Source organism: Pistacia vera, unplaced genomic scaffold (genome assembly GCF_008641045.1).
Source record: "Pistacia vera cultivar Batoury unplaced genomic scaffold, PisVer_v2 Contig1168, whole genome shotgun sequence".
In the NCBI taxonomy this organism is placed as follows: Eukaryota; Viridiplantae; Streptophyta; class Magnoliopsida; order Sapindales; family Anacardiaceae; genus Pistacia; species Pistacia vera.
In genome coordinates, this window is record NW_022195213.1 from 1 (window position 1) to 68,391 (window position 68,391).

The 68,391-nt window shown below is 36.2% G+C and overlaps 2 protein-coding genes and 1 pseudogene across 2 annotated transcripts; 1 reads left to right on the forward strand and 2 right to left on the reverse strand.

Annotated features, from left to right (window-relative positions):
- The first annotated feature begins 5,054 nt into the window (after window positions 1-5,054).
- On the forward strand, window positions 5,055-8,948 carry LOC116105629 (annotated as a pseudogene).
- A 3,338-nt stretch (window positions 8,949-12,286) lies between these two features.
- Window positions 12,287-13,061, reverse strand: LOC116105660. The gene has a single exon (XM_031392067.1). It carries the CDS (start codon window positions 12,831-12,833, stop codon window positions 12,486-12,488), a length of 348 nt encoding a protein of 115 aa, XP_031247927.1. The 5' UTR covers window positions 12,834-13,061; the 3' UTR covers window positions 12,287-12,485.
- A 4,232-nt stretch (window positions 13,062-17,293) lies between these two features.
- Window positions 17,294-22,879, reverse strand: LOC116105649 (transmembrane protein 184A-like). The gene is made up of 8 exons (XM_031392060.1): window positions 22,736-22,879; window positions 22,575-22,663; window positions 22,307-22,472; window positions 21,869-21,942; window positions 20,276-20,425; window positions 19,802-20,087; window positions 18,443-18,676; window positions 17,294-18,332 (listed from the first exon to the last, which is right to left on the reverse strand). The coding sequence occupies exons 3-8, from the start codon at window positions 22,460-22,462 to the stop codon at window positions 17,982-17,984; spliced, it is 1,251 nt and encodes a 416-aa protein (XP_031247920.1). The 5' UTR covers window positions 22,463-22,472; window positions 22,575-22,663; window positions 22,736-22,879; the 3' UTR covers window positions 17,294-17,981.
- Between the last annotated feature and the right edge of the window lie 45,512 nt (window positions 22,880-68,391).

Genomic DNA, 68,391 nt, shown 5'->3' on the forward strand with positions numbered 1-68,391 from the left:
GCCCTCCTTCTAACTCTAAGATGTTGATGCGATTTTTTGCACCAGTCTGAATGTCGAGGGTGAAAGCATGTGTCAACCAAGGATACTCGGTTGACTCTTAGGAAAACCGAGCAGGATGGGTGTGTGATTCTTGGGAACCAGCAAAAGGGGCGCGTTTGGTTTGGACGAGAGTGGAGTTGTGTGTGGGCGATGTGACCAATAACAAAAAAAAAAAGAGAAACAAGCCTTTTAAGTGGTTCAACCGAGCAATTGAATCAGGCCTACATCTACTATTTACTTTATAAGTGGATGATTGCAGAGGTTTTCTCAGTATGATGGCTACAATTGATTGACTACTTTTTCTTTTTGAATTTCTCTATTCTTGAGCCCTTAACCTCTGGACCTTTGAACCCCCTTTTTGGGGGATTGTAACTTGGTATTTATAGGAGTTTGGATGGTGGTAGTTAGTGGAGGTTGGCGTTAGCGAAATGATTGTCATCTACTCTGACACCAATTGGCCAATTGAGGGAGTCAGGCTATCACTATGTTTAGTGGTGAGTACAACTGTAGTTAATCAGAGATTTTCAGAGAGTTTAGCGATGGTTTAAGCCAAGACGCTGCATGTACTACGTGTGGTGCTCATGTTGCCTGGTGGGCTAGTTAGGTGTCGCATTTAGTGTTGACACCTGGTTTTCTAGTCACAAGTTTTATCATGGGTCTTAAGTAAACTTCCTGCTCAGATGGTTGAGTGCGGTGTGTGAGCTAGGATCCTCAGTATTCTTTTTGGACTTGAGGTGGGTTTGATTTTCTGGCACAACCATTAATCCCCAAATATAAATTGGGCCACAAGACTAATTACACAATTCAATGGCACTAACCATTGTTCTCAAGTGTAACTCTTGGACCAGTAGAGTGGATACTACATATCAACCCGTGCATCATTAGATTTCACCTCTCTAATATGCCTCTAGTACGTTTTCAACCTTCGTTGATCAAACAAGTCAAAACTTACTAGTTAAGTCTTTACCCAACACCATTAAGGAAAAACTCTAATGTGATTTAGCCTCCCATTGGTAGAAGTGTACCCTTCGTTAATTGAACAAGGTTACAATGAACAATGGTTTGACTAGACCCATGGTGTTGGCGGGCGTGAATCAGACTTAATATCTTTTACGAGGGTTTTGTATTTGGTCTCATCATTTTATTATCTTGGTTAACATGTTATAATCATAACATCTTCCCTTAGCATGCATATTAAGTAATAAAGGTAAACGTGTTGGTGCACTACCTTAACTAAAATTTATTTCCTCAAGCTTAGAGGAATTGGGAGGTCAACCTAGGTAAAATAAATTTGGGTCTTCAGTGAAAAACCACCTTTCTCCANTGAAGCAGCAGTTAATATATAACAGGTTATGTGTATTTACATTTCTTATTGAAAAGATTAAAAGTGGATTACAGAAGATAAGGATGCCCAACTGGACTGTACTTATTTGATCACAAAACATGTGAAATTTAAGCATATACGCGTGTCTAATTACTAGCGGCGGTGGGAGAGCAGAACCAATCTAATCAAATCAAACAAGTACCTTTAAGATGTAAAATTAAGCAACCTCTTGTTATATTGGAGAAGCTTTGACTTTGAGAGTGAAATGGGGAACGAATAAGCGTCCCATCTTAATGTTGGTCATCTTTCTCTTACTCTTGGGCTTTCTGGGGAAGGAGCGGCGGTTTGTCTGAGTTGTTAGAGTTGCTGCAGCTTCACACATCTCACCAGGATCTTCCTTGATGGTAGAAAGCTTGGCGTTGAGAATATCTTCTATATTCTTCCTGGAATCAGTTCTCAAACTTCTCCTGCTCGTACATGGCACCACACACCACATTCTCCGATATGCCATTGGAGACAATAATTAATCAAACTTAATCAGCAAGAACATTCATCATAATATATCTCCATTGCCTTTTATAATCAGGGAAACTGTATAGACATACTTGTGTATTTGTTTATGTGTAAGGTGGAAAGCTCCATTAATAAATTATTGCTTTAACTCCTTTACAGCGATGTTTCAACCATAATGACCTCCCCTTATTAACCCACCAGACTTTTGTTTATTCCTATTCCAAGACAGCATGATTCATGAAGGAGGATATTCATGAATAGGGAATTTCCTGACAAAAACGTTTATATAAAGAAAAGGAGTTTTGTTCGTTACCATCTATTCTAATACAGAATACAATATGAAATGGGTTGTAATTATACCTACTGATCCATCAATCAATAATTCAGTACAACAACTTAATCAATCATAGTTTTAGTTGGTAAATTATTGAGGCTGACCTCCATAGATTTAGATTATTGAAAGCAGGTGTATTATATTATGTAGTTTCCTACCTAATCTGCTTTCAAGATTAATGATTAGCCTTTGTATTCCACATTCTTCACCTATTTCTATGGCTATGGTGTATTTTAATAGGTTTTATATCCCAAAAAACTAAGCCGAACCCACCATACAAAGTCCAGTAAGATAGGAGCAGGCCATGAAAAAGGAAGGAGCCCAAATGATCTGACCACTTATTTTACCAATTGAATGCATCTATACACAACAAAGAATTTCGGTAATGCGTAGTTGGATTCTTGTAATAATAATGGTATAAAAGGAAGGCATGCAGTACACAAAAGATATGAAAAGCAATAGCATGGATCATCTCCATTGAAGATAAGAGTTAATTAGGTTGTGATTGTGATTGTACTGCTACAAATAATCGTTAATAGGTGATCAGATTTGCATTAAAAAATAACACTACTCCTGCTACATTTATTAAGAGATGGATGAGATAAAACAGGAAGTCCCCAATGAGTGGAGAAGATTATGCTGGGACACAAATCATCCATCTTCAGTCTTTGTACTATTTCTGCATAAATCCTCCCAATCTTGCTTGAATATAGGATCACTGGCAATGGTTTCAATGTAAGTTTTCTTGAACGAGATAAACGAAGACCCTTCAACCCTCCATTAATTTTCTTCACCCATTGGCACCTTTTACCACTACTTCTAGCCTGCCTTCCTGCTAACTTCACCTCATGATCATCTTCCTCCCTAAGCTTCTCATACCGACAACTTACGCGTCTCGAAACAACACCCATATGCAGCATCATATATTGAAGAAGAAATGAAAATGAAAATGAATGGAGTGAGTTCATGGAATGAAAGAAGTATATATGTATATATAAAGAGAAAAGCAGTACGTGCAGACTAATCTGGTTCTGCAACAGACGGCTACAGGTTGTTTAAAAAAGAGTGAGTACTCTGAATTTAGGAAGAGAGAGAGGGTGATTCTACTTTAAAAACACATGGATGAGAGCATGAACATAACCACCAGAGAGTTTGTAAGGACTCTAAAATGGGTGAGTGAGTGGAAGGTCTGTGAGATTAGTTAATGCAGAAAAGAATATGGGATCCATGTGCAATGATTGATATGGTCATGTTAAGAAAAAAAATTAATGATCAAACCCAATCATTTGAAAAGAGAAAAGAATGTGTTAATTGTGATGAGTAACCAATAGAGCAGCAGATCTAATTGTTGTGTGACAGAGATTAGTTGATAATGAAGTGAGGTTTCTGTTTCTGAATCTTTTACCCATTAAAAGACAATGAAAGGTCAGGTCTGTGACCTTCTGGTCTACTTTGTCAGCCATTGAACAAGACAGACAGCTTGTATACTTTGTGATTGTTTAATTGTTCCACCGGCACCAAACATAAAAGTACGAGAACAAAGGAGGAGCGGCTGTGTTAATCGCTAAGATTAACAGTGTGCACATGCATAAGCCTCATCTCCTTAAATGTGTCCAATCCATCACTCAGTTTCAGGGTTATGGCCCATTTGCTTCACAAAATGGGTTGGGGCTTGAACAGATATATATTAGCCCGGACCAACAAATCGCCCATGAAATTTCTATTTGACATACTCTTATATTTCATGCCTTATCTATTCTCAAAATATTTATTTGTTTAATTATTTAGAAAATACTATTATATTTTTTTAATTATCTTATAGACCCTTTAAGTTTATTAATTTCATTAAATACTCCCAAAAAAAAATTTAAAAATTAACAAAAACACCCCTACCCACCCATAGTTGCTAGATTCCCGCAACCATTGTCGGTGGTAGCCGGAATCTGTCACAACGACCTGCAAAAGATCGGAATTGGTGGTTAATTGGCCGTTGACGGCCAAAGAAATGGTCGTTGTCTTTGACCATCGCTAACGATCAAATTTGGCCTTTTGGGGTCGTTGACGGCCAGATTTGGCCGTCGATCTGGCCTTTTTCGACCAGATCTGTAGTGGATTTGGCCGTAAAAAATCAGATCCAAGCACGTCCGATCAAATCCGATTGGTCTGCATCGTAACGCCAGATTCTGGCGGTGGTGGCCAAAATCTGGCACTATAGGTGAGTAGAGGTGTTTTTGTCATTTTACAAAAAATTTATATATTAGGGTATTTAGTTAAATTAGTAAACCTAGAGAGTTTTTTTGTTAATTTTTAAATTTTACCTTGTAATAATCACCCCATTCAACTATCCAATATTATTTTTAAAATCTTATCCAAAATAACAAACCAAACGAACTCTCAATATTTCCTAAATATCTATTGGTGCTCTTATTTGTAGCAACAAGAAGTAATAAAGTGTATGTAGGAGTTTGTACGGAACCCATAATATTGATACTGGATCAAATAATGAATGAAAAACCAAACAATAACACAAATAGAAGATTTCTAAAATGGTTTGAAACTTTGAATGCTAAATATAAATCATATATCCACTATTGTTGTATTATTTTTTGTGTTTTTAATTATTTATGCACTCAGCTTATAAAATTGTGAAAAAAGAAGTTCCTCACAGAATAATATATGTTGTAATCTAAATAAAAGTGCGGATAATATACTTATAATTTAATTTCATACATTTTTTCTCATAATTTTGTCGTGACATCTTATAATTAATCCATTCCTAAACGGTTATATTTGCTCGTTCGCCTATCAAATTATTAACTAATCCGAGTTGTCGGGACCGTTATAAAAAAAAAAATTAAAGTTTGCATGATTGGGTTGTAAGTTAATCGTTAACCTAAAAAAGCGATTTCCGAAAACCCCCCATCTTCGATCTGTCTCTTATAAGAGTGATTTCCCGACGTTGACCGGTTATTCTCGCCGTCCCCTATGCTGACGACGCTGGCATTGTCTCCAATCTCGCCGAACAATCAACTAACCAACATCACGGCCGACTTCTTCAAAGTTATAAATCATATATCTCCGATCTCTCTCTGACAGGTTAAAGTTTGTGCTTTATTGTTTAAGGTTATGTATGACAGTCAATAGTCATTACTGATAATTTTTGAAATGTATCAGTTTGATAATCAGTTAAATTTAGTCTTGTACGATCTGTCTGTTTTGTTTTGTTGCTCTCTCTCGAAGCTAAAATTTAACTGATTTTGCTGTTTTTAAAATCAATTTTATTTTGATTAAGTTTTCGATCTGTTGGTTAAGAGTCACTGATTTGGATAGTGTTCGACTGATGTGTTCGAAGTTAAAATTAGAGTAATTAGATTGGTTCAATTTTGTTTCCTTGGTTACTGTGATCTGATTTCCGCCGTGTGTTGATTCATTAGAGTTTTTTAATGGTTTCATTTATAGCTTTTTGAACTTGAGTCATTTGCAGCTTGTTAGTTTCAAAATATTATTGATAGTATGAGTGATTGCAAAGTGTTTGTGGTGAAAAATGATTGATTAGTTGCTCTCTGAATTGTTGTAGGTTTCTTTGTTTTAGTTTATAAATCTTACTGAATATTAATACAGGTTTTTAAAGTTAAATTCATAATTATTCAGTTCATCATCGGAAGCTACTTTTGGAACTTATTGAAGTTTTTACTGAAATTGGTTGATCCTCCGCAGGTCATGGGTACAGGTAGATTAGAAAAGGAAGGACGTAGGCATACCTCTACAATCCATAGATCGAGCCAAAGTGTGTAAGAATAAAATATTAAACCAGGGTTTTACTAAGGGTTTTAAGCAAAGGCAACTATCTAAAATAAAGAAGAAGAAGCCATGGCTAAACAGCTTTGTCTTCTTTCCAAGTTGCCAGTCACTCCTCCACTTAACCACTTGATTGTCTCTTTACCCCTTTGTACGGACTCATCAAACGAAAACAACCTTTTTCAAGAACAACGCAATGAACAAGTTCACAAACTCCAAATCCTCCTCCAACAAAACCGCACCGGAATTGCTCAAAATCTCCTCAAATCCCTCCTTCTCTCAAAAGATTCTCCCTTCTCTTCGCCCCATGAACTCTTTTCTCTTTTCTCTATTTCTTCGCCCTCCTTAAAACCCATTTTCTCCAATATGATGTTGTGGGTTTTATCCTCTGCTAAAATGTCCGTTGAAGCTACACAACTTTACTATTCTATTCGAAAAGACGGTAGTTTTCCTTCTTTTGCTTCTCTCAATGTTTTGCTTGAATGTTTGGTGAATTGTAATCAATTTGATAAGACTCTTGAATTGTTTGAGGAGATTGTCGGGCAGGGTTTTCGACCCAATAGTTTTACTTATGGTAAAGTTGTTCAAGCCGCGGTCAAATTGGGTGATTTGGATAGGGTTTTTGAGATTGTTAATTCTATGAAGCGGAGAGGAGTGAGTCCTAATGTATCTATTTATAATGTTTTGATTAATGGCTTGTGTAAAGAGAAGAAAATGCGGGATGCGGAGAAGGTGTTTGATGAAATGTGTAGGAGAAAATTGGTGGCGACGAGGGTTACCTATAATACATTGATTGATGGGTATTGTAAAGCTAGGGAGTTGGAGAAAGCTTTTGAATTGCGAGAAAAAATGAAGATCGAGAATGTGGAGGCGAATTTGGTTACTTACAATTCTTTACTTAGTGGCCTTTGCAGGGCGAAGAAGATAGAAGAGGCGAAAAAGGTTTTCAAGGAAATGAAAGATCATGGCTTTGAGCCTGATCAGTATAGTTTTAGTATCCTTTTTCATGGGTTGTTAAGGTGTTGTGATGGGGAGGGTGTGATGGCTTTGTATGAAGAAGCGTGTGGGAGAGGTGTTAGGATTAATATTTATACTTGTAGCATTTTGTTGAATGCATTATGTAAAGAAGGGAAGGTTGAAAAGGCGGAGGAAATTTTGGAGACGGAAATGGAAAATGGGCTTGTTCCAAATGAGGTTGTGTTTACTACAATTGTGAATGGGTATTGTCTAAGGGGGGACATGAATAGAGCTATTTTGACCATTGAACGGATGGAAAATCGTGGGTTAAGACCGGATTGCATTACTTTCAATTCTTTGATTGACAAGTTTTGTGAAATGAGAGAGATGGATGAGGCAGAAAGATGGGTGAAGAAAATGGTGGATAAGGGTGTTTCTCCAAATTTGGAGACACATAACTCCCTGATTGATGGCTATGGACGGATGGGCCTTTTTGAAAGGTGCTTCCAGATTCTTGAAGAAATGGAAAATCATGGGTTAAAGCCAAATCTTGTAAGCTACGGTTCTCTCATAAATTGCATGTGCAAGGATGGGAAGCTTCTCGAAGCTGAAATAGTCGTCAGGGATATGGAAGGCAGAGGGATTTTCCCTAATGCTCAAATATATAATATGCTCATTGATGGTAGCTGCATAGTGAGGAGCATTAAAGACGCTTTCAGGTTTCTTGACGAGATGGTGAAAAGTAAAATGGGTCCAACACTTGTAACTTATAATACCCTAATTAATGGCCTTTGCAAAATGGGAAGGTTAATTGAAGCTGAAGACTTGCTTCTCCAAATAACTAAAATTGGTCTTAGTCCGAACGTGATTACATATAACTCACTGATCTCAGGGTATTCTAAGACAGGAAATGCTCAGAAATGTCTTGAGCTATACGAAAATATGAAGAAGTTGGGCATTGAACCTACTCTAAAGACTTATCAACCTCTTATTATTGGATGTAGCGAACAGGGAATTGTAACTGTAGAGAAACTATTAAGTGAAATGTTAGAGACTAATTTGGCTCCTGATCTACCTGTGTATAATGCACTTATGCACTGTTATGTACTGCATCGAGATCTTCAAAAGATATTGGCATTGCATAGTGAAATGGTGGACCGAGGAATTCATCCAGACAAGGTGACTAATAATAGTTTGATTTTTGGGCTCTTAAAAGAGGGAAAAGTATCCGAAGTAAAAGATCTCTTGTCAATTACATGAAGGCCAGAGGATTAATCCCTAAAGCTGACACATACAACATACTGATTAAGGGATATTGCGAACTTAATTATTTTGTTGGAGCATACATTTGGTACAGAGAGACGCTTGAGAATGGTTTCCTCCCCAGTTTTGGTATATGCAATGAACTTATCACTGGTCTTAAACGGGATGGGAGGTTGGAAGAGGTCCAGATGATATGCTCTGAAATGAGTGCTAAAGGAATGGATGATTGGAACATTACTGAGGATAAAGCACAGTGATTACTTGGCAATTCTTGATGCTTATGCCCAACCTTGCCCCGATTTTCTCTGGTACACCATCTCTCTTGTTCTCAATCCAGAACTTGTTCTGGTTCAGACTTAGCTGGAAATTTTGGTATGAACATTCTTGCTTAATTCACAGTGAATTATTTTGTGTTTTCAAAATCATTGGAATTGTTTATATTGTTGCACATACCTGAATCAATGTGTAGTAATCAGCAATTCTTTCTTTTCTCTTTCTGTTACTGCATCAATCAGTCTATTGAGGGCAAAGTGGATCCAATCTCATGGATCTATCATGTTCAAACCTTGCTGTGTTTACCCATTTTTGATAAATTTGCAGTTTTAGTGATGTTTATTTCTTGTGATTACAAGCTAATCTAATCTCAACAGATGAAATTGTGTAAATAGCTATCATCTTGTTCGTTTGTTTAGCTTGGAACTGCTTGACTTGTTACTGGAAATGGAAATGATTAATTTATTTTATTAAGCATGTCAAAAATGAACTAGAATTATCAATTATATATTATTTTAACTTTATGATATTGTCTAATGATAGTAGTTAATTCATTGTGACAATCAACAAACACCACTTCGACCTTAACTATGATGGCCCATTGGCTTCACAAAATGGGTTTGGGCTTGAACAGATATTCATGAGCCCGGACCAACGAATCACCTATGAAACATCTATTTGACATACTCTTGGCTAGGAAGATGTGATACATAAAAGATTTCAGAAGTGATGGGAGTTGTTTCATACATATGACATAGCTTAACCTCAATATTTTCTTTCACGATGTCGATGTTGTGATTTGCACTAACAAGAAGTACGTATGATCTATGGTAGAGTCTACGCAAGAGTTTATACGAAACTTGTGAATTTGATGTTTGATCAATAGATAAATGAATAACCAAACAATAACACAAACAAAATATTTTTAAAATAGTTCGGCTGTTAAGTAGAAATCATACGTCTACTATTGTTGTATTGTTTTCTGTCTTTTTACACTCAAATACGACTTACAAAAGCATGAAAAAATAAGTCCTCTAAGTAGGGTAAAAAATTAGCTTATACACCATTACAATAACAAACTTGTAAATAAAATTACTTTAAAATAAAGAATGACACGTGGTATAAATCTATGCTCCGAGATTTACTGTACAACACTAAATATTTCCTTTCACGAAAACACAAATATTAAAATAGCGATATCCTTTACTTGAACGAGCAAGCCACTTGTGAGCATGTGTGTAACTTAAGTTGACATATAAATATTGAAACAAGAGGGAGGTCAATGTTTGGATGCCATGCCTGTCCTAAGTGGTAGCCAGATCTATTTAATAAAATAAATATATATTAATTCCATACATGTTCTCTCAATCTTATGATTCAGAATCGACTATTACCGTTAAATTTTGTCAATGGTTTTGACTTTTAAAACCCATGGATCAGGATTCAATCTCACTTGATATCATCTCTTTGAAAAATAACACACACTTTTCTGTGGAATTTAATTAACCACATATTTTTCTTGCTTTTTTCAGCTCACTTCTTATCAAATAATAATTCATCTCATATCGGGTATTTCTTAAGTTTATTATTTACATATTTTTTCACGACTATAACATGTATCATATCGCTAGGAATTTATCATTTACATGTTGGTATTACATATAAAAGCTTGTTCAATGACGAAACTTCTTATGAAGCATGCTTTTTGTTTAAAGGGATTAAAATGTTTTTGGATGAATTAAAAAAATGTCTTATGAATAGTTTTTGATTGAGAAATGGAAAATTTACGGAAAGTTTCATCGGAAAACTTAGAGCTAACTATCGAGACTATGGACTATCCTGACACATACTTTCCAAAATGGTTCATGCATGTTTTTTGCCGAGGGCAACAAGATCAAGTTGGTGAGGATTAAAATATCACTTCGTTTTTTTTTTTTCTATTTATTTATGTTCCTTTACCATTATGTATAAATAGATTATTCTATTTGTAGAGATACGGAAGAGGGGCATGTTCAATCACTTAATCTGAAAACAGTGTTTTAAAAATTATTTTCGAATCATAAATCTAACCATCTCTAAACTACCATTTCTTTTATGTTGTTGTGTGAAAGGAGCAAAATATAATTGATTTAATAATAGGCATTATCTGTCGGTTGCTGATCCTGGAAGATGCTTTCTTATTGAATTCATTCATGTTTGTCCAGAAGAGAAGGAAAATGTTAAAATAATCGGTTTGGAATTTTATCTTTTGAGGTGAGTCAGCTTAGTATCACTTTCTACCTGTAAAATGATGTCAGATTTCCAATGATTTTGTGCCATCTAATATTGAATCAAAAGATGGTCGTCGGGAGATACCCAATCAACTGGAATCCTTGCTACTTTTAGTTAATGAAATGGCCTTTCCTGTAAACATCACATCCATTTGATTTAGTATACCATTATTACCAGTTGAGAGTTTTAATTATTGGGGATGAAGATTATGGTGGGATTGTCTCACGTTTCTTTTCTTTTGCTTTTATTTTTCTTTTAATTCTCCATCACCCTCGTCAAACTGAAATAAATATGGGTAGCTGTAGCAGCCATTCAGCAACTACCCAAATGAAAATTCCGTGAATGAATGAATGAATGAGAAGCATTCATTTTTTCAAACTATTCTAACAACTTACTCCATATACACTATATTACCATTAATATATCGATAAAAATGTATTGAAAAACACTTCTCACAGCTTTCTTTCATAAACATGACGTGACAGTTTGTAATTGATCAAACATGATTCATTGTTGGGCAAACAGGATCCTATAAAAGCTGACACATCGTGTTTGTAAGAAGGTTTCTCAATGTAGTATTATTGTTCATATATATAGGCTAAAGGATATGCCAGCTGAGAGTTGATGAAAACTTTTGGACTAAAATTCAAAGGCGAGAAACGAGTAAATCTTTCCCTAATATCAAAAGATGTTTTAGGGGAAGTATTTGGAGATGGCAATGAGTCATCAACAGACAACAATAAAGAAGGAAAGACAAGGATGGTGTTGGTATGGTGTATGTAGTCAAATATAACAACAAGAATGGCCAATGGCAAAGTGAAAGTCACGGTTCCCTAATATCTTTATACATCATCATGCACTACATGCTCTTCATTCAAACTTACAACTTTGGGAACTGCATGCTTAAATAATTAAACTTTAGTCTATGGCAGCTCAACCTAAACTCTCACTTGAAATTTTCAAACTTTGAACTTCAAATTTCTCCAATCCCCTTCTCCTATTTCCCTCATTTACTCCAAGGAAAGGGTTTCCCTTCCACACTTGACACCAACCCAGCATAGCTTTCACAAGCCAACAGTTTTGACTGCAAATTTCGTCCCCCAAAACCATACTTACCATATAAAAACCTGATTGATTCCACTCCATTTAGTTTTTTATTGGGATGACCAACTTTTTTTAACTTTACATTTATAAATTTCCTTCTATCTTCTTCTTTCTTGTTGTCTGTGTCCCATAAGTTCGAGAAAAAATATATTTTAACAGTCATTTTCAGATGTGAAAGTCCTTTATTTTTTTTTTTTCAGAAAAGTAAAGTGTGGACCAGTAATTGAAAACTGTTTTTCACTTATCAAAATCTCAGAAAATTTTTGCATATCAGAACACAGTTAATGACTAATTACATTTGACTGATTATAACTCAGAAATTTCAGAATTTATGGTCTATACTGATGGAGATATAAGCAACTAGCAGAAGTACTTTCACTTGAAGACGACGAAAGAGAACATATTTATGATTTCTAAAGAGGAAAGTAGAGACAAATTTAGCTGGAAAATTACAAACTTTGTATATATAAAACACCAAACTGTAACAAGCAAGTAATAATTATCCCAATCACATAAAGAAACAAAGAGAAAAAAGAAAAAAAAGAAAAAAAAAAAAAAGAAGAATAACAATAATATGATGAAATAAAAAGTGGGGTTGTCTGTCTACCACTACCAGAAGCTGCAAGAAGAGCTGTGATGGTGGTGGTGGTGGAGGTGGTGGTAGTTGTGGTTTACAAGACGAACAAATCTTCTTCTCCGGTAGTTGAAGCTCCATCTAAGCCTTGACCAAACCAACTTGCGGATTTTACGAGCCGATCTTAACTTCAACCACATCACCCTCTTCACTCGTATAAGAGATCTTTTAATTCGCTCACTCACACTCTTCTTTCTGCAAAACTGGTAGCTTCTCAGAAACAGCTGTCTCTTCTCCATCATCACGTTGCTCTGCTCCATGTACCCAAATGAATCGCTTCTAAAGAGTGGGTTCTGAAGTTGATTTTGCAGCACCAAGGCCATGATGGCTTACAAAGAAGAGAGTGAGAAATGAAAATTTTGGTGAAAATCAAAAGGGTATGAATATATATATATAAGGAAGGAGAAAGGTACGAAGAACTTGACTGTAGAGATGGGTTTGAGTTTCATATAGCTTTGGGGTCTGGTTTTGGTTCTGGGTTGCTTATTATTGTTATATTGTATGCGAGCAGTGCGCCGCCGCAGAGGGTGAAGAGTGTCAAAACCAGAAATAAAAATTATTAAAAACCAACTGGTTTCTTCCTTTATAAACCAGCTTTTACACGTGGGTTCGGATATGTTTTAGATTAGATTAGATTAGATTAGATGGACGGTCACGTGCGTCTTGTGTTTTCTCTATTTGGGTTAATATTATTGGACTCCTATATAGTTTGAGAACTATCGTTCACCCCCCTATAAGTCTCGTTTATATTGCTTCTTTTTTGTTGACAACTTTCAATTGCATCATAAAAATTATAAAAACGATGAGGAAAAAGGATTTTATTTTTTATAGTTTATTTATAACTAATAACACATTGGTTTTTTTCTTTTATTGATTCTTTGATTATATAGATTCAATTTATTTACACTAAGGGTAAACATTTTAGCAATTTTTATTCAGTAATATTAGAGTCCAATGAACATATCTCCTTAAAGAGAGACATTGACTTATAATAGAGAANCTGAGAGTTGATGAAAACTTTTGGACCAAAATTCGAGGACGTGAAATGGGTAAATCTTTCCCTAATATCAAAAGATGTTTTAGGGGAAGTATTTGGAGATGGCAATGAGTCATCAACAGACAACAATAAAGAAGGAAAGACAAGGATGGTGTTGGTATGGTGTATGTAGTCAAATATAACAACAAGAATGGCCAATGGCAAAGTGAAAGTCACGGTTCCCTAATATCTTTATACATCATCATGCACTACATGCTCTTCATTCAAACTTACAACTTTGGGAACTGCATGCTTAAATAATTAAACTTTAGTCTATGGCAGCTCAACCTAAACTCTCACTTGAAATTTTCAAACTTTGAACTTCAAATTTCTCCAATCCCCTTCTCCTATTTCCCTCATTTACTCCAAGGAAAGGGTTTCCCTTCCACACTTGACACCAACCCAGCATAGCTTTCACAAGCCAACAGTTTTGACTGCAAATTTCATTCCCCAAAACCATACTTACCATATAAAAACCTGATTGATTCCACTCCATTTAGTTTTTTATTGGGATGACCAACTTTTTTTAACTTTACATTTATAAATTTCCTTCTATCTTCTTCTTTCTTGTTGTCTGTGTCCCATAAGTTCGAGAAAAAATATATTTTAACAGTCATTTTCAGATGTGAAAGTCCTTTATTTTTTTTTTTTCAGAAAAGTAAAGTGTGGACCAGTAATTGAAAACTGTTTTTCACTTATCAAAATCTCAGAAAATTTTTGCATATCAGAACACAGTTAATGACTAATTACATTTGACTGATTATAACTCAGAAATTTCAGAATTTATGGTCTATACTGATGGAGATATAAGCAACTAGCAGAAGTACTTTCACTTGAAGACGACGAAAGAGAACATATTTATGATTTCTAAAGAGGAAAGTAGAGACAAATTTAGCTGGAAAATTACAAACTTTGTATATATAAAACACCAAACTGTAACAAGCAAGTAATAATTATCCCAATCACATAAAGAAACAAAGAGAAAAAAGAAAAAAAAGAAAAAAAAAAAAAAGAAGAATAACAATAATATGATGAAATAAAAAGTGGGGTTGTCTGTCTACCACTACCAGAAGCTGCAAGAAGAGCTGTGATGGTGGTGGTGGTGGAGGTGGTGGTAGTTGTGGTTTACAAGACGAACAAATCTTCTTCTCCGGTAGTTGAAGCTCCATCTAAGCCTTGACCAAACCAACTTGCGGATTTTACGAGCCGATCTTAACTTCAACCACATCACCCTCTTCACTCGTATAAGAGATCTTTTAATTCGCTCACTCACACTCTTCTTTCTGCAAAACTGGTAGCTTCTCAGAAACAGCTGTCTCTTCTCCATCATCACGTTGCTCTGCTCCATGTACCCAAATGAATCGCTTCTAAAGAGTGGGTTCTGAAGTTGATTTTGCAGCACCAAGGCCATGATGGCTTACAAAGAAGAGAGTGAGAAATGAAAATTTTGGTGAAAATCAAAAGGGTATGAATATATATATATAAGGAAGGAGAAAGGTACGAAGAACTTGACTGTAGAGATGGGTTTGAGTTTCATATAGCTTTGGGGTCTGGTTTTGGTTCTGGGTTGCTTATTATTGTTATATTGTATGCGAGCAGTGCGCCGCCGCAGAGGGTGAAGAGTGTCAAAACCAGAAATAAAAATTATTAAAAACCAACTGGTTTCTTCCTTTATAAACCAGCTTTTACACGTGGGTTCGGATATGTTTTAGATTAGATTAGATTAGATTAGATGGACGGTCACGTGCGTCTTGTGTTTTCTCTATTTGGGTTAATATTATTGGACTCCTATATAGTTTGAGAACTATCGTTCATCCCCCTATAAGTCTCGTTTATATTGCTTCTTTTTGGTTGACAACTTTCAATTGCATCATAAAAATTATAAAAACGACGAGGAAAAAGGGTTTTATTTTTTATAGTTTATTTATAACTAATAACACATTGGTTTTTTTCTTTTATTGATTCTTTGATTATATAGATTCAATTTATTTACACTAAGGGTAAACATTTTAGCAATTTTTATTCAGTAATATTAGAGTCCAATGAACATATCTCCTTAAAGAGAGACATTGACTTATAATAGAGAATTTTTTAGGAAACGTCAAAGATATTTATAAGAAGAGTGATAATTTACATCCGTATGTAACCTAGATAGTTATAACAAATAGTGAATAGTTTGGATAATACACAGTTTCAAGTTCGACTCCCCCATTTGAGCAACCTTGATTTTAGTGGAGAGTGGTGACAATGGGTTACCATGCTAGTATTCCCAAAGATTAGTTAAAGTGTAACGTAAATTGGTCCTAACACATTGGTTAAAAAAAAAAAAAAAGTGATAATTCTCAAACTATGGGGATATTTATGATCAGAAAAAACATTAGATAGGTAAATGTGATTGACCATTTATATTAATTTCTTAGTCTTTTCTAACCTCCCCGAAGGCTCAGGGCCCAGAGCCAGATGGTTAGGTTGGGTCAATTCAATTGTATGCATCACTTCGGGTAGGGATAGTTTGGTTTCATTTGGGCAGTTCACATCAGCCTCTCATGTATGGGGGGATCCCACCGGTTAGGATTTTCCCGTCCTTTTCAATGTAAAAAAAGCCAAGAAGGGCAAGAGCATACAGGATTTGGTACAGAAAAGTAGAAGATAAAATTATCCCCACTACCATTGCCTAATTAAAAAAAATTACTTTGCTTATCCAATAACGTTAAAAAGAGTGAGACAAACGCATCAACAATACACATGTATACAACTCAACGCCAACTAAACTTAGCTTCAAGAAGGAAGTTTCTCCTTAATGCTGGAATCAAAGGCAGGTCCAACCACCTAAGCTGGTACAGAGTACTGTTTTTCAGGTTAGAAGAAGAGCTATACGTAATCATTTGACTATTCACTGTTTCTACATCTTCAAGTTTTGTATCTACTAACTTGTGCCTAACTTTACATATAAATGTCAGCTCTTACTTATGACCGAAAACAACATGACTGCGGTGCCTGTAATCTAGCTTCGCCTACCATCTCAAGAATACAGCAAAAGTTCAAGATGCTTGGTGCCTGTCATTTTGGTTCACTTGAAAAGGAAACCACTTCTCTGTGCTTGAAATTTAATATTACCTATAACATTTCATCAACAGTGGAAAAGCAAAATATACACATTTTAAATCCTCAAGTGTCCAAAAAAGATCCTCTTATATATCATATATTCTCCTCTTGCCATAACCCCACCACTCAGGCGACCAGCAACACCAGCAGTTGGGCAAACAAGCAGGAAATCCATGCACTTGGGTTTCTTCCTAAGTCATATAATTGACTTCATTCAATCTAGCCAGATTCAATCCAACCAGATTCTCCATCTTGTCAATATCAATTAATGGTAAATTAAACAAGTCAACAATAAAAACACAATACCCAATTTACAATCTGGTTCCCACCAGCTTCAATCCAACCAGATTCGTCCTACATATCTTATATCAATTGATGGTAAACTAAATATGTCAACAATAAAAACACATAACCCGATTTACAATCTGGATCCCACCGGCTTAAATCCAACCAGATTCATCCTTCATATCTTATATCAATTGATAGTAAACTAAATATGTCAACAATAAAAAAACATAACCCAATTTACAATCTGGATCCCACCGGCTTAAATCCAACCAGATTCATCCTTCATATCAATATCAATTAATAGTAAATTAAACATGTCAACAATAAAAAAACACATACCCAATTTACAATCTGGATCCAACAAAATGTACAAATCATCTTCTGGCTAACACTGCACACAATACTTAAGGGTACTAAACTGTTTTTCAAAAAAAATACACTTCAAAAACAAAATGAACACATCACACCACACCAAATTCCCCATCCCTATTTCCTGGAAAGAAAAAATATAGAAAGGGAAAGAAAATAAAAATAAAAATAAAAAACAAAGGAAACTATATGCATTTAGTGAGTAAATACAGACAGAAGCAAAATAATCCAAGAATACAGGAGATTACAGCCACGTCCAAATTTCAAACCAACACGAGAAAAAGTACAAATTCAAATGATTGGTCTTGAAACGTGTGACGGAAAACAATTCAGAAACTAATTTTGTGATTGAAGTAATGGTTTAGCTAGTATGACAAATTGACAATGGAAAGCCATATGTACAATGGCGATGGCAACAGTAATGGACAACAGTCGAGAAATAGGCCAAGAAGTCAATTTTTTGTTGGAGGCTTGGTATCAGTGATTACAATACTTGAAACCACATGAGAGAGACAACTGAGGGCTTTACAATCTTAGTAATTTGACAGCACTTTCGCACACAATTAGACAAACAAGACTTTTCTCCAGGCAAATATAGTATCAGACACACAACTCTTTTGTTTCCTAGTATTGACACTCTTCTTACCCATCTGAAGTGGAATCTTCATTCTTGTCACCGAGTCCCAGTTTCGTTTGCTGCAGGAACTTTTGCAGGGTAACTAGACATGTCAATATCAATAAGTGACATGTCATATGGCACAGATAACGAATTTGAGGTATCTACAAGCAACGAAGACTTCGTTATATCAGACTGTGTGTATTCATTTTTGGGAGTGCTTGCAGCAGACGATGAAAGACTTGATAGCTGAATGTCATCCAGCTTGGATCCAAACATGTGTTTGTTTCTTCTCACAGCATCCATTTCCTGGCCAGTTGGCACAAAAGTGCGTGAACGGTATTTCCTTGTTCCCTCATCACCCTCACTATGGTTGTAGAGTACATAATCATGATAAGTTGGAGCAAACTGCACAATATTAACAATCATCAGCATACCTGTGAAAGTAAAGCAACCTAAGACATGGAGAATTAAAAACTAAAAGAGCTGCCAGATATAATATTAAAGCACTAATGCACCTGGTGAACAGTGTCATGGTAGAAGTCATTCAACTTCACGGCATGTGCAAGGCTTCCCGTAAAACCACGTCCGCCACCAATATTTGCTCCAGCATACTCCTTGTATGGGAATGCAAAAAAATGACCAACAGCAGCTATAAGCATCTCAACACATACTATAAAATTTTGAAAATCAGCAGCTTCATCTGCGTTCTTTATGAATCCAGACTTTGCAGCAAGAAAAACCAGAACACCCTGACAGAAACGAGACAAATAAGTTACACAAAAATATTCTACAAATTTTAACCTTCTTTCGTAGATAAAGTCTAACTTAAGACAGAAAATGCAAATCAGCCTTTAAACACATCCAGGATTACATTATGTATCTCACTGTCTTTCATCTAAAAGAATCAACAGTTGACGTTAACAGAACGAAGAAGGGAAACAAAAAAGAGTACCTATCACTTGACTAAGACGACAAGTCCAGTAAAATGATATATTTAAAATAACAGTTGACTTTCCATAAATTTTAGTTTGAATACCCAGAAATCCCCTGATATCTCTAATCAGTTCACCAAGTTCGAAACTGGGAACAAATGAAGGACCATAGAATCTTGGTAGTTAGGAATTTATGGTACATGTCAAGTAGATGGCTCTAGGGAACGTGAAAACCATCAAACCGACTCTTGGGGTTTACAAGAGAAATCTAATAACTGATCATGGGAGTCGGGGTGGGAGTGGGAGTGGAGTACTTTTTTAAAATTGCAGTGTTTTTAGTTGTCACAGAATAGCTGTCGTATCACAAATATTGGATGTACAAACACTGCATTGGATTACATCTTCTGAAAATTTGAGAAGAAATCAAGTAGTACGGGAAAGATAAAATCATCAAAGATTTAAGGTTGTCGCAGATTTTTAACTCCAATTTAGCACTAAAGGGAAGAAATTGTATCTTTTCATTAAAGATACTAGATTCGTTATTATTCAAAAACTTTCCAAAATCTATCAGAATTTCTAGAATATTTCCAAATAATTAGTTGTTTACCAACTCTTATGAGTGATGAAACAATAGCCCCAATAATTATTGGGAGGTCTATAGGAAGTGAAACATTCAATTTGTTGTAAGAGCATTTTTGCTCTGTCCTCCAGATGAATCCCTTCCCCTGTGTCAAACCTAAATGAAAAATTGATCCCTTTTCTTCACTTCTCGGATCTCTTCAGTTCTCTCTTCCTTGAATAAAAACAATTAATGCTTTACCCCAGCTGGGAAGACCAACAGTCCCCAAATTTCATGCTGTGTGTGGGTTTAAAAACATATTGCATATACAGAAAAATGAATATTTAATATGTAATGGTAGAAAGTTTAGAATTAAATTTCACCTGCCAATAAGTCAGGAAAACAACAGATTTGATGATGATAAACTTTGGAACGGGATTAAATGGATGAAGCAAATCTCTGCATGCCATATAAAACAATGCCAAAGCATAAAGAGCAGTAGTATACGAGATTGTATAAATGATGGTAAGGTAAAGATACGCCTGGTCCGGACTAAAATTTCCATCTTTATATTTCCCTTTTGCATAAAGTATGAGAGTAACAACGACAAGGATGGGCTTTAGGATTACAAATTGTAAACAGCCTTGCTTACACCTCCGTATAAAACGCCTGCATTAGTAATACCACATGTGCAAGTTTATCATCAGTAATGTAACATTTACGTATACGATCATGTTGTAAAGATTGTATCAGGAATCTTAGCATTTTCAAAGAAGTTTACAGATGCACTGATTCTATTGTAGAATCTAAAAAGAAGCATAACTTATTCATTGTGCCAATAATAATGGTAAACTCACCCATCCAGTGGTATAGGAGGGAAGCAACACGTCATCAAACAAAATGATGGTTTTAGAACACGACCACTTAAACTTAGCACAACTGCTCCAGGGCCACCGACCCATGCAAGGCACAATGACAAGAAATTATAAATGACCCAGGCTTCATAACTGAAACAATTCAAATAACAGTATTAGCAAAGAATGGTTTCTGCAGTACAAACCATTAGAAACCATAACTTATCACTTTATTTCTTTTGATAAATAAAGCAAGTTTTATTCCTTCAAAAGTAGTTCAAAGTCCCGTGACTGGTTAATGACAATGGGAAAATCAATCAAATAAAATTACAACCTTCAATTTTTCAAAGTAAAATCTACAAAGCAAACAAGCAACTAACAGCATAAATTAACCATAAATATGATATAAGTATCAATATCATTCCCAAGTATTGCAATTTTTCGTTAGGCTTCTAACTCTAATAATGATCTTTTGCCCTAAAAAACTTTTTATGCTGCTGCTTAGTTCTAGGAGCAATTCCCCCAGCCTTTGAGGATGAAAGGTAGCATTTTATGGAAGTCTGCGGTGATGGTAATTTTTTTGGGTGATCTGGAATGAGAGAGGACTTTTTTACGATTACTTCGGGGAGTCTCCCCCTCTTCTTTGGAAAAAAAACAATTTTTTGGGTTCTTAGTGTCAGTAACCGTAGAAGTCAAAGATGAGTCATTTTTTTTTTTTCATCCTAAAAATTTGGGAAGCTGCAATGACCTGAATCTGTTTGTCTTACGGTTTACCACAGCTCTTGTTTATTTGCAATGAGAAGCTGTATTCGGAGGTTTTTGCTTCTTGTATGTAGTCATTTATCCACTCAACTTACATATATGTGATATTTAAGAATTTGTTGGCTCATTTGGACTACATCCACCTCTTGTAAAGATCAGTTTCCTAAAAGAAAATAACAAAATAACAACGTATCTAACAGAATGATGCAAAAGTCCCAGCATTAATTTCATAACATCTACGGTTCCTTCTTTGCCAACTGAAGTATAGAAATACTGCAGTGACACTATAAACTCCAGTCTCTTTCTCTTAATGAAAAGAAGCTCAATCTGAAAACTCCAGCTACTGCAAACCGTAAACAGCATGCAATAGTTGAAAAAAAAAAAAAAAAAAAAAAAAAAAAAAAAACATAGGACATCATACAGGACACAAGCATATCCTAATCTTTGCCCATTTTACGTTTGTCAGGAGAGAAGAAGCTTAATGCTGTCCAGAAGCAGAAGGGATGAAGCCAAGAAATAGAACTGAGCCCATAACAAGCTTTAGAGGCACAGAAAAGAAAAGAGATGATAGAAATTTAAAAGACTTGGAGCCTAATCTTGAAGATGTGGAGCAATAATTAACTTGAAAGCAAACTCAAAGTAACTCATTTATTGATCAAAGTAAAAAATACCTAGCAATATCAAGCAAAACCTTAAGGGATACACTTGTTACTTCCCAATACAATAAGGATCTGACGAACCTCACCAGAAAGAGCATCTATCAACTATGAACAGAATAATATCTATAGTTGAATTACCACATTTCAAATTAAATTCATATATAAACATACTTACACTTCTCGAATGGAGTTGAAATATATAGCACTATCTGGTAAAACAAGGGCCAAGAAAGACATTAATGCATAGACCTGCCAAGGAGAAAGGTTCACATAAATTAGACAATATAACGACACTGAAAATATAAACTGTATCTTCCAAACATTCTAAGACTCAACAAAGATGCAACAATTACTTCAGGGAAATGTAATGCTACAAGGAATGCAAATTTTCATGCAATAAAGTATCCCATTGTCCACTCATGAAAGTGAAAACCATTTCTTATTAAATATAGAAACAACATCTCATAAAATCCATAGAAGAACTTGATAAGAGAAACGGAAGACAAAAAGAGATACAAAATTCAAACTATATTACATTCATAACTAGACTTACAAGCACGTGTAGTGAAAACATGTACAAGAAATGATTAAAAACAGAGAAGGAAGCACTTACAGGGACCATAAAAATGATGCGAACGATGTATCTCTGGTAAGTAGGTTCAGTGTAATTCAAAAGGTGCCTGTAGATGTGGAAAACGGCCAAAGCAGTAGCTCCAACAGTGCATATAAAGGCGATGATGTGGTAGTAAATGGGAACAATATCCCCCATTTTGAAATAACTAAACGCCACAATTCAAACAACAATCAATTAGAAGATAGTAAGTAAAAAAAACAGATTACATCAGAAAAAGACGATAAGATTAGAAATACGACGTGCTAACCTCGAATTGAAGTGTTTCGATCTCAACAGAGGCTGAACATTTGATTACAAATTCGAATTTGTTTGCCCTGGCCCAAGGCTTTCTTAACCCTAGGCGAGCAATCAATTTAAGTTAAACAAGTAATTGAATAGAATTGTTTTGACAGAAAGGAAGAGAGAAACCTTAAGGAGAAGACAGATCTGCGAAAGAGAAGAACGCGTGTATAGAAAAGTATCAGAAAACCGCGCTCTACTGGATAATGGCGGCTCTCACAGTCTTCGCTGGAAAGTGGAAACCCAAATGATAATCACAAAATTCACATTCAAATCCTGATGAACATTGTACTCATTATTATATTAAATAAATAATTAAATTAAAGTAATTAATGGTCGGGTTAATTTTTTGACCTCCCTTGAACTTTGGTTTAATTTTAAAAAACTTCTATAGTTTAGGAATTATCACTAACACGCCTACAAATATCACTAATCTCCCTTAACATTTTGTTCCATCATTACTTACCCCCTTTAACATAGGGCTTGGTCAGTTGTCCAAGTAGGGCTCACTTAACTTCACAAAAAGAAGAGTGCAATGAGAGGATTGGTTTCTCATTCTTGTAGTGCTCTTACCCAAGTAATGAAAATATCATGCGTATTAATATTGGTACAATAACATCCATCCAGTAAGAAGAGATGTATAGTTAATAACACTCATATTTGGGTAGCTCAAGTGGTAAGACGAATGCTGGAATATGTAGTTAAAGAGCATAGTCTCATGTTTGAATCCCTTACTCCCAAGATTTTATCATGACAACAGGATTTTATAAGAATTAGTCGAGGTATATACAAGTTGGCCTGAACACTTTATTTAAAAAAAAAGTATAGTTAATATTAATAACATTAACATAGTTTGAGAATAATCACTAATCTTGGTATTCAAAAGGGACATTAGTGATAATTTTAAAATTATAAAAGATGTTTACAAATTAGGAAAAACTTAGGGAAAGCTACTAGATAACAAAGTGACGGTTACAGTAATACTAATTACGAAATATACACAAAAATTAAAACGGGTAAAACCCGATCCGGTTTTATTCGTTTGAAAACATGCGGAAGACCCGAGAAGAAATATCCATCTATCCAAACTGGTGTGAGTATATATATGCTGCTTCGGGGGAGGTGGAGGTGTGCAAGGCCATTCATTTTCAGAAGACTGGCCTTATCTCTCAACTTCTTCTTCTTCTTCGCCGCCTTTTTCATTTCTTTCTTTTATCTGCTAATTCTACTCACTTATTTTACTTCAAAATGTCCTCTATACTAGGAGTATCTTCTACTCCCTTCTTGGAGGTCTCCGCTAAACGAGCTAAGACCTCGTCTTTGTTTCGCTCTTTACCGTTGGCCGACAAGTCTCACTTCAATGCTTTGATAGCTTCGAACAATAAGCCTCTGGTTCTTAAGAGCAGTGGCCTCAGCTTCGACCCACTTTTCCTGCTAATTAGGGGTAGAATGGTCAAATTGCCCTTAGGGAAGAAAATATCTAAAACTTAACAAACATTTTAATCGGCCTGTCGCCGCGGCGAAGAAACTTCTGTCGCCGCGGCGAAATTGTCCAGCAGCTTCCCTGTGGCTTCAACACCTCTTCGCCGCGGCGAAGCGTGGCACACTGAACTTCTTCTATTTTCAACCAATTTCAGGGCAAGTATTCAACGCAACACTCAATCAAACAATATTACCAAAAACCAACTCAAATAAGAGCAAAGGAAGAAACAACAACTACTTACCTCAAGTGGGGCGTTACAATGGTGGAGTTTTTTTGTAGCATTTTCTTGACTATCTAATCTCCATTGAGGTTAGGTAAATAGCGTGCTTGAGCATCTCGAAAATCTGTGTTCAAAATGAGCAACAACCTTGATATCCTCATTTTCTCTACTTTTCAGCCTGTAATAGATCTTATGGGAGAATCATCAAGTATTTTGAACCATGCAAGACTGTAATGTCCATTGAGGTTAGGTAGATAGCGTGCTTGAGCATCTCGGAAATCTGTGTTCAAAATAAGTAGCAACCTTGATATCCTCGTTTTCTCTACTTTTCAGCCTGTAATAGATCTCAATTATGGGAGAATCATCAAGTATTTTGATTCATGCAAGACTGTAATGTACATGTTGCTAGGAACACTAACGTGATGTGTCTATAAATCATTATGCATGAACATATTCTTAACACTCATTTTATATGAAGCAGAAACATGAAATAGAGGAAATAAAAAGTATGGCAGAAGAATTGGTAGTCCAGTAAAATGTACATACGCAAAACTATGTTATTCGTCACTTGGAAAGGCGAATGGTTCGGTGACTATATTAGAATGAACATAGAAATTATTACCACTGATAACAGTAATGTACCGCAAGCCCACTGATCTTTACTTTCCAGTATAGAATCATCTTGGCCTAAATAGTCCGGATGGTAAGACTTAAGACAGTCCCTGCAAGCAATGGCTATGACAAGTTAATGGGATAGACAAAGTCCTCTGTGAAGACACCATTAAAATTACCATAAGACATCCATGTGCATTGTAATGACCAAACTTTCTGAAGGGCAGATTAATGTTTTAAAAGTTTCTAAGGCAATTTCTTTTTTGTCAATAAGGGAAAAGAAATTTGTATAGTCAAACGTTCAAATAAGTTATTTCAGGCTTGTCAAACTTATAATAAGAATTTTGACAACATAAAGTGTAGAACAATACATATCTTTACTTGATAATATCATCTTCAAACTAAACGCACTCAATGTTTTCAGTTTTCTGATTTATATTATTCATAAAATAAAATAAAAGATAAAAACAGAACTATATATATGATGAGACCATCCGATACATGGTATACAATAAGAAAACTAAGGGAGGCAAGTAGGGGATTTTGAGCTGTAACAAGAAGATTCCAGTGGGTGAGCTGTGAGAGTGAGGCGTTAAAAGTTGAGTGAGGTGTTAAGAATCGGTTATTGGGTAGACAGATGGCAGTAAGGCTTTCTTAATATATGACAATCAGATGCATTTCCAGTTTATTATCGCCATTTCCTGTTTTATTGTTTGAGTTACTGGTTCATTTATTTTGAATTGTTTGGACACGCGGGGATCCAACAATATATCACCATGTTTGAAACAATATAAAACAAAAGAGAATAATGTATTTCAAAATTGATAGGATAGAGCTATTTTTTGGTCAAATTAACACCATAAAACACTTTTTGTACACATATTAGATACATTACAACAAGAAGTTTTAAGGAACCATTGCTCTTAACAACAGTTAAATATGTCACAAACTGGAAAGTAAATGCAGCATATGCATATGCTAAGTAGATGGGAAATATACTAAAAAAATAAAAGAAAACGAGTGGTAAAATAATACAATAAACAAAACCAATCTCAGAATCAGCATCAGCAGCCTCATTCATCACACAGGTGACATTTTAGCACACAGTGAAAGGACAGAACTATCCCTTCATTCCTAACCAAAAAAAAAAAAAAAAACCATTCTTTCAAAGGATCAACCAAAACCTGACAATTTTTGTTCTGAAAATCTAATTAAATGCTTCTTGAATGTTTTTCAAACTAATTTGTAGCCACAAATCCTAAGAGAGCCTCCATCCTTGCTGATGAAGCAGCAATCCTCGGCTATTGCTTCTTTCTTTAATTTCTTGCTTCTTCCCATCTTTCAAAAGCTCTCAACTTTTATCCCAAAATGTAATTTCAAGACCAACCCAAGTTATTGGTTGCCAAAAACTTCTCTTGAACCCTGCAAAATCGAAGAAAAATCAATGAGAAAATCTTGCAATTTCTTGAACTTCACCATAACCAGTGCGTAAACAAAACCCCACCTCAACAAAGAAAAAAGTTAAAAGTTGTGAACTTTTAGAAACTTTGATCATTAGCTTCTTTTGATTCATAATGTAAGCTTCGTTTGAGTTAAAGAAAAACCAGAACTGCAGGCCAAAATTTTTAATTTAATGAGCATTTAATGACATTTAAATATATATTCGTTGGTGGGTTTATCAACAATATTGAAGTAAGGTAATCTATGGAAGTAATATTACCTTTTATAGAGCCTTGAAATTTGGAAAAAAAGAAAAAAAGAAAAAAGAAAAAGAGTTAGATTAGAGCATAGTTTAATCATTCAAATGGAAAGTAACGTTAATTCATACATTGATTTATTGTTTGAATGTGTTAGAGTTGGTTAACTCTATTCAATGTTAAGGTACCCATTTTAAAGTGTAGTGGAAGAGTAACCAAGTTGACTAGGAGAAGTCAAGTTAGAACACATCAACATTCAAATGTAGTAAATAAAAAACATAACCATATACATGGTTCGGCTAAAATCTACTTTTCGCCTACATCCATGGGACCTTGTCCAGATCGAAGCAATCCACTAAGTCAAAACACGTTACAAGATATAGTTCAAAGTTGATTAAAGTTACAGCAAAAAGAACTCTCTATTCTATATAAACACATAACTTAGGAAGCAATGATATCGCCCAATTCCCTTTTTTTTTTTTTTTTTTTTTNAACCAAGATCTATGAATTTCCTTGAAAAATGATTGAAGAAATTTGAGAGAACTTGGGTGGAAGGTGGCGTGAATGGATGAGAAGAAATGGCTAGGGTTTCATTCTTTAACTCTTAATATAACAAAATATTACTTGTAGTTTCCCATTTTACCCTTGCATTTTCTACGAAATTTCATCTATGTCCCTTAGTCAATTACCATAATGCCCTCATTTTTATTAACTTCTCCATGTTATTTTACTTCTTTTCACTCCCCACTTTTTCAACTAATTATGAGTGGAAATACTATTTTTCACCTAATGAAATTTTATGGAATTTTCTTCACACTTATTCAAGATAACTTTAACAAAATTCAACTAAGAGTATTAAGGCATAAGTAAAGATACATACCTCAATATGGGCGTTACATTCAGTCTGTCCTCAGATAATATGTTAGCTAAAGTTTTTGTAACATTTATCGTTTCTTAGTTAATTTGACCATTATGAAGCTCAGATAGTTAATTTGCTTCTTTTGGGAGCAAATTTGATTGGATGTCAGAATTTTCTCTAGGGTAGTAAGTACGAACTTATTACTTTCCTTTCAAAGTCCGGGTAAGCAACTTATATTGCAGTTTGATAATATCGGATCAAAGTGCTTCTTTAATATCATAATACCATGTAATAGTTTTCTTCAATAAGAAATTCTTCCAAATACATTTATTTTTACCTATAATTCCTATCTTTCTGGACCATCTAGCTCCCATGAATGTTGATTTGATTGTCTGAGATATACCTTATCATTATACCGATGAAATTGTCTGCATGCTCAAATGTTCAACTAGTGAAACAAATTTTGCTCAGTTGTGCTTTACATGTACATGTTTAAAGTAGCAGGTTGATAATTAAGTTTTTCGTTTTCCTAATCATTAAAGTGCATCACAAGATTATCATTAGCATCATCAGGTCATCTAAAAGGCTCCAAATCACCACAAGGTTTTCACTTAAAATTTTTCGCCTGTGAGAATTTAGAACCTTAATTTACATTATAATAAATCTTTCCAAACTATATGACATAAAACAAATAAAAAGGAAAAATCTGGATTGGATACTTTACCAAAGTATAAAGGAATGAAAAAGGTTGAACTACAAAATTTTTTAAAAAAGAAAAAGAAAAAGAAAAACACTGGAGTGCACTGCATTGGATTGTGGTGGAGTTACTGCTCTGGACTGGAGTCTATTAATTCCTTCAAATCTCTCTACACCCTTACAATCGAGTCTGTTCATTCTTTGGTTGTTTTAATCAGCAAGTTATTGCTAGCATTGATGGCACGTAGGGGAAACTAATTGAGATGAAAGTGAATTATCTTATTGAGCAGAATATCCAGTTTTAAATATTTTATTTACAACTAAAAGTCCTTTATGTACATCTATGACGGGCATCCAATTAGTGTTATTGTAAATCACATACGTTCTTTATTGTTTTCCTCTTCTTGAGACAAACTAATGGGAACTAAAAAGCAATGAATAAGACACTAAAAAACAATTAATAAATTTAACTCTTTTAAGGTAGGAATGTGTCATCACATTGTTATTGAAGATTAGATATGGATCAAAGTAATGAAATGATGGATTCCAAAAAAAATTTTTGTCAGTGCAGATAATTGGACATGATTATGTTTGTTATTTATATGACATGATATGCGGGGAACAACAAAAAATCAATTACAATTTTTTTTTTTAGTAATTATTGTGTGTGCCAATACAAGAAAAAAATCATGTTTGTTATAATTTAATTGAGTAATTAATTTAACTATATGTAATGTTGAATAATGTTTATAAGAAATGTTTATAAGTAATGTTATAATTAATTAATTTTTTATCATTTAATAGTATTGTGCTAATGTTTATGTAGTAAATTAGTAATTACTAATATTTTATAATATAATTACATAACAATTAAGTATTAGTTAATTATGTAATGGTATAATCATTATATAATTATACTATAATGTAGTTATAGTGAATTAATTATTAAGTAATCATATTATAAATTTTTAATGTAATATTATAATTAATTAAATTTTAACTCATTTAATTAAGTTTGTACTAATGTTTATATAAATGTTATAATTGATTAAGTAATTATATTATAAATCTATAACGTAATGCATAATTTAATAAATTTCTAATATAAGTCAATTAATTAACATTAATTATGTTATAAATTATAAGTCAATTAATAAGTAGTATCAATTAATGTAATGCTATAATTAATTATACATAAATCAATAAGTAATGTGTATAAAATTATAATAATTAAGTAATCATTTAACTATAATGTATGTATAATTTATTAAGTATGATATTAACTAGTAGTTAAATTATTAATGTTTATCAATTTATCATAATAATTAATTAATTACTAAATTATAGATATATTTAGAACTTGATAATTGAAGTAATAACTAAATTATATTTACTCAATCAATATACTATTTTATTCAAAAATAATTCTTTTAATAACGTTTAAAAGGTAAAACACTTTTAATTGGATCATATTTCAATTCACTTAATTGATCAAAACTTATATTAATGTATTAAATATATAAAGCTTTAATATGGTTAATTATATGTAATAATAATAATTGTATTCATATTTATTTAATTGGTTATTCTAAAAATTTAACTTTTTCAATTTAAATTTTTTTATATGTAAGATATAGAAACTCCCCCTTATTTACATTTCATAAATTTCATTATAGTACAGGTTCCAAAATAGGTTCTAACAGGTTCTAAAAACAGGTTTCAAAACAGGTTCAACAGTTCCAAAACAGGTTCCAAACAGTTCTAAAGCAGGTTCCAAAGCAGGTTCCAATAGGTTTCAAAACGGTTCCAAACAGGTTCCAAACAGGTTCTAAACAGGTTCCAAAACAGGTTCCAAACGGGTACCCTCCAGGTTCCAAACAGGGTACCCTTTTTACAGGTTCGGTTCCGGTTCCTCCACATGCAAGAACCGGAACCAGAACCGCACAGTAGCGGTTCCAAAAAATTGGAACCGGAACCTACCCGCACAGTGCAGGTCTGGGTAGGTTCCGGTTCCGGTTCCGGTTTTACCCCGGTTCCGGTTCTACCCGCTACCCGTGCTCACCCCTAGTGTGTGGTTATAATTGATTTTTTGTTATTACTTACATCATGGTCATATAAATATAAACAAAATCACATCCAATTATCTGCATTGAACAAAAAATTAATTGGAATCCATCATTCATTAGTGTTACCCAAATCTAATCTCCAATAACAATGTGATGACACATTGCTACCTAAAACAAGTTAAATTATTCATTGCATTTTAGTGTCATTAGTTTGTCTCGAGAGAACAAAACAAAAAAGAAACGTATGTGATATACAATAACACTAATGGATATCCTTCGTAGATGTACATGAAGTTGTAATAAGATATTTAAAGCTAGATATTCTACTTAATAAGATGACTTCACTTTCATCTCAGTTAGTTTCTCCATGAGCCTAAGAGCAATAGCTTGCAGATAAAAACATAAGGAATGAACAAACTATAGTCTTAAGGGTGAGTAGAAATACCTTAAGGAATTAATGGACTCTAGCCAACAATGCATTCTATAGGGATTTTTTTTTTTTTTTTTTTTTTTTTTATTTTTTTTTAATTTGTAGTTCAACCTTTTCATTCCTTTATACTTGGTAAAGTATCCAATCCATATTTTTCCTTCATTGTTTATATCATATAGTTTGGAAAAATTTATTATTAATGCAAATTAAGGGTCTAAATTCTTAATCGTCTCATAAAATCTTTGGTCAAACAAGCAGAAAAGCCACAATGTTGATTCTTCCATTTTTAAGATTTTTAATCTCTCACATCGAGGTGAATCATGGAGTTTTGTTTGGGTGTTTCTTATCATTGATCTCCATTGAGGTTAGGTAAATAGGGTTCGAGATACTAAAAATATTTAGCCAAAACGAGCAAAAAACCACATAGTTTGATCCTTGTTTTTTTTTTTTTTTCGATTTTTTAGCCCGTAATGGCTCTTGATTATGAGTGAATGGTAAAGTTTTTTTGCAGCGTTTTATTCACCGTTTAATCTCCACTAATGTTAGGTAAATAGTGTGCTTGAGCATCTCAAAAATTTGTGCCCAAAATGAGCAGCAAAGCCACATAGCCTGATACCCCGTTTTCTACTTTTCGCCTGTAATGGATCTCGATTATGGGAGAATCATCAAGTTTTTTGGAGCATTTCTTCCACGTCTAATCTCCAATGAGGTTAGGTAAATAGTGTACTCAAGTGTCTTGAAATCGGTGGCTAAAACAAGCAAAAAAGCCACATAGCCTTGATTTCCCTGTTTTTTCAAATTTTTAGTAGCAAGGATCCCGATTAAGGGAGAATCATGGAGTTTTTTGGAGCATTTTTTCTCTGTCTAATCTCCATTGAGTTTAGGTAAATAGCGTGCTCGAGCATCTAAAAATTTGTGACCAAAACAAGCAGAAATGTCACATACCTTCAATTCGCCGTTTTTTTTTTATTTTCAGCCCTTAATGGCTCTCGATTATTTAATTATTAGTTAAAATAATATTAACTCTAATAATAAAAATATAATTTTGCTAAATTATTACAATAATAAAATTGGACGTAGGCTACAACCTCAGTAAATTTAACTACGAGCATAATTACCAATATGCCTATCGTCTAGAAGACGAATATACCCTTCCAAAATTTACCATCCATAAATTGTCTTCCAAGTGTGTGACCCTAGGCTCTTATCATATCAGTAGTGAGTAGTATCGCGATTGACACCAATCAATCGTCTTACTACACAGATTAGATTGGCCGCTCATGGCCACTGATAGATTCAATTCAGTGAAATAGCTACTTATCAACGCATGGTTACCGTGCAATCAATCTTTCATCATCTATATCTCATCAAGGTTGAGGTATAAAAATAATGTCAACCTCCGTTATCTCGATATCTTTGTATTTAGTTACTAGACCAATGACGGAATAATTAATTGGATTGAGACAACTTAATCCCACTCGTGGGCCACAGCTTTAGTGTCATTGCCATTCATTGAATTGCGTCATGAGATAACTTCTTCGGTACCCAAGAGATGGAATCATTTGTCGATCCACCATAGTCTTGATACACTCCTTGATGTAGCTAATCACTATCGTATTGATAGCTCAAATAGAACTACGTTGGGCTAGTATCAAACTACACCAATCTGTGAATAAGGCGCTCTGGTGATCTAAGTCTAAGGATCAATTTGTTTAGAGGATTTATTCCATAGACATTGGGGTTACCATCTATATGGCATCCTTGGTGGTCAATTTAATGAACTTGCCTACGAAAACAACTCATGTGGTTGCACTAGGTGCGACAAACAATCTTGACAAGTGAGATTAGTCACTGCCTTTGAGAGGGTCGTTCAATACTATGATGCCTTACCGTATTATCTGTGTCCTTGTCAGAATAATAACTGGGGCTACGGACGTTTCTAGAAGGCCACCAATGTGATCATAAGGTTCTCACTATCAAGATTTGAAACACTTGATACCTTCGTCACGGTTCTACGACCCAATGACATATATCAATACATAATATGATTACGCGATATAGTTGAATGCCTTTTATTGATTAATAACATTACTACAAGAGTCATTCACAATAATTGATGGCTTTAGAGCACCTAATCTCCAACAAGTGATCATAGGGTTTCTTACTATAAGATTTGAAACACTTGATACTCTCATCACGACTCTATCATCCTAAGGACATATATCAATAGATATATTATGATTTACACGATATAGAATAAATGTTTTTATTGATTAATGAACATTATTACAAAGAATCAATTTTACAATATTTGATTGACTCTAGGGCACCTAATCTAACAGGTTGTAACAACTGCTGAAAACAGTACAATGCATGCATAATAACAATAGAAAATGGGCCCAAACTTTCTTTTCATTATAAGTCATATGTCTTTTTACACAAAGAGTATTGTTTACAAAATTCGTTTTAAAAGACAAAACAGGGAAACAGTGTAGCTATGTCCCGCTTGCCGACGCCCCTCCGACTGCATCATCACCTAGATCCTGCATCACAAAGGAAAATAACGGGGTGAGCACAAAATAATGCTCAGTAAGTAAAACCCTTTATCGTCTATCCCCGTATGCAATACTCTTAATTCTTCCCTATAATATTTATGTTTCTACTAAACGTCATGCGCATCTTACCGGAGGTACGGCCGGATGGCGTTCACATAGTACCTCTCACTCTCATGACTATCGGGTGGAATTCATAGTACAACCCATTCTTAGTGACTACCAAGTGGGATCACGAAGCACCTACTCGGTTTTCGTCTATCGGGGGGAACCACCTAGCACCTACCGTTTCTCATGACTTTTGGGTACGATCACCAAGCATTAACCCGTCTCTAATCAATGGGGCTGACGATCACAAAGCATCAACCCACCTCTAATAAATGTCGGATGATGATCACAAAGCATCACCCTTTTCTCTAATGGTAACCGGGAGGGGATCACAAAGCATCCACCGTTTCTACTACTTATTGGGTGACGATCACAAGCATCGACATCTCTAAGGGCTATTCGGGCGGTGATCACAAAGCATCAACCCGAATCCCATACTATCGGGTGATGATCACAAAGCATCAACCCACTCTACCACTCTTCTAATTCTCTCTATTCTAGCTTTTTCATTTTTCTACCCTTAGAGTAGTTGCATCCACCAAGCTCTCTACGCATAGAGTGATTGTAACATAAATTTCCTACACTTTCTTAGGTCACTTTTCAATGACAATTAGGGCTATGGATGGTTCATCTCACTAATGCACTTATGAAATGCCAACCTGCAATGTTGCAAAAATTAAGGTTCATTACTCATACTCAGACCTCTATTAGGCATTTCATCAAACAACTCAAGTGCACTATAAAACTCTACTATGCAATGATTCTAAAACTTTTTCTAACCATCCAAAATGGGAAGAAACCCCTTCACATAACCACAAAACCTGTCAAATAAACACACTTCAAAAAGGATCCACAATACCCCTTCAATTCCATCCCAAACTACCTTTCCAACCAACAACTCATTTCTCATATTTGCAAAGTATAAGCAATCACAAGGCATAGAAATCTCTATCTAAGCCTCCATACATGGCATATCACATGTATATCACATACATACATCATTTCTATACAAACCCTAATCAAGAAAATTCTTAAATTCAACTTGGGTTGGGATTTACTTACCTTGTTATGGAGAGACTTCACCAACTCTTCCTTTCACTTGGTTTGCTTGACTTTTCCTCTACTTCTAACCAAAAGAACAAAACCCTCAAACTTCAATATAAACTAAAACTCAAAAATTCACCATAAGTAAGAATCCTTACCTTAGGAAGCCTTAGGTTGATGTTCTACCCCAAATAACTCAAAAACCTTAAACTCCTTGATCAAAAGAAAGAAAAGTTAAGAGGAACAAGAGAGAAAGTGGCGTTGAAGAGAAGAATGAGGGGTTGCTAACTCTTAATTCCTTTAATGAAAATTATACCCAAGCTTCCATTTTGCCCTTACTCTCTGGGAATTCTATCTATATCCTTTGATCATTACAAACACACACCATAGCAACATATTCTCCATGAAAAATCCTTACAATCAACTCCCCACTTTTCCTGCTAATTAGGGGTAGAATGGTCAAATTGCTTAGGAAAGAAAATATCTAAAACTTAACAACATTTTAATCGGCCTGTCGCCGCGGCGAAGAAACTTCTGCGCGCGGCGAAACTGTCCAAGCTTCCCCGTGGCTTCAACACCTCTTCGCCGCGGCGAAGAGGTGGACACGAACTTCTTCTATTTTCAACCAATTTCAGGGCAAGTATTCAACACAACACTCAATCAAACAATATTACCAAAAACCAACTCAAATAAGAGCAAGAAGAAGAAACAACAAGTACTTACCTTAAGTGGGGCGTTACAATTCTCCCCCCCCCCCCCCCCCCCCCCCCCCCCCCCCCCCCCCCCCCTTAAAAGAATTTCGTCCCCGAAATTCATACAAATAACTCTGGGAAACGATTTCTGCATGTCCCGTTCTACCTCCCAAGTGGCTCCTTCCACTTTGTGATTCCTCCAAAGGATCTTCACTAGCGGAACACTCTTGTTCCGAAGCTCTTTAACCCTTGATCTAAGATCTGAACTGGACGTTCTTCATATAATCGATTCTTCTGTACTTCAACGTCCTCTATGCTCAGATGTGGAGGGGATCACTTACATATTTCCGTAGCATCGAGACATGGAAGACATCATGCACCCTGTCCATGCTAGGTGGTAGTGCCAATCTGTAGGCCACCTTTCCCACTGCCTACGAGACCTCAAATGGACCAATATATCTCGGTGCTAACTTCCTTTGCTTCGAAGCGCATTACTGCTTGTAGGGGGAAACTTTCAAAACACTTGTCGACACTTGGAATTCCACCTCTTTCCTCTTCAAGTCGGCTAAATTTCTGTCGATCTTGGGTTGTTTCATTCTATTTCTGATTAACTTCACATCTTTACTAGTTTTTGAGTATCTCTGGCCAAGAGCGGTACTCAACTCATCTTTTTCGCCTACTTCTCCCAATGAAGCGGAGACCTACACAGTCTACCATACAAAGCCTCGTAAGGTGCCATTCTAATTGTAGACTGATAACTGTTGTTGTAGGCAAATTCCACTAATGGTAACATCTCATGCAGGATACTCTTAATCATGCAACAGGCTCTCAAAAATACCTCGAGCACCTGATTCGCTCTCAGTTTGGCCATCTGTCTGAGGAGGTAGGCAGTACTGAATGCTAAACGGGTACCCAAACTCCTCTGTTAACTTGTCCAGAAGGCTGAAACAAATCTGGAATCTCTATCTGACACTATAGTCTTTGGCACACATGCAGTCGACTACTCTCTGAGGTAAATCTGAGCCAACCGATCTGTAGTGGTACTTTCCTTTACTGGAGAAAATGGGCTGACCGGTTAACCTATCCACCATCACCCCTATAGCATTACACCCTTTTGTACCCTAGGGAGACCCGTGATAAAACCATTGAAATGCTCTCATTTCCACTCTGGAATAATCAGTGGTTGAAGTAACCTGACGGCCGTTGGTGTTCTGCTTTCACCTGCTGACAAGTTAGACATTGCCACAAACTTTGCAATGTCTTTCTTATACTGACCACCAATAGCTTTCTTTACGTCTTGATACATCTTGGTTGCTCCGGATGAGCGGGTGACGGTGTGTCATGAGCCTCCACAAGAATTTCGTTTCAACTCCTCATTTGGAGGAATGCACAACCGATTTCTGAATAGAGGACATCATCTCTCAAAAGAACTCTGCTGTCTTGCCCTCACGCACTTGCTGAACTGTTTTCTGACACCACTCATCGGCCATTTGCTTCTCTAATTTCCTCTAGTAAAGAAGACTGTACCTCCAGACTGGCAATCTTCCTGGAACCACTTCAATCTGCTCCTTAGACAATTCTTCTATAACTCTTTCTGCCTGGTAAGCGGAAAACATGGGCCTTCTAAGCAGCAGGCTACTACATTGGCTTTCCCTGGTGGTACTTGATCTCACAATCATAATCTTAACCAGTTCTAACCACCTTCTCGCCTCATATTTAACTCATTTTGAGTAAAGAAGTACTTTAGACTCTTATGATCGGTGTAGATATTCTCTTCACACCATAAAGGTAGTGCCTCCAAATCTTTAAGGCAAAGACAAAGTGCTAATTCTAAGTCATGCGTAGGGTATCTGGTCTCGTACTCTTCAATTGGGAGAAGCATAAGCTATAACCCTACCTAACTGACTCAGCACGGCGCCAAGTCCCTGCAGAGAGGGTCTGTATAAATGTCATAATCTACACCCTCCTACTGTAACACTAGTACAGGAGTGATGTTAACCTCTTCTTTCAACTCTTGAAAACTTTCTTCACATGCTGTTGACCAGACAAAAGGAGTTTTCCGTTTGGATAGAGCTGTCAACGGTTTAGCCAATGGGCGAATCCCACTACAAATCGCCGGTAGTAACCTGCTAAGCCTAAGAAAATCCTAATTTCTTCACTGTTCTCGGCTTCTTGCCATTCCAGGATTGCCTGCACCTTACTGGATCTACGAAATCCCTTCCTTTGATACGGTATGACCCAGGAATATCACTTGATTAAGCCAAAACTCACACTTAGAAAATTTAGCACACAACTTCTTTTTCTCAGCCGCTGCACACTAACCTCAGTGTTTCTCAGTTCTTCTCTTGACTTTGAGTAATAGAATGTCGTCGATGAAGAAACAATGAACTGATCCAAATACTCAGGAATACCCTGTTCATAAGTCCATAAAAAATGGCATGAGGGAAAACCCAAAAGGCATCACTACAAATTATAATGCCCATATCTTGTACGAAAGGCAGTCTTAGCCACATCTTGCTCAACCACTCTTACTTGATGATACCCGGATTCAAATCAATTTTGGAGAACACTGCCACTCCTTCAACTGATCGAAAAGATCATCTATCCGGGGTAGTGGGTACTTATTCTTCATGTAACTTTATTCAACTCCCATAATCAATACACATCCTTAGTGATCCATCCTCTTTTTCACAAACAGGATTGGAGCTCCCCAAGGAGAATGACTTGTCTGATAAAGCCTTATTCTAAAAGCTCTTGGAGTTGTTCTTTAATTCTTGGAGCTCAGCTGGGGCCATTCGATAAGGGGCTTTAGATATTGGTGCGTCCCTGGTGCTAGTTCGATACTAAATTCTACCTCCTCTCTGGAGGCAAAACCCGGTAACTCTTCCGGAAACACATCTAGAAAGTCTCGAACTACTGGCACCCTTGAATCTCTAACTGTGGAACATCACCACTCTACAACCACATGGGCAATATATCCCGAACACCCCTTTCTCAACATCTTCCTGGGTTTCACACTATAACCAGCATGCTCAACTGATGCGCTTCTCCAAAACTAAACTTATCTCCACATCGAGGTTAAACCTCGCCTCTTCTTCCGACAGTCAATCTCTACTCCATATCTCCCTAGGAAGTCCATGCCCAGAATCACATCAAAGTCGGGCATATCAAAAACTATTAAGTCAACGGGTAACTCTCTTACCCTGGATCACTAAGGACTCTCTTAACAAAATCTCTTGAGTCACAACACTAACCCCATCGGTAGTTCTATCTTAATGGGTTGAGTCGCTCTTTAGGTTTCAAACCTAATCTCTCAAGCATCCCATAAGATATGAACGAATGAGTAGCGCTGAATCAATTAAAGCATAAAGGGAACTGAATGAAATAACAACTGACCAGTAACGGCTGAGTGGACTGGCCTCCTTCCCTGTGCCAAGTAAAAACTCTAGCATTCGTAGTACCTCCTGAACTCTGAGTGGTTGGTGGAAGAGGAGCTTTACAATCTCTCATCATGTGCCCTGGCTGTCGGCACCTAAACACACTCTCTCGGTCCCTCAGACATTCTCCTGGGTGATTCCTCCCACATTTAGGGCAAAGAGGAACCCTTGTCGAGGGCTTATTCTTCACTCTTTCTATTGTCTATACGGAAACTTCTTTTTCTGATTCATGTCTTACCTTTACCCCTCATGTTCTCTCTCTGAGGAGCGGAGGGTAGCTCCTTTGGTCCTCCTGTCGGGATCCTACGGGGAAGGTTTTATTCTCAAAAATCTCGCCTTCATGCCCGCCTCAAAGCCTCACTATAATTTCGAGGAGGGTTGGAGCTTGTCATTATATCCCGGGCTATATCGGCTTCAATCATGCACAAAATATCTTCTCAAGGCTGGAGTGTAACTATCCTGGTGCAAACCTGCAAGAGAGTTGAATTTCACCGAGTACTCTTTCACGGCGTAGTCCCTTGCTGTAAACTGATAAATTCTTGGACCTTCTCATGACTTGGTCCCTGTTCTATACTCGGCCTCAAACTCTGCCTGAACTCTTTCCCACGTCATTCTGTCAAGTCATGAGTTTTCCATTAATTCCCACCAAATTCGGGCATTACCCCGAAACAAGAAACTGCATACCGGATCTTCTCCGGTGAATAGGGAAATAAACCCGTGGCTCGTTCTACTGACCCAACCACTTTCTGCTATACGGATCTGTAGTACCCTTAAACTCTGAGGGTTGATACTGACTAGAAAGACCGTAAATCGGTTCAACTCTGCTTTGTACTGGGGGAGGTACCGGTTGTCCTCTTTCGACATGTGTAACGGGCGGGGGACCTGTACGGGGGTTTAACTCTCCCTGAGTTTCTGCCATAAACTGCTGTATAATCCCGGATTCTAGCTTCATCCAAGGGATGGGGCGTAGACCTGGTGGGTTAGAAGGTTCTCCTTCATTCACCCACCCTTACACGGTTTCGATAACTACGCCTCATCTACAAAATAATCACACTAATGAACTCAAGAAACAAGTACTAAAGGAAAGAATTAACTCACACAGTCGGTTATAGGACGTCGTGGCGATGAGATAGTACAACGCGTCAATCCCAAAATCTTTGCTCTGATACCAAAAATGTAACAACTGCTGAAAACTAGTACAATGCATGCATAATAACAATAGAAAATTGGGCCCAAAACTTTTTTCATTTAAGTCATATGTCTTTTATACACAAAAAGTATTGTTTACAAAAATTCGTTTTAAAAGACAAAACAGGGAAACAGTGTAGCTATTGCTCCTCGCTTGCCGACGCCCCTCCGACTGCATCATCACCTAGTCCTGCACACAAGGAAAAATACGGGGTGAGCACAAAATAATGCTCAGTAAGTAAAACCCTTATCTGTCTATCCCCGTATGTAATACTCTTAATTCTTCCCTTATACATTTCTGTTTCTACTAAACGTCATGGCCTCATCTTACCGGAGGTACGGCCGGATGGCGTTCACATAGTACCATCTCACCTCTCCATGACTATCGGGTGGAATTCAATAGTACCAACCCATTCTTAGTGACTACCAAGTGGGGATCACGAAGCAACCTCTCGGTTTTCGTAACTATCGGGTGGAGACCACCTAGCACCTACCCGTTTCATGACTTTTGGGTAACGATCACCAAGCATTAACCGTCTCTAATCACTGTGGGGTGACGATCACAAAGCATCAACCCACCTCTAATAAATGTCGGATGTGATCACAAGCATCCCCTTTCTCTAATGACTAACCGGGAGGGGATCACAAGCATCCACCCTTTCTACTACTATTGGGTGACGATCACAAAGCATCTACCATCTCTAAGGGCTATTCGGGCGGTGATCACAAAACATCAACCCGACTCCCATAACTATCGGGTGATGATCACAAAGCATCAACCCTCTCTACTACTCTTTAATTCACTCTATCTAGCATTTTCATTCTCTCTACCTAGAGTAGTTGCATCCACCAAGCTCTCTACTATAGAGTGATGATACATAATTTCCTACCTTTCTTAGGTCACTTTTCAATGCACAATTAGTGCCTATGGATGGTTCATCTCCATAATGCACTTAGAAATGCCAACATGCAATGTTGCAAGAATAAGGTTCATATCATACTCAAACCTATTAGGCATTCATCAAACAACTCAAGTGCACTATAAAAATTTACTATAGCAATGTTCTAAAACTTTTTCTAACCATCCAAAATGGGAAGAAACCCTCACATAACCACAAAACCTGTCAATAAAAAAACTTCCAAAAAGGGATCCACAATACCCTCAATCCATCCCAAACTACCTTTCCAACCCAACAACTCATTTCTCATATTTGCAAAGTATAAGCAATCACAAGGCATAGAAATCTCATTTAAGCCTCCATACATGGCATATCACATGTAATCACATACATACATCATTTCTATCAAACCCTAATCAAGAAAATTCTAAATCTCACTTGGGTTGGGATTTACTTACCGTTATGGAGAGACTTCACCAACTTTCTTTCACTGGTTTGCTTGACTTTTCCTCTACTCTTAACCAAAGAACAAAAACCCTCAAACTTCAATATAAACTAAAACTCACAAATTTCACCACTTAAGTAAGAATCCTTTCCTAGGAAGCCTTAGGTTGATGTTTTACCCCAAATAACTTCAAAAACCCTTTAAAAACTCCTTGATCAAAAGAAAGAAAAGTTGAGAGGAAACAAGAGAGAAAGTGGCGTTGAAGAAGAAGAATGAGGGTTTGCTAACTTTAATCCTTTTAATGAAATTTATAACCAAGCATTCCCATTTTGCCTTACTCTTCTTTGGGAATTCATCTATATCCTTGATTCATTACAAACACCCCCCCTAGCAACATATTCTCCATGAAAAATCCTTACAATCAACTCCACTTTTCCTGCTAATTAGGGGTAGAATGGTCAAATTGCCCTAGGGAAGAAAATATCTAAAACTTAACAAACATTTTAATCGGCTGTCGCGCGGCGAAGAAAACTTCTGTCGCCGCGGCGAAATTGTCCAGCAGCTTCCCGTGGCTCAACAACCTCTTCGCCCGGGCGAAGCGTGGCACACTGAACTCTTTCTATTTCAACCAATTTCAGGGCAAGTATTCAACGCAACACTCAATCAAACAATATTACCAAAAACCAACTCAAATAAGAGCAAAGGAAGAAACAACAAATACTTACCTCAAGTGGGGCGTTACAATGGTGGAGTTTTTTTGTAGCATTTTCTTGACTATCTACCATTGAGGTTAGGTAAATAGCGTGCTTGAGCATCTCGAAAATCTGTGTTCAAAATGAGCAACAACCTTGATATCCTCATTTTCTCTACTTTTCAGCCTGTAATAGATCTTATGGGAGAATCATCAAGTATTTTGAAAATGCAAGACTGTAATGTCCATTGAGGTTAGGTAGATAGCGTGCTTGAGCATCTCGGAAATGTGTTCAAAATAAGTAGCAACCTTGATATCTCGTTTCTCTACTTTTCAGCCTGTAATAGATCTCAATTATGGGAGAATCATCAAGTATTTGATTCATGCAAGACTGTAATGTACATGTTGCTAGGAACACTAACGTGATGTGTCTATAAATCATTATGCATGAACATATCTTAACATCATTTTATATGAAGCGAGAAACATGAAATAGAGGAAATAAAAAGTGATGGCAGAAGAATTGGTAGTCCAGTAAAATGTACATACGCAAAACTATGTTATTCGTCACTTGGAAAGGCGAATGGTCGGTGACTATATTAGAATGAACATAGAAATATTACCACTGATAACAGTAATGTACCGCAAGCCCACTGATCTTTACTTTCCAGTATAGAATCATCTTGGCCAAATAGTCCGGATGGTAAGACTTAAGACAGTCCCTGCAAGCAATGGCTATGACAAGTTAATGGGATAGACAAAGTCCTCTGTGAAGACACCATTAAAATTACCATAAGACATCCATGTGCATTGTAATGACCAAACTTCTGAAGGGCAGATTAATGTTTTAAAAGTTTCTAAGGCAATTTCTTTTTGTCAATAAGGGAAAAAAAATTTGTATAGTCAAAAGTTCAAATAAGTATTTCAGGCTTGTCAAACTTATAATAAGAATTTTGACAACATAAAGTGTAGAAAACATAAATATCTTTACTTGATAATATCATCTTCAAACTAAACGCACTCAATGTTTTCAGTTTTCTGATTTATATTATTCATAAAATAAATAAAAATAAAAACAGAACTATATATATGATGAGACCATCCGATACATGGTATACAATAAGAAAACTAAGGAGGCAAGTAGGGGATTTTGAGCTGTAACAAGAAGATCCAGTGGGTGAGCTGTGAGAGTGAGGCGTTAAAGTTGAGTGAGGTGGTAAGAATCGGTTATTGGGTAGACAGATGGCAGTAAGGCTTTCTTAATATAGACAATCAGATGTTTCCAGTTTATTATCGCCTTCCTGTTATGTTTGAGTTACTGGTTCATTATTTTGAATTGTTTGGACACGCGGGGATCCAACAATATATCCATGTTTGAAACAATATAAAACCAAAGAGAATAATGTATTTCAAATTGATAGGATAGAGCTATTTTTTGGTCAAATTAACACCATAAAACACTTTTTGTACAATTAGATACATTACAACAAGGTTTTAAGGAACCATTGCTCTTAACAACAGTTAAATATGTCACAAACTGAAAGTAAATGCAGCATATGATATGCTAAGTAGATGGGAAATTACTTAAAAAAATAAAAGAAAACGAGTGGTAAAATAATACAAAAACAAACCAATCTCAGAATCAGCATCAGCAGCTCATTCATCACACAGGTGACATTTTAGCACACAGTGAAAGGACAAGAACTATCCCTTATTCCTAACCAAAAAAAAAAAAAAAAAACATTCTTCAAAGGATCAACCAAAACCTGACAATTTTTGTCTGAAAATCTAATTAAATGCTTCTTGAATGTTTTTCAAACTAATTTGTAGCCACAAATCCTAAGAGAGCCTCCATCCTTGCTGATGAAGCAGCAATCCTCGGCTATTGCTTCTTTCTTTAATTTCTTGTCTTCCATCTTTCAAAAGCTCTCAACTTTTATCCAAAATGTAATTCAAGACCAACCAAGTTATTGGTTGCCAAAAACTTCTCTTGAACCCTGCAAAATCGGAAGAAAAATCAATAGAGAAAATCTGCAATTTCTGAACTTCACCATAACCAGTGGGTAAACAAAACCCACCTCAACAAGAAAAAAGTTAAAAGTTGTGAACTTTAGAAACTTTGATCATTGCTTCTTTGATTCATAATGTAAGCTTCGTTTGAGTTAAGAAAAACCAGAACTGCAGGCCAAAATTTTTAATTAATGAGCATTTAAGACATTTAATATATTGTTGGTGGGTTTATCAACAATATTGAAGTAAGGTAATCTATGGAAGTAATATTACCTTTTATAGAGCCGAAATTTGGAAAAAAGAAAAAAAGAAAAAGAAAAGAGTTAGATTAGAGCATAGTTTAATCATTCAAATGGAAAGGAACGTTATTCATACATGATTTATTGTGAATGTGGTTAGAGTTGGTTAACTCTATTCAATGTTAAGGTACCCATTTAAAGTGTTAGGAAGAGTAACCAGTTGATAGGAGAGTCAAGTTAGAACACATCAACATTCAATGTAGTAAATAAAAAACATAACCATATACATGGTTCGGCTAAAATCTACTTTTGCCTACATCCATGGGACCTTGTCCAGATCGAAGCAATCCACTAAGTCAAAAACGTTACAAGATATGTCAAAGTTGATTAAGTTACAGCAAAAAGAACTCTCTATTCTATTAAACACATAACTTAGGAAGCAATGATATCGCCCAATTCCCTTTTTTTTTTTTTTTTTTTTCACACAACAGCTCCCTACCAGTTCTTTCACACATCTTCACAAGATTTTATAACAAAGCTCAAAACCTCACACATCTCACTTTCATCCATTTAGATTAATTCCTTTTAAAAGAAAATCATGGGTAGGAAATGTGTTTAAGGGTTGCATGGGATAGTTATTGCAGGTTGAAAGAAAGAAAATCAAGGCTAAATATATACAATAAGGCTCAACGGGGTGACTAAGGAAAATAGCATAAAAGGTTGGCTTGAAAGGCACAAACGGTCCAAAAATGGCCTAAGTCATTTCTTAAATCATGCGTTGTCTAGGATTTCACCTCAAGTGATCATCAAATAGGTTCTAGAGTTTAGGGATCTCATAAAAACTTAGGAAATTAACCACAAAACACCTCCAAAAGCTAGAACTAACCGACCAAACAAACACAAACCCTAGAGTTTCGAACTTGAGCAAAAATCAACATCTATGATAATTCCCAAATTAGTGTAAAAATCACCTCTTCTAAATACTACATGTCATTGTAATCAACAATATCACAGACATTTGACATCATCCAGGAAACACGAACTTCCATAAATAAAAAATTTATAGGCATGGAAAAATTTCATACTTCCCCACCCCCAAAATCCTACATTGTCCCCAATGTAGCCAACAAAACAATGAAGAGGCAAAAGGAAAGAAACAAGTTACCTCCCTTTTGAGTAACAAATCGTAAAGTCTGGGAGTAACGTCACTGAATGCATATCCGGTAATCAACATAAAATTCAAACACACAAAATAACACAATCAAAATAGTAAACTGAAATAAACAAAAAAAACTGAACAAAAGCAATAAAATAAAAATGAAATCAACAAAGGAAAAGAAATATTCGGATTGCCTCCCGATAAGCGCTTGTTTATCATCTTAAGCTAGACAGGACACTCAATCATCATTTAGGATCATTGAAGTACTCCACTTCCTTGTTTGGAGCATAATTTTCCCAGTAAGCTTTCAATCGATGTCCATTAACTTTGAATCGGTTTCCCATCTTCAATTTTCTATCTCCACCGCTCCATGAGGGAACACTTCTCGAACTATGAATGGCCCAATCCATTTTGACTTCAATTTCCCTGGAAAAAGATGCAACCGTGAGTCATAAAGTAACACTTTCATACTTGATTGGAATTCTTTCTGTCGCATTACTTTGTCATGGTACAACTTAGTTCTTTCCTTGTAGATCTTAGTGTTCTCATATACTTCATTCCTAAGCTCATCCAACTCGTTTAGTTGCTATTTCTTTTCTTGTCCATGTCAAAGTTCAATCTCTTGATCGCCTAATGCGCTCTATTCTCTAACTTCATTGGTAGATGGCATGCTTTCCCAAAGACTAACCTATAGGGACTCATTCCGAGTGGAGTCTTGAAGGCTTTCCGATATGCCCATAGAGCATCGTTCAGTTTCACCACCCAATCTTTCCTTAATATGCAAACTGTTCTCACCAAAATGGCCTTGATTTGCTGATTAGTTACTTCTACTTGCCCTGAAGTCTGAGGATGATACGGAGTTTCCACCTTATGTTTAATGTTGTATTTCTTCAACAATGCTGCAAAAGACTTGTTACAAAAGTGACTACTGCCATCACTAATAATAGTTCTAGGGGTACCTTAATGGGTAAAAATAAAGTCTCTAAGAAAACTGGGTACAACCTTACTATCATTTGTCTTTGTGGCAATCACCTCAATCCATTTTGAAACATAATCAATGGCGACAAGTATATAAGTATAACCAAAAGAGTTAGGAAACAAACCCATAAAGTCGATGTCCCATACGTCGAACATCTCAATCGGCATAAATGTCGAGAGTGGCATCTCATCTCTCTTGCCAATATTCCTTGTCTATTGGCAACGATCACATCTTGCACAAAAGGTAAAAGCATCTTTAAATAAGGATGGCCAGTAGAAACTAGATTGCAATACCTTAAGAGTCGTTTTCTTTCCACCAAAGTGTCCTCCACAAGGTGATTCATGGCTACGTCTTGCTGCTCTGAGTCGGGGACACATCTCCTTATTATTTGATCTGAGCAACTTTTAAACAAATAAGGATCATCCCAGAAGTAATGCTTAACAGTGGATAAGAATTTTTTCTTTTCTTGCAAGGTCAAATCAGGGTCAATTATACCACATACAAGATAATTCACAATGTCAACATAACAAGGTTCTTTTCTAAGGATGGAAAAAAGTTGTTCATTAGGGAAGGTCTCAATGAGGGGATACTCCCCATCTTGATTATGCTCTTCATGGCTTGTTGTCTCCACAAGTCTAGACAAGTGGTCAACCACTACATTCTCACTTCCCTTCTTATCCTTGATAGTCAAATCAAACCCTTGCAATAATAAAATCCATCTGATTAACCTGGACTTAGCATCTTTTTGCAAAACCCCCCTCCAGCCAAGTATCGTCTAAATATCCCTCAATGAGAATCTCGGGGATACATGTCTAGAGAACGAGTTGTATTTAGAAAAAACTTGTGTAAGGATAGTAATAATAATATCCAAAACATGCATATAAAATGTCATGCAGGATCCAAATTTATAATTTCAAAAACTTCAAGAATTTATCCAAAAATTACACAATCAAAACATATTTATAAGGTGGAAGCTTCCAAAAGGTGTTTCACAAACATTTATCATTTACATTATTTACATCAAGATGACAATAAATCATCTCCCCTCACATGTAGCCCCGTTGTCTCTAGCATCCTTCGCTTCTGGTCTACCTGCAAAGCAATCAACAATGAAAGGGTGAGCGCTAATCGCTCAGTAAGGAATGATTCATTTCATTCTAAATGTGCTATTTGACCTTTATTTAAACATATTTGTTAACACACCACTTATCTTTTACATCTAAGTGTGCTTCCCTTTTCTTACTAATTCATATGTTTTTCATCATTTTATCCCATGGCTGTATAAACATCAATGTGTACACATACAAATAAGTATATAAACATAGTACACACACATCACATGTCATAATATAAAATCTAAAATCATCTAACATGAGTATAAATCATCTCATGATGTAAATAACATCATAACTCATGTAATGCAACTAAATGCATATGAACCATTTAACGTCTAGCCGATCAGACTTTTCTTAGCATCTTAAGCACTTCATATCATCTAGCCTCAAATTCATATAGAGCTCATATCATCAGGAGGTGTGCTTACGCGTTATTTATCATCTAAAGCCTATATTCATCTTTCCTCAACGGGTATACGAGGATATGCTTACGCGTTTTCCATCATGTCTATATGCATCTCTAACATCTTAGGGCATGTAAATACATATTTTGGTGAGCTTAATACTTTTAAGTCATCTATGGATTATCAATCCATTTACATTACCTCTTGCTCACATACATCATCTTAAAACATGTATTACATTGCATCTTCATGCCATTTCATAACATTAATCATGCGTTGACATCATAACCACGTATATCTTTCAAAGATCATCAACTAATAGGTAAACATTAGTACATGGCATAATTACAATAATACATTAATAATCATATGAATTGATCATGTTAAATCTTAAACTTTAATAACCAAAAGGTTATATGTTTGGCCATTTTCCATCCATTTCTAAAACTAATTGGCCCTTGAAATAAACATAAAAGTTGTAGGGCTATCTCTTAAATTTCTAGTGCTTTAAGAATCATCTCATTTCAATTTTTATAACTCAAGTTATGGTCGAAATACTGAAGCATGTTTAACATAACCCCTAAGCTTACCAAGTCCGAATTTTTCATATTAAACTATGCCACATCAATTCCTATTAACAATTAACCAATAGATCAACTTATGGATCAAATAAACCTCCCCTTAATAGTCTTTAACATCCTAAAGGAAGTGTAAAATCTCATTCCATAATCATCCATTATTGTTATAACATTGTAAGCTAATGCAAACAACACATCAACACCTCTAATAGCAACCATTCAACACCATGTGGCCTCCAATACTACAAGTTTTGCCACAATCAGCATCCACACTTCATTTTCTTCAATCATATATAACAACTCATAAAACGTAAATAGCAATAACTTCATGTATAATGAATTCAAGGCAATAAATAGAATAAATTAGTTCAACTACACTTGCCATCAACTAATTCTATGCCTTAAAGCCTTAATTTAAGGTTTCATAAAAATCTACAAACCCTAGCATAATCCCTAAAGTCATGGGATGTTCTTCCTTACCTTTTTAAACAATTCCTCCAACAGATCCTTTGCCTTTGTCTTCTTTTACACCTTAATCCTACATATATAACATTATACCTCAACATCTACTTCAAATCTTCAAATCATATCAAAACTAGGGTTTTTAATCCTTACCTTAAAACCTTCAACTTGAAGATCCAAGGCTCTTATCTTGTTCTCCTTGAAAAATTATGCAAAACTCCTTTAAAATTTAGAGAGAGAAGGCTTGTTCATGGAAGATTTGAGAGAAAATGGAAGAAAGGTTGAAGAAATGCTCTCTCCCTTGGCTTGAACGAATTTCCTCTCATTTATAGGAAATATTTCATTTATTTTCCAAAATTATACTATTGGCCCAATTATTTTAATTGTATAACTCATAAGTCCTTAATTCTTCATATAAGGGCATTTTGGTCATTTCGCACTAAACATAGTTATTACTTAATTAATGCCATTAAATGCAATTAAGCCTTCTCATCCTTGACTTTTTCAATGCTGATCCATAGGCAAAATTGTTAGGAAATGATCCATTGAGGCAGTGGAAAACAAAAATCAATAACAACACGGATTGTTCCATAGAACCAAGATCAGGGCACAAATTTACAGTTTATATCAAAATAAGAATCTGCAGAAAATTAGTTTAGAGTTTAAGAAATCATATGCACGTTTGAAGGCTCCTCCAACTTTGTCTCTGAACGTATTTTCCTACCGACCCAAGTGTAGGATCGAACCGACATAGTCCACATGAAGATAATCGCAAGGAACTAAAGAGGGATTTGCTAGATCCTCTTTAGTCTTAAGAACAAAGAAGAAATGAAATGTATTTGATTTTCAATCAAAAACCAAGTCTGGCGTGGGAGAGTATTATGGGGCTGGAGGTTTTTGTTTTTTTCAATGAATGAATGAATTGAAATCTAACTTATTCACAAAGAAACCTTTTTCTTTGATAGTGCAAGTTCAATTGCCCTATTCCCTTATGGAATAGGCTTGGGCTCCAACCCAAACATGCCTTATTTCCAAACACTCCCAATTAGATATTTTAATATTAGTTCATCATTATCTCAATTAAAATCAATTAATATATATATTTAATATATTAACATTTAACAATAATGATAACTTATTCAAATATATGCGAACACATATTTAAACGTAATTCTAACAAATTAAATAAAGGCTATAACCTCAGCAAATTTAATTGCACTGCAAAATTACCAAAATACCCTTTTGCCTAAAAAGACGAAAACACCCTTCTTACTTCCTGAGTCTTAAATTATCTTCTATGTGTGTGACCCATAGGCTCCTCATCATACTGGTAGTGTATAGTATCACGATTAACACCAATTAATCGTCTCACTATACACAGACCAAGATTGGCCCCTAGCAAGGCATCATGGCCACCCGATAGATTTGGATTTAGCAAAGTAGCTACCTGTCAACGATATGGTTACCGTACAATTTGATCTTTTCATCATCCGTTATCTCGATGAGACCGAGGCATAGAAATAGTGTCAACATTCGGTTACTCTCGATACTGTGTATTCATTTACTAGACTAATGGCATGTATTATAAACTGGATAGAGCAACAACTCAATCCCACTGTGGCCACAGTTTTAGTGTCATTGCCATTTACTGAATTGCGCCATGAGATAACTTCTCCCGTACCCGAGAGTGATGAATCCTCTGTCTATCCACCATAGTCTTGATACACTCCTTGATGTAGCCAATTATTACCGTATTGACAGCTCTGAATAGAACTGGGTTAGGCTAGTGTCAAACTACACCAATCGGTGCACAAGGTGCTCCGATGATCTTAAGTCTAAGGATCACATGCACCACCATTCGTTAGAGGATTTGTTCCATAGACACTAGGGTTACCATCCATATGCAATCCTCTAGTGGGTCAGTCCAGTGAACTTGCCTACAGCAAGCACCCATGTGTTGCACCACGTTGTCACCAAACAACCTTGACAAGTGAGATCAATCACTACCTTTCGATAGGGTCGTTCAACACTATGATAGCCTTACTGTATTATCTGTGCCCTTACTTTAGAATAATATTAGGGCTACGGACGTTTCTAGAATGGCCACCATATGTGCTCATAGGGTTCTCACTATCAAGATTTGAAACACTTGATACCCTCATCATGGTTCTACCATTCTAAGGACATATATCAATACATACAATGATGATTTACGCGATATAGTATAAAATGCCTTTTATTGATCAATGAACATTATTACAATGAGTCAATTCTACAATAATTGATTGGCTCTAGGGCATCTACTCTAACAAAAATGACTATTTTGCCCCTAATGCCATTCATGGATAATTGATTCATACCGTTCCAAATGAATTGACTATTTTTCCCTTAGTTAGATTTTATGCTTTTTAACATAAAATTAACATCTAAAGGACTATTTTGAGTTAGAAACATACCTTTGACATCTTGGGTATTACACTTTTTTACTTAATAGATATCTCAATGCAACATGATCTGTAAACACAATCACTTTAGAACCAATCAAATAAGAGCGGAATTTTTCTAAAGCAAACACAACAGCCAAGAATTCTTTTTCAGTGGTTGAGTAGTTAATTTGTGCATCATTCAGAGTACGAGTCGCATAATGAATAACATGATGCAATTTTCCTACTCTTTGTCCTAAAACTGCCCCTAATGCGTAATCAGAAGCATCACACATTAACTCAAATGGAAGTGACCAATCAGGTGGCACAAGAATAGGTGTAGATGTGAGTTTATCTTTCAAAGTATTAAAAGCAGTCAATCATTCATCATTGAAATCAAAAGGTATTTCTTTAGCCAAGAGATTACACAAAGGCGTATTAATTTTAGAAAAATCCTTTATGAACCGCCTATAGAAACCTGCATGACCAAGAAAACTTTGCACACCCTTCATAGATGTGGGTGGCGGCAATTTAGCAATCAAGTCAACTTTAGCTTTGTCTACCTCAATACCCCTACTAGATATCACATGCCTAAAACAGTTCCCTACTTCACCATGAAATGACTTTTTTCCCAACTCAATGTCAAATTCATTTCAGCACATTTTTTCAAAACCAAAGTTAAATTATCAAGGAATTTATCAAATGATGACCCAAAAACAGAAAAATCATCCATAAACACCTTAATAAAATTTTCAATCATATCAGAAAAGTTAGATGTCATACACCTTTGAAACGTGGCTGGAGCATTGCATAATCTGAAGGGCATCCTCCTGTATGCAAAAGTTCCAAATGGACATGTGAACGTTGTCTTCTCTTGATCCTCTAGAGCGATAGGAATATGATTGTAACCTGAAAAATCATCAAGGAACTAATAATAAGAATAACCAGCCAATCTTTCTAACATTTGATCAATAAAAGGAAGAGGAAAATGATCCTTTTTATTTATAGCATTCAACTTCCTATAATCAATGCAAACCTGCCATCCTATAGTCATCCTTGTCGACACTAACTCATCATCAGAATTTCTTACCACAGTAATGCTCGACTTCTTTGGTACCACATGAACTGGACTCACCCACTTGCTGTTTGAAATAGGATAAATGATCCCAACGTCAAGTAATTTTAACACCTCAACTCTCACCACCTCTTGCAAATATGGATTCAACATCCTTTGAGCTTCCCTAGTTGGTTTAGCGTTTTCCTCCAACAACACTTTATGCATGGACATAGTAAGGCTAATTCCCTTGATGTCTGCTAGTGTCCAACCTATGGCTGCCTTATGATCACTCAACACCTTAAGCAATTTCTCCTCCTCCTCTATGGTTAGATTTAAAGCTATAATTATAGGGAGGGTTTGATCTTTTCCTAAGTAAGCATACTTAAGGGTAGGTGGTAAGGGTTTTAACTCAAGCTTAGATGGGGATTTAACAAAAGAAACTATCTTAACATCAACATGTTCAATCACCATCCTCAACTCCTCATCAGAAATGTCTCTAATCTCACTATCCAACTCCTCCACATACTCCCTAGCCTCATCATCACTCAACTCACCATCCTCTACTGTCAAAGCCAACTCCAGTTTATCTTTAGTCCCCCCTTGCAGAAAACTAGACATACATAAGGCTTTGGTGGCACATGTGGATCTTCAATCTCCTTACTCTACATAGGTGCACTTGGTTGCTTCCCCTCTTTCTTTTTACCTGCAAAATCAGACAAGGGCTTATTAGTTTCAGAATTGATGTCTTTGTTAATTACCTTGCCACTCCTTAAAACTGTGACTGTTTTCGCTTGCTCGGGTTGGCTTGGTAACTTCCCAAGAACATGGCCTTGTAATGATTCTACAATTTGGCCTATCTAGACTTCCATCTTCCTTATGGCTTCATCTTGTTGTTGGAATCTTTATACAAAGGTTTGATTGTTCTTTTGAGAAGCTTGAATGTAACTGTTCAATGTATCCTCCAATGATGGCTTCTTTTGTTGCATGATGTGTCCAGAACTTCCTTGCGACTACTTGTTTCTCCATGAAAAGTTTGGATGGTTCTCTTAGAGTAGATGCCCTAGAGCCAATCAATTATTGTAGAATTGACTCTTTGTAATAATGTTCATTTATCAAGAAAAGGCATTCTATACTATATTGCGTAAATCATCATTGTATTTATTGATATATGTCCTTAGAATGGTAGAACCATGACGAGGGTATCAAGTGTTTCAAATCTTGATAGTGAGAACCTTATGAGCACATATGGTGGCCATTCTAGAAACGTTCGTAGCCCTAATATTATTCAAAAGTAAGGGCATAGATAATACAGTAAGGCTATCATAGTGTTGAATGACCTTGTCGAAAGGTAGTGACTGATCTCACTTGTCAAGGTTGTTTGGTGACAACCTGGTGTAACATATGGGTGCTTGTTGTAGGCAAGTTCACTGGACTAACCCACTAGAGGATTCCATATGGATGGTAACCCCAGTGTCTATGGAACAAATCCTCTAACGAATGGTGGTGCATGTGATCTTTAGACTTGAGATTATCGGAGCGCCTTTTTCATTGATTGGTGTAGTTTGACACAAGCCTAGCGCAGTTCTATTCAGAGTTGTCAATATGGTAGTGATTGGCTACATCAAGGAGTATATCAAGACTATGGTGGATCGACAGTGGATTTATCACTCCTGGGTATGGGGGGATGTTATCTCACAGCGCAATTCAGTAAATTTCAATTACAGTGGGATTGAGTCGTTGCTCTATCCAGATTATTATTCAGGCCATTGATCCAGTAACTAAATACATCCATATTGAGAGTAACTGAGGTTGACACTATTTCTATGTCTCGGTCTCGTTGAGATAATTGATGATGAAAGGATTGGATTGTACGGTAACCATATCGTTGACAGGTAACTGCTTCGCTGAATCCGAATCTATCGGGTGGCCTTTGGTGCCTTGCTAGGGGCCAATCTTGGCCTGTGTGTAGTGAAACGATTAATTGGTGTTAATCGCGATACTACACATTGCCGGTATGATAAGGAGCCTACGGGTCACACACATAGAAGATAATTTAAGAACCAGTTTATAAGAAGGGCGTTTTCGTCTTTTTAGACAAAAGGATATTTTGGTAATCTCACGGTGCAATTAAATTTGCTAAGGTCATAGCCTTTATTTAATTTGATATTAAAATTATCTAAGTGAGATTACGTTTAAATATGTGTTCGTATATATTTAAATCAATTATCATTATTGTTAAATGTTAATATATTATATATATATTAATTGAATTTAATTGAGATAATGATAATTAAAATTAAAATATCTAAATGGGGCTGTTTGGATACAAGGGGTGTTTTGGTTTGTGCCCAAGCCCATTCCATGATGGAATAGGGCAAAGTGTGCACTATATAAGTGCAACACTTTGTGAATTAAAATAAGTGTTTTTTCATTCAATCATTTAGACTAAAAATTACAGCCCCTTCTCTCCCACGCCAGTTTGCCTCTTTTGGTTGAATCAAATATCTTTTGATTTCTTCTTGGTTCTTAAGGCTAAAGAGGGTCTAGCAAATCCCTCTTTAGTTCCTAGGGGTTATATTCATGTGGACTTCATTGGTTCGATCTTACTCTTGGGTCGGTAGCGAAATTCGTTTAGAGACAAGTTGGAGGAGCCTCCAAACATGCGTATGATTTCTTAAACTCTAAACTGATTTTTCTGCAGATTCTAATATAATGTATAAATTGTAAATTTGTGCCCTGATCTTGGTTCTAAGGAACGATTTATGATGTAAATAATTTTTGTTTTCCGCTGCCATGTATGATCGTTTCCTAATAGGTTCCGCCACATAGGATTGTATGTGTTTGAATATAGATTGTAGGGTCTTTGGTTGTAAGAGTTCATCATGTTTGCTTGCTCCACAGCCTGTGGAAAACTCTCACCTGAAAGACAAACATTAGTAGTATGGCCAAAGCACATACCTCATTGGAACTACTTTGTCCTTGCCCCATCATCATGTTGCAACATGGTCTTGACTTGCTTCGTCAATTCGAACACTTGCATTGCCAACTCGGTGTTAGCACTTACTCCATAGATTCCCTTTGCTTTCCCTCTAACACTCTTCTGTTGGGAGTTGGCACCAAGCATCTCATACAACTCATATGTCTCCTCTATAGTCTTTTCTCCCATGGCACCATCTGCAGCATTATCAACTATGGCCTGGCAAGCCCGTGTCAGTCCATCATAGAAAAACTGATTCAACAATTCTAAAGGGTATCCATGATGTGAACAGTGAACTAAAATCAATTTAAATCTTTCCCAAGCCTCATGGAATGCCTCACCGTCAAGTTGAGAGAAAGTAGCAATTTTACCTCTTAGTTCTGCAGTCTTCGCATGAGAATAAAATTTACCTATGAATTTGTTGTAGACCGCATCCCAAGTGGTAAGTGAAGGTGGTGACAATGACATGAACCAACTCTTTGCTACGTCCTTCAATGTATATGGAAAGCATCTCATCCTCAATTGATCTTCAGTCAAACCCTGCAAAGGAAAAGTTTGCATGGTTGAGTAAAAATCTTTAAGAAATGTCAATGGATCTCTAGTGGCTATCCCATGGAATGAAGGAAGCATTTGAAATTGGATACTCTTCACTCATAATTCCTTGCTACAGCACTCAAAACAATACAGGAGGGCGACGTTCCAATGGTAGGACGCGCATACTCCTTCATCGGGCAGGGTGGATTCATCATCTCTTCTTTTGATTCTGAATCTGATGCACTTGATTCTTCCAAACTTTCAAGTTCTCTTCTCTTTCTACAGATCAAATTCACCCTATCAAAATAAGGAAACACTTCTAATCCCAACGATCGGTGACCTTGCTTTCAAAAGATCTCAACACAAAGAAAAAGTGTAACTGAAAAATAAACAAAACAACTAGAAAATAATAAAAATAACTAGAAGAAAATAAAATCTAACTACAAAAATAAAATCGCAAATATTAAATAAATCAAATAACTCTAACTACCTGGCAATAGCGCCAAAAACTTGTTCGTTAAAAACAACTTTAATTCCTCCGCAAGTGCACGAGTCGCTATTGCAGTACAGTGCACAACTAAGGGTCGATCCTATAAAGAGTTGAGCTATCAATTAATCTAATACTGTGTAAAAACAACTAAAACAGTGAAATCAAGTGAGATAGTAAAAATATCCAACAATTCAATAAAATCTAAATTAACTAAAATTCAAATAAAAATAATAAAAATACTAAAATGACAACTAAGGTAAAAATAATATCTAAACAAGTGATCAACAATGAGAAATTGTCTAGTGTATCCAATTTCACCATAATTATCCTACTTTACGTTATTAATCTAACCGATGTTGATCGATCCAAATCTTAGGGTCGATACTTACCAAGGTAAGGTCGTGCCGTGGCCTACCGGATAAACCTAGTGTTTTCATAATCCAAACTAGCTAGTGGTGTGTAGCCTAGTCTAAATCACAAAAACCCATTATGCATAAAAGCACCAAAATGAACACAAACCAACTCACATCTATCGAGGACATCGCATAGACATAAATCAATTGTTCATCCGAGCAATCTGAGATTAGCTAGTGGCATGTTGCCCAACCCAACTCATATAGTTAATTAATCAACTATTAAACATGATCAAACATCAACTACTATCAAGGATCAAGAGATATTCAAGATTAGCTAGTGGCGTGTAGCCTAATCTTGACTCATACAACCATTCAATCATAAATCAAAGGCAATCATGCAATAATAGTGATTAATCAACTCAATAAACATAAATGAATGAAACTAAGATACCATTGGATCAATTAAACATTCGAATAAACAATAAACATAAAGTAGTCTAATTAGATTACATTGGATACACTAGAAAGAGTTCAGCTACTCATAAATACAAGAAAACAAACCTTGATCTTACACTTACACATTTGGATGCAAAATCCACTCAAGATGACCAAGGATTTGCCTTACACAATCAATCACTCTCTCCCAAGCCTCCAAAGTTGAAAAAGTGTTCTCTAAAACCTAATCTATATGAAAAACGAAGTTAAGTTGCCTTTATATAGTGTTTAGGAAAAATGGCATAATTGTAAATAATGGTCACCCAAATTAGGGTTGAAAATGCGGAGTTTTTTCAAATATCACAATTTGCGCCACAGCCCGATTATGCATTTGTACCATCATCAAGTCTAACGATGCAATTGCTTCATGGCCTGATTGGTTTTTGCCACAATTTAATTTGGATTTCGTCTACTTCACACCACAGCTCAGATGCAGAATTTCACTCTTTTTCCGTTCGCCTTGATTTATCTGCACTTGACAGGTCCAGGATGTCTGAACACCAACACAAGCATAAATAATCCATCGTTTTGTACCTGAACACCTAAAAACAGAACAAAACCCATGATTCTGGGAGATAACAAAACAAGTAAGAAAACTCATCCTAAATAATGCGTTAAAACTTTAATTTCTTACAATTCACCCCCAAATCATAAAATAAATTTGCATTTTCAACACTCAACAGTTGCTGAGGAATGTTCATAACTCATTTGCTAGATACCATGATTACTATGCTTATAGTAGTCCCTCGTTGGCTCAATAATGTCCTGGTCAAATATCTGGTTATGGTGGTACTCCGTCAACTCCACAAATTGTTGGCCCTGTGCACTCCACATCACACTTATCTTCATATCATCATTCTTCTAATAACATACCATATGGTTCAGTCATCAACACTGACCATTCTGGTTTCTCATCTCAGCAAGGTTCTACTAATGGTAGCTTATCTTCAAGAGCTACTGGACAACCTGTCGCCACCCCTCAAAATATTAGTGATCAATCATGGTACATGGATTCAGGGGCTTCCAATCACATGACCGCTGATCCCTCAAACATGGTGGTAAAATTAAGTTATCTAGGCACCTCTAAGGTACAAGTTGGTAATGGATACTCATTACTTATCACACACATCGGTACGATGTTGCTGCCCTTGTTTGATTCTTATAGGATTGTGAAACTTAAGAACATATTGTATGTACCTAAGATAGCTAAAAATCTACTGAGTATTTCACAAATTACCAAAGATAATAATGTAATTGCTGAATTCCATGCTGAATATTGTTTGGTAAAGGATAAGCGCGATCAAGCTATGTTACTACAAGGTCTAGTTGAAGATGGCCTATATCAGTTAGTTGTTCCAACAAACACTTTCCATAAATCCTTTCAATCTCCCAGTGCTTCCACTGAAATAAAGTCTACAGTTCCAGCCTCAGTAATAAAGACTGCAGCTTCAGATTCAACCATTACAGAACCTTGCTCAATTCAAGATGTTTCCAAGGCTTTTGCTAGTGTAGCTCATGATGTTTCTGATTGTAATAAAACACCTGTAGTTCCCGAGTCTGTCGTGTTATGGCATGCCAGGTTAGGGCATCCAAGTGCCAAGACACTTTGGTCTATTTTAAAGAAACTAAATGTAAAAGTTTCTGATGATAGTAATAAAAATTTCTTTTGTGAAGCCTGCAAGTTTGGTAAACTACAGTAGTGTCATTTTCCTAGTTCCACCTCAAGAGCAAAAGTCCTATTAGAACTCATTTATTTTGATCTATGGGGACCAGCTCCCATGTTATCCAATGAAGGGTATAGATATTATATAATCTTTGTGGATGACTATAGCTGATACACATGGATTTACCCATTGAAACTTAAGTCAAAAGTTTATAATGCATTTACTCAATTCCATGTCTTTATTGAAAATCAACTAGGAACTAAAATCAAGTGTCTTCAAACTGATTGGGGTGGGAAATTTTGACCTTTTTCTCAATATTTGCAGTAGCATGGAATTCAGTTTTGGCATCCATATCCTTATCTCCACCAGTAAAATAGGAGAGTGGAGAGGGGACACATATCAATTGTTGAATTTGGCCTATCTCTCTTGGCCCATGATTCCATGCCTCTCAAGTTTTGGAGGTCTGCTATTGCCACAATAACTTTTTTGCTCTATAGGCTACCTTCAGCAGTGATTGATGGTGCTTCACCTTATCAACTTATATTCCAACATGAGTCTTAACTTACTGATCTTAAATTCTATGGGTGCAGTTGCTATCTATTTTTCAGGCCTTATCAACAACAAAAATTGTCATTTCGTATGGAAAAGTGTGTATTTTTGGGGTATAGCGTTGATTACAAAGGCTACAAATGCATGACTTCCTCTGGACGAATTTACATAGTCAGACAAGTTAAATTCAATGAGACTGACTTTCCCTTTAAATCTGGATTTCACAATCAGGATTGTCCAGCCTCTTCCTTAGTTGGCATCTCCACTGCTCCGGTTGTTTCAATCTGGTCCTTACCGAACCTGTAAATGATATTAGTAACAAGTTTCCACTCTCTCCCTCCACTGTAGAAACTTCTACTCCATCATTTCCTAAAGGAGTCCATGATGTTAACTCCACTTATTCACTGCCGCAATCTACTCCTATTCTACTAAATCAAACCGATTTATCTTCTTCCACTAATATAGTTGCAGGTTCTCCAGAAGTCAGGTCTGATACTCCTCTAGCAAGAGCAACAAGTGAGAATACTGCCTCTTCATCTCAACAAATATCTGCTCCTGTATCTCCAAATATATAGTTAGAGGTTGTTCTGCCCATTCCAGCACTTTCAGCTTCCACAACAATGAGCAAAGTAACCAATGTCCATAATATGGTTACAAGATCCAAGTCTGCAACAGCTCATGCCTCACTCTTTACATATACAACCTCACAACCATCAAATACTGTCGTAACTACCACTGTTCTATGCATTTCAGCCCCTTCAATCTCCACCACCGCTGTCAATACTCATAACATTGATGCACAATCATAGTCAACAATAGCATTAAGGTCTGCAGTAGTTGCCCATACTCTGACTAGTCCAATATCTTCCAACTCTATCATAGCTACTACTGATCCTAATTTAGCTACACGATCATAGTAAGTTGTAGCCCAAACTCTACTCTTCACTCATACTATTTTAAAGGAACCAAAATCTGTTAAAGAAGCTTTGGAGATCCCAGAATGGAGACAAGCTATGGAAGCTGAGTATCAAGCTATGAGAAACCATACTTTGGAAATGGTACCCTATTAGGATGGAATGCATGTTGTGAGAAGCAAATAGGTCTTTAAAATGAAATTGAACTCTAGTGGACCTTTGCAAAAATATAAAGCTTGATTAGTGGCTAAGGGGTTCCAGCAAACTCCCAGTCTAGACTATTTTGATAAGTTTTCTCCAGTAGTAAAGGTAGCAACCATTTGAATTATATTTTCTTTGGCAGTTTATTATGATTGGGAGATCCAGCAAATTGATATTAATAATGCTTTCCTCAATGGTGAGTTGGCACAGAAGGTTTTCATGATGCCGCCTATCGGATTTTCTAATTTCTCTCAAACACAGCAAGTTTGTCAACTTCATAAAGCTTTATATGGCTTAAAACAGGCCCCAAGAGCTTGGTTTGATAAGTTAAAAGGCGTTTTGCTGACCTAGGGTTTTGTCAATTCTACCTCTAATGTAAGTTTGTTTTACTACAAAAAAGACTCTCATGTGATTTATTTGTTAGTTTATGTGGATGATATACTAATAACAAGGAATAATTCTCACTTGATTGACCAAGTGGTGAAAGATCTTAATAATTAGTTTTCTCTCAAGACAATGAGGGCTATTTATTACTTCCTTGGTTTTGAGGTTCAAAGAAATAACTCTGGTCTACTACTCACTCGGAGTAAATATGTCTAGGAACTATTAGAAAAAGCCAGAATGGAAAACTCTAAGCCATGTATCATGCCAATGGCCATAGGTTCCAAGCTTGTGAGAGATGATGGTAATCTGTTTGATAATCCTACGCTGTTTTGAAGTATAATTGGAGGTCTTCAGTATTTAACTCTATCTCGACCAAATTTGGATTTTATTGTTAACAAATTAAGCCAGTTTTTGCAAAGTCCAACTGAAGCTCACTGGACTGCTTGCAAGAGTGTATTACTTTATATAAAAGGTACTCTGAAGTATGGCCTTGTCTTTGGGAGAAACAAAGAGCTTAATATTGAACCATATGCTGATGCAAATTGGGCGAGTGATGTGAATGATAGGAGATCCACAAGTGGATACGCTGTTTTTCTTGCGGGTAGTCTATTTTAATAGAGTTCCTGGAAATAGAAAGTTGTCTTACTCTCTTCCATCGAAGCAGAGTATAGGGCTCTAAGCCAAGCAGCCACTGAAGTTGTATGGACTCATCATTTTTTTAAAGAACTTGGGATTGAGGTTAAAAATGTCCCAGTCATCTAGTGTGATAACATGAGTGTTGGTGCACTCTCAGCGAATCCTGTCTTTCACGCAAGAGGTGAACACATCGAAATCAATGTTCATTAGGTAAGAGAATTAGTAGCCAGAAAGCAACTCAATGTGCAGTGTGTAGCTTCAGAATTTCAAAAAGCTAATGTTTTAACCAAATCTCTTCTTGGTAATCTATTTGGTATGTTACGCACTCAACTGAATGTTGTATGTGATCTACCAGAGTAACATTTTTTTGAAAGGTAGAAGTTTTAGTTTGAATTGCACATTCAGATGATTAAGCTCATGTTTCAGATGTGATTTGAACTGAAATGCTTGAGCTTACGATTCAGATGTGTTTTTTCTTGCAAGAACTCAGTAGAGCAGAATAGGAAGCAAGAACTCTGTAACGCATAATAGGAAGTTGTAGCTCAAAGTTGAAAGCTCATAATTTTTTGCAAAATATAGTGGCTTTAGTTTACGGGGACATATTGTGATATAAAGTTTAGGTGTCAGAAGTCAGAGATGTGATGTTTAAGAGGAGATAATGATTACAGCCTTTATTAAAGCTTAGAGGTCAGAGATGTACTGTTTAAGAAGAGATGTTGTGTAAAGTCTTAGATTGACTCTATTTTTCAGTTTCAGTTTTGCTTAGTTCTGTAGAAATCTGGGGTGTAATTGTAAGAATGCAAAGATGGCTTATGTTATTTTGCAAACTTTGATGAGTCATGTAAACGGTGTGTTTTAGCGACTAACAGTAATATAATTGTGTCGCGCGCACTTTCAATTCACTCAATGAACACTTTACTAAAGAAGAAAAGTTTGTTACAATAGTTTTCTCTCCCAACACGTCTCTACAATTTTTCTTCATTTTTCTAGATTTTTCTTGAAAACCTTCAACAAAGAACTAATTTGATTGTGTGTGTAACACCCACATCGAGGTACATAGCTTTACTTATGCCCTTATACCCTTAGTTGAATTTTATTAAAGTTATTCTTGAAAATGTGTGAAGAAAATCCCTTAAATTGTCATTAGGGGTAAAATGGTCTTTTCACTCATAATTAGTTGAAAAAGTGGGGAGTGAAAAGAGATAGAATTTCAAGAAGAATGCAATAAAATGAGGGCATTTTGGTAATTGACTAAGAGACATAGATGGAATTTCATAGAAAGTGCAAGGGTAAAATGGGAAACTAATAAATAATAATATGTTATATCAGGAGTTGAAGAATGAAACCATAGCCATTTCTTCTCCACTTTCACACCACCTTCATTCCCAAATTCTCTCAATTTCTTCAATTCTTTTTCAAGGGAAATTCATAGATTTTGGGTTATTTTTACTGGAATTTCAATCCCAAACATCCTTAGGTAAGATCCTTGCACTAAGAAGTGAGTTTTAATTTTTAAAGTGTTGAATTTTGATGATTTGTGTTCATAGGATTTAAGAGAAAGAGAGTTGGATCAAAGAAGACTATTAAAGTGTTGGATTGCTCACATCTAAGGTAAGTAAATCCTACCCTAGTTATGATTGAAGAAATATTGTATAGAGAATTTCTTTTATGCATATATGTGTTTTTATGTGAAGAATTGTTGATGGATTTGATGTTGAATGATGGTTAGAACTTATCCATGAGAAGTAGTGTTTATGTATTTGATGTTTGATGAGAGTTTGGATGAATTATGGAAGAATTGAAGTAGAAATTATGGAGTGTACATTTTGGACAGGTTTGGCGTTAACTTTAGAGGATTTTCTTTCAAAATCTTGGTGGCTTAGAAAAGAAGTAGAAGTGTAGCCAATTTAGAGCTTGGATGTGCACATAAATTGTTTGATGAAATGTCAAACAGAAGTGCATGTATGAGTATGATTATGTGTTGTCTTGAGATGAGTTTGTAGATGGTAGAGAATGACATGTTTACACTTCATATTGCATTATTGCATCCAAACATGTGCATTTAGAAAGAATAATAAGCATGAGCCCATCTACATGCATACATACTCATAAGAGCATTAAAGAATATTAAAGAACAAAGAGAAAGAAAAGAGAAATATTCTATAATTCAAATCTGAAATTTTAGTTAAAGAAGTGTAAAAAGATAAAAAATATAAAAAAAAGGGAAAGTTGTTGCGATGGGGAACCCGTGAGTGACATAGCCCCGCATGCACGCCGCCTTTAGTGAGCGGCCTCAGAATTTAGAAAGAAGAATTGTACAGTCCGTTAGAAGTGCATGTGGATGAGGACTGTACCTAGAATTAGAGAATACACTCACACGGCCAGGGTTCCAAATCCATGCCTCAACCGAGTCCGATCGGCAAGAAAGAAAGAAAGAATAGAAAGATAGAAAAGAATAGATAGAAAGAAAGAATAGAAAAGAAAGAAAGAATAGAAAGAAAGATAGAAAGAAAGAAAGATTAGAAAAGAAACAAAAAAAAAAAAAAAACCAGAGAAAGAATAAAGAAAGAACTGAGAAAGAATAGAGAAAGAATAGAGAAGAATATAGAAGTGCCTTTCATGCTTCTGCTACGACAGAGGCTTTGTCAGTGGATCTACAAGATTGTCGTCAGTATGCACTTTACTTATCTGCACATCTTTCCTCTCAACTATTTCTCTAATGAGATGGAATCATCTAAGTATGTGTCTAGACTTCTGATGAGACCGTGGTTCCCTGGCTTTAGCGATTGCTCCATTGTTGTCACAATAGATGTATGTCTATTGGATCAACAATCATGGGAACCACACCAAGTTCAGTGATGAACTTCCTAATCCAGACTGCCTCCTTGGCCGTATCTGCTAATGCAATATACTCAGCCTCCATTGTAGAGTCTGCTACAGTGCTTTGCTTGGAGCTCTTCCAGCTCACTGCACCCCCATTGAGACAAAATACAAACCCTGATTGCGATCGATAATCATCTTTGTCCGTTTGGAAACTAGCATCGCTCATCTTCCCCTCTATAAACCAAGAACATATCCTTAGTCCTCTTCAGGTACTTAAGAATGTTCTTGATAGCTGTAATAACTACTTCTTACTCAAACACTCATAAAAATATACATAATAAAATACATGTATAATAACATAAGTAGTTGGCCAAAATTTTTCTTTTATTAAACATATACATTCTTTATGAAAAATTAGTATCAAAAACTATGTAGACAGTGTAGTCATTCCTCCTCGCGTGTCGACGTCCATCCGATCGTGTCCTCACCTAAATCCTACAAAAACATAGAAAGACAACAGGGTGAGCACAAATAATGCTCAGTAAGTAAACCCTTAGCCCAATGGTACTCGCCATGCTTCCGAATTGACTATAGCCTCTTGATCTTGGGTTCGAGTGGTGAGGGAAGCAAAAGAAATCCCTTAAGGGGGGGGGGGGGGACAGTACGTAGTGAGTCACAAAGACAAGTCCCGATTGTGCCTCCGGTAAGATAGGGCCGTGACAACAGCCATCCAATGATGCCCACCTAGATCCAATTAATATCTACTACAAGTGCTCAAAGCACATGAGACATCAATCCGAGTACATAGCATGGCATACATGATAGATCCAATTGTTAATGCATATGGAATCCTCTTCAGCCTATCTCTCTCTTCTTGTGTTCTAGGACACAATTCCTTAACGAGATAAACACCATGTGACATCGGAAGAAATCCCTTCTTGGATTCTTCCATACTGAATCTTTTCAGTACTTTGTCAATATATGCACTCTTACTTAGGCTAAGCAACCTACACAATCTATCAAGATAAATCTTTACTCCAAGGATGTAGACTACTTCCCCTAAGTCCTTCATGGAGAAGCACTTGGATAACCTAGTCTTTACCGACTGCAAGTTCAGTATATCATTCCCGATCAGAAGTATGTCATCGACATATAACACTAGGAATGCCACTGCACTCCCACTCACTTTCTTGTAAACACAAGGCTCATCATTATTCATGATCAAACCGAATTCATTTACGGCTTCATTGAAACGAATGTTCTAGCTCCTTGAAGCTTGCTTGAGTCAATAAATGGATCTCTGCAACTTGCATACCCTATCAGCTTGCCCATCAAGAATGAAACCATTAGGTTGTGTCATATACACATCCTCTTCAAGGTTTCTGTTCAAGAAAACTATTTTGACATCCATTTGCCAAATCTCATAGTCATGATATGCAGCAATCGCAAGCATAATCCGGATGGATTTAATCATGGCAACCAGTGAAAAGGTTTCTTCATAGTCAATACCATGAATTTGTTTGAAACCGTTGGTAACCAGTCGTGCCTTATGAGTATGCACCTTGCCATCTATGTCAGTCTTCTTCTTGAAGACCCACTTACTCCCTATGGGTTTTTCCCCTTCAGGTGGTTCCACCAGAGACGATACTAGGTTCTAGTACATGGAGTCCATTTCAGATTTCATGGCTTCAAGCCATTTAATGGAATCTGGATCTGATATAGCATCTTCGTAGGTTCTAGGTTCATCATCTTGGTAGACTAGTACGTCACCATGTTAAGTCACGAGATAACCATATCTCTCAAGCTCATGGTGTACTCTCCCAGATCTACGTTGCTCCTGTGGTACCTGAGGTGGTTCATTTTGATCCACAGTTTGTGGTGTAACCTCCTCATGATGTTCAACCACTTCTTATGGCACATCATCCCGTCCTTCATCTAATATAATTTGTGGTTCTAGAACTTCATCGAGTTCTACTTTTCTCCCACTAGTACTTCTTAGAAAAAATTCCTTTTCTAGGAAGACACCAAAACGAGCAACAAAAATTTTGCGCTCTTTTAAGTGGTAAAAATAGTATCCTTTGGTCTCCTTTGGATACCCCACAAATATACATTTATAGGATTTTGGGCCCAACTTGTTCGAAGTTAATTTCTTAACATAAGCTTCGTAACCCCAAATCCTTAGATAAGACAAGTTGGGCTTTTGCCCACTCCATAGTTCAAATGGAGTCTTATCTACAGACTTTGACGGCACACGGTTCAAAACGTGAGCCACAGTCTCTAGGGCATAACCCCAGAATGATGTAGGTAGATCACTAAAACTCATCATGGACCTAACCATGTCAAGCAAGGTCCTATTCCTCCTTTCAGATACTCCATTGTGTTGGGCTGTATATGTAGGGGTGAGTTGTGATACTATCCCACATTCCTTCAGGTATTTAGAAAACCCTGAGCTTAAGTATTCACCTCCTCGATCCGACCAAAGAGCTTTAATACTTTTGTCCAACATATTCTTTACTTCATTTCTGAATTCTTTGAATTTATCAAAGGCTTCAGATTTGTGTCTCATAAGGTAAACATAACCGTATCTACTGAAATCATCAGTAAATGTGATGAAGTATGAATATCCACCTCTGGCTTCAACTGTTATTGGACCACATACATCACTATGGATGATGCCTAACAGTTCAGTAGCCCTTTCACCTTGTCCTGTGAAAGGAGACTTGGTCATCTTGCCTAACAGGCATAACTCGCATACCTCAAATGACTGAAAATCAAAAGGGTCCAAAACTCCATCCCTTTGAAATTTTGCAATGCGGGTCTTATTAACATGACCCAATCTACAGTGCCAGAGATATGTCTGGTTTTGATCGCTATGTTTAGCTTTCTTGGTTTCAACATTAAGAATATCTTTATTGTTTAAATTAAGAATATATAACCCATTATATAACCTTGCAATTCCAAATAAAATACCATTCAAACTAAAGGATGACAATCCAATAGATATCTCAAAATGATACCATATATTATCCAAAGCAGATACTGAAATAATATTTCTAGAAATAGAAGGTACGTGATAATAGTTATGTAGTTCCAACAACAAGCCCGTAGGCAAAGATAAACAGTATGTCCCTACAACCAATGCAGCCACATGTGCTCCATTTCTAACTCGTAGGTCCACCTCTCCCTTGGCGAGGACTCTACTCTGCCTTAGTTCCTACACATCAGTACAGATGTGAGTACCACATCCAGTGTCAATGACCCAAGATGTTAAGGGAGAGGAGTTAATCTCAATAATAAATATACCTAAAGTCTCAGTATCTGACTTCTTCTTGCTTGTGAGGAAAGCCTTGCAGTGTTTCCTCTAGTGACCAGGCTTGCTACAATAGAAGCAGACTACTTTGCCCTTCCCTATGCCACTCTCAGGCCCAAGAGCAACATGTCCTTTAGGCTTGGGCTTGGGTTTGGCCTTGGTCATACCCTTGCCGTTACCCTTTCCTTTACTGACAGCAACCAGTAAAACAGGCTTGGACTTCTTCAAGTCCTGCTCTGCAGTCCTCAGCATGTTCAAAAGTTCTAACAGGGTTTTCACCATTGTGTTCATATTGAAATTCATTATGAACGGTGCATAAAAGTCAGGCAAGGATTGCAGAATTAAATCTATTTGTAATTATGCATCCAACTCAAATCCCAAAGTCTCAAGCCTTTCTATGTGCTCGATCATCTTGAGCACATGAGGACTAACTTGGGTTCCCTCAGTCAGACGACTTCCCAACAGTGCTTTTGACACCTTGTACCTCTTATGTTAAGCATTCCCTTCGAAAAGCTCCTTAAGGTGTAGAATAATGGCAGCAGCGTCCATATTCTCATGCTGCTTTTGCAACACTGGTGTCATCGATGCTAACAACAAGTATTGAACGCCACCAGCATCATCAAGGAATGGTGTGCTGTCGTAGGCAACCAAGATTAAAAACCTTCCTAACCTAACTACTGAATTGTAAATAGGGTAAGCAAGAGTCGATCCCACGAAGAGTGTCTAGCCAAATTTTTTATGATGCGAACAGGGCTGGGGGGTTTTGAGTAAAACAGCAAAACAATCTTAGCAAAAATAACAAAAAGAATTCAAATCAAAATCAATTAATATAACAAAACTTGGTCTCAGACAACATCCACCATCGGAATCTTACAACTGATCATTGATGCAAAATTAAATCAATCCA

Excerpts from the sequence above, each read along its gene's own strand:
- LOC116105649 (XM_031392060.1), bottom strand. The coding sequence starts at position 22,462 with ATGGGGGATATTGTTCCCATTTACTACCACATCATCGCCTTTATATGC. Across the intron at positions 21,943-22,306 it reads GCATCATTTTTATGGTCCCT|GTCTATGCATTAATGTCTTT; the intron begins GTAAGTGCTTCC and ends TCTCCTTGGCAG. Across the intron at positions 18,333-18,442 it reads ACCATGACACTGTTCACCAG|TTTGCTCCAACTTATCATGA; the intron begins GTGCATTAGTGC and ends AATATTGTGCAG.
- LOC116105660 (XM_031392067.1), bottom strand. The coding sequence starts at position 12,833 with ATGGCCTTGGTGCTGCAAAATCAACTTCAGAACCCACTCTTTAGAAGC.